We start from the raw sequence: 71400 nt of genomic DNA on the forward strand, positions 1-71400 counted from the left end.
TCGTCATGTAGGTTGAGAGGGGTGTATCTTGGCTTTAAAATAACTTTATACTTTTGTTTTATCACTCTCAACGGTTAATTAGAAATGGTGAATCGTTGAAAGTCATTGCTATTGCAAAGCTCTTCTTATTAAAGATTTAGTTTAAGTATAACTCTGACTTGTGTGATAAGTTTGTCTCTCCTCGTTTGATAATACAGAAATTAACCACCACAAGCCTCTCACATTCACCACTCAGCAATGATGTGGCCACTTCTGCAGGACCCTCAGCAGTTTTTGCCATCATTGACTGCAGTATGATGTGGATTTTTTAAAAACAATTTCATGACGTTAGCCACAGTCTTCAGAGAAAACAATGCATTATTTGTAAAGTTCCTTCTTTGCTCACCAAAGCTAGAGAGAATGTATAAAGAAGGTAAGATAAGGATCTGAGAGTGGGAGGGGAGCTGGTGAAGCATTTGGGTATTTTTCACATTTTGTTTTGCTTGACAACTTATACCAAAAAAGTGTGGGGAAAAATCTTAACTAACCTTTAACCTCTAGCACTTAGCCATCCCGGATCCGGGATCGTGAATACAGCCTCAAGCTCATTACCATAACGCAACGTTAACTATTCATGAAAATCGCAAAATGAAATGAAATGAATATGCTAGCTCTCAAGCTTAGCCTTTTGTTAACAACACTGTCATCTCAGATTTTCAAAATATGCTTCTCAACCATAGGAAAACAATAATTTGTGTAACAGTAGCTAGCTAGCGTAGCATTTAGCGTTAGCGTTAGCATTCAGCAGGCAACATTTTCACAAAAACCAGAAAAGCATTCAAATAAAATAATTTACCTTTGAAGAACTTCAGATGTTTTCAATGAGGAGACTCTGTTAGTTCAGTTTTTCCTGAAAGATTATTTGTTTAGGAGAAATCGCTCCGTTTGGTGCGTCACGTTTGGCTACCAAAAAAAAAACGAAAATCCAGTCATCAAAACGCCAAACTTTTTTCAAAATTAACTCCATAATATCGACTGAAACATGGCAAACGTTGTTTAGAACCAATCCTCAAGGTGTTTTTCACATATCTCTTCGATGATATATCGTTCGTGGAAGTGTGCTTTCTCTCCTGAATCCCAGGAGAAAATGCCCGCACCTGAAGATTACGCACCAATTTAGACAAAGGACACCGGGCGGACCCCTGGAAAATGTAGTCTGTTATGGCCAATCTTCCAATGATATGCCTACAAATACGTCACAATGCTGCAGACATCTTGAAGAAACGACAGAAAGGGCAGGCTCGTTCGTGGTGCATTCACAGCCATATAAGGAGACAATGGAAAACAGAGCTTCAGAAATTCTGCTCATTTCCTGTTTGAAGTTTCATCTTGGTTTCGCCTGTAGCATGAGTTCTGTGGCACTCACAGATAATATCTTTACAGTTTTGGAAATGTCAGACTGTTTTCTTTCCAAAGCTGTCAATTATATGCATAGTCGAGCATCTTTTCGTGACAAAATATTGCGCTTAAAACGGGCACGTTTTTTTATCCAATAATGAAATAGCGCCCCCATAGACTCAACTTTAAACCTGCCTCTTTTAACCTGCCACTAAAAGGTCTACATGCTTTCTTGGTGTCACGGTCGTCCTCCTCTTCATCTGAAGAGGAGAGGCGAAAAGGATCAGAGGACCAATATGCGGCGTGGTAAGTGTCCATGGTAAATCTTTAATCAAGAAAGTACTGAACACTGAAAACTATACAAAACCAGTAAACAAAATAACAACCGTGAAGCTAATGCGAGCTGCGCTGAAACAAGCCATCAACATAGACAAACAAACATAGACTGCCCACCCAACTCATGCCCTGACCATACTAAATAAATACAAAACAAAGGAAATACAGGTCAGAACGTGACACTTGGTCTTGTCCTAATCTGAGGGTGGGTTGATGATAGTATCTGCATGCTGTTGCAAACTGTTTCAATGTTTTTTTATACTATGTGAAAGGTATTTCTAAAGCTAATATGGATGTTTGTGTATTTTAGAATACAACTACAACTTAGATTGATGAATCCAGAATGAATGCTACGTTCAGTATTGTTGATTGAAAAAATAGTGAACATAGGAAATTCTGGATTCACCATGCTAACTACAACTAGGGTTCGAAGTCAAATCAAATCAAATCACATTTTATTAGTCACATGCTCTGAATACAACAGGACATTATAGTGAAATGCTTACTGACGAGCCCCTAACCAACAGTGCAGTTTCAAAAAATACAGATAAGAATAAGATAAAAGTAACAAGTAATTAAAGGAGGAGCAGCAAAAAATAACAATATATACAGGGGGGTGCCGGTACAGAGTCAATATATACAGGGGGGTTCTGGGGGCACCGGTTAGTTGAGGTAGTATGTAAATGTAGGTATAGTTAATTAAAGTGACTATGCATAGATGACAACAGAGAGTGGCAGCGGTGTGGAGAGGGGGGCAATGTGAATAGTCTGGGTAGCCATTTGACTAGATGTTCAGGAGTCTTATGGCTTGGGGGTAGAAGCTGTTTAGAAGCCTCTTGGACCTAGATTTGGCTGTAAGGGGTGCGTAACTGGTGGCAGGGAAGTCAGACGCAGGAGAGAAGAACTAGGTAATAGCCGGAGCAGTTTAATTCCAAAACCAAGGGCATCAAGAAAATAACAACTTGAGTACAAAACCCGACGTGCGCCAGTCAACATGTGCACAAACACTTACAAACAAACAATAACACACAAAGACATGGGGGGGGAACAGAAGGTTAAATACACAACACGTAATGAGGGAATGAAAACCAGGTGAGTGGGAAAACAAGACAAAACAAATGGAAAATGAAAAACGGATCGGAGATGGCTAGAAGACCGGTGACGTCGATCACCAAACACCGCCCGAACAAGGAGAGGAACCGACTTAGGCAGAAGCTCCGGTACCGAAAAATGGATCGGAGATGGCTAGAAGACCGGTGACGTCGATCGCGAAACACCGCCCGAACAAGGAGAGGAACCGACTTTGGCAGAAGCTCCGGTACCGCTTGCCGTGTGGTAGCAGAGAGAACAGTCTGTGACTGGGTTGGCTGGAGTCTTTGATAATTTTTAGGGCCCTCCTCTGACACCGCCTGGTATAAAGGTCCTGGATGGCAGGAAGCTTGGCCCCAGTGATGTACTGGGCCTTTCGACACTACCCTCTGTAGTGCCTTGCATTCAGTTGCAATAGCAGACAGTGCTGCAACCACTGTTTTGTCAGGATGCTCTCGATGGTGCAGCTGTAGAACCTTTTGAGGATCTGAGGACCCATGACAAATCTTTTCAGTCTCCTGAGGGGGAATAGGTTTTGTCGTGCCTACTTCACAACTGTCATGGTGTGCATCGACCATGTTAGTTTGTTGGTGATGTGGTCACCAAGGAACTTGAATCTCCCAACCTGCTCCACTGCAGCCCCGTCGATGAAAAGGAGGCGTGCTCATTCATCTTTTTCCTGTAGTCCACTATCATCTCCTTTGTCTTGATCACGTTGAGGGAGAGGTTGTTGTCCTGGCACCACACGGCCAGGTATCTGACCTCCTCCCTATAGGCTGTCTTGTTGTTGTCGGTGATCAGGCCTACCACTGTAGTGTCATCGGCAAATTTAATGATGGTGTTGGAGTCGTGCCTGGCCGTGCAGTCATAAGTGAACTGAGAGTACAGGAGGGGGCTGAGCACGCACCCCTGAGGGGCCCCTGTGTTGAGGATCAGCGTGGCGGATGTGTTGTTACCTACCCTTACCACTTGGGGGTGGCCCGTCAGGAAGTCCAGAATCCAGTTGCAGAGGGAGGTGTTTAGTCCCGGTGTCCTTAGCTTATTGATGAGCTTTGAGGGCACTATGGTGTTGAACACTGAGCTGTAGTCAATGAATAGCATTCTCACATAGGTGTTCCTTTTGTCCAGGTGGGAAAGTGCAGTGTGGAGTGCAATAGAGACTGCATCATCTGTGGATCTGTTGGGGCGGTATACAAATTGGAGTGGGTCTAGAGTTTCTGGGATGAGGGTGTTCATGTGAGCCATGACCAGCCTTTCAAAGCACTTCATGGCTACAGTTGTGAGGGCTACGGGTCGGTCGTCATTTCGGCAGGGTAACTTAGTGTTCTTGGGCACAGGCACTATGATGGTCTGCTTAAAACATGTTAGTATTATAGACCCGGACAGGGAGAGGTTAAAAATGTTAGTGGAGACACTTGCTAGTTGGTCAGCGCATGCTCGTAGTACACGTCCTGGTAATCCGTCTGGCCCTGCGGCCTTGTGTATGTTGACCTGTCTAATGATCTTATTCACATCGGCTGCGGAGCGTGTGATCAGACAGTCTTCCGGTACAGCTGGTGCTCTCATACATGTTTCAGTGTTAATTGCCTCGAAGCGAGCATAGAAGTAGTTTAGCTCGTCTGGTAGGCTCATGTCACTGGGCAGCTCTCGGCTGTGCTTCCCTTTGTAGTCTGTAAATGGTTTGCAAGCCCTGCCACATTGGGCAGCAGGTAGCCTAGTGGAGCGTTGGACTAGTAATATCGAATCCACAAGCTTTACAAGGTAAAAGTCTTTCTGCCCCTGAACAAGGCAGTTAACCCACTGTTCCTACGCTGTCATTAAAAATATGAATTTGTTCTTAACTGACTTGCCTGGTTAAAGGTAAAATAAACAAGTGTCAGAGCCATTGTAATATGACTCGATCTTCGTCCTGTGTTTACGCTTTGCCTGTTTGATGATTCGTCGGATGGCATAGCGGGATTTCTTGTAAGCCTCCGGGTTAGAGTCCCGCTCCTTGAAAGCGGCAGAGCTAGCCTTTAGCTCAGTGCGGATGCTAGTTGGGGTATGTACGTACAGTCACTGTGGGGACGACATCATCGATGCACTTATTGATGAGGCCAATGACAGATGTGGTGTACTCCCCAATGCCAGTGGAGGAATCCCGAAACATATTCCAGTCTGTGCTAGCAAAACAGTCCTGTAGCTTAGCATCTGCTTCATCTGACCACTTTTTTAATCAATCTAGTTACTGGTGCTTCCTGCTTACATTTTTGATTGTAAGCAGGAATCAGGAGGATAGAATTATTGTCAGATTTACCAACTGGGAGAGCGATTGAATAAACCCCCACTTCCATTGCATAAAAGTCCCCGGCTACTAGGAGCGCCGCCTCTGGGTGAGCGTTTTCTTGTTTGCTTATGGCGGAATACAGCTCATTTAATGCTATATTAGTACCAGCCTCTGACTGTGGTGGTATGTAAACATCTACAAAGAATATAGATGAAAATTATCTCGGTAGGTAATGTGTTCTGCAGCTCATCATGAGAAACTCTACCTCAGGCGAGCAATAGCTCGAGACTTCCTTAGATATCGTGGACCAGCCATTGTTTAAAAAATACATAGAACGTTGCCCCTTGTCTTACCAGACACCGCTGTTCTATCCTGCTGGTATGTCGTATAACCAGCCAGTATGTTGATATTGTCGTCGTTCAGCCATGACTCCGTGAAGCATAAGATGTAGCTTAATCTTCCCAATAACTCGTCCATTTTATTGTCCAAAGATTGCATGTTTGCGAGCAGAATTGAGGGAAGTGGGGGTTTATTCGATCGCCTGCTAGTCCTCAGAAGGCAGCCCGCAATCTGCGGTTAAACCCAATGGTGAAAAAACCACATGAGATGAACTGGGCAGTTGGGTTTGTAAATGTACATGATATCACTGTTGTGTGGTAGAACGTAGCTAGCACCCACCTTTGCGCTAACCTGAGATTTTGAGCAAAGATCCACTAGATTCACACACATTGAACCTGCTCTGTAAGGAAATGAACACCACAGCAGAGACTCAATCTGCTTAAAAATAGGGGGGACACATCCCACAGGAGCTCTGTGATTTTGTTAAATTTTTCTTAGTTCATCCCTGAGTCAAACTGTGCTGCGTTTTGTGCTGTCTGAAAAATAAAGTTGTTTTTTCGCTCAGTCCCATTGCACAGCATTGTGTGCTGTCTGTTGTGTCTGCAGTGCACTGCCACTAAACTGCTACTTCTTGTCTTCTCCTTCCCCTCATCCATGCCTATCACTTGTTTCTCTGTTGCAGACATCACTCACAACCCTGTCACTCACCGCTCCCCCATGCATGCAACCATGTACACTAAACTGACACTTGCACCATAATAATCCCATACCTCCGTCAGCTCAGTCAAAACTCCTTGCTCCTTTCTGAGTGTTGTTGTACGTAGCTATCTAGTTAAGTCAAGTCTCTTGCCAACATCGAACAGAGGGGAATAACAAAAAATATATATGACCATGTAAATTACAAGTTTAGTATTTTGTAAAGAAAAGAGACTGTATTTACTATTTACCCTCCCTCGTACATGGCGGAAAATTCCCAATGTGATTTGATGTCGGCCATTTGGGAGCTAGCTCAAGAAAACTCTAGGCAACATTCTGCCTTCTCCCTACAGTTTTCAGTGGTTAGCTTAGCCCACGACTGGCTCATGTGAACTACATTCCTGTGTTTTAGCGTTTATAAATGTCATTAATCATCGCTTGTGATATGACTTTCTAAACATATGGCCCTAGTTGGTGTTCGGAACATGCTAGATAGCTAATTAGCAAAAGTATTAGTCTCTGTCTTCTGTCTGTTTTCCATAAAAGTGCGGTAACATGGAGAGAAGGCCATGTGGGAACACTAACCCTTAAAAGGTGTGTATCAATTAAACCTTTTGTGTTTTTTTGTTTTTTTATCGCCAATATGAAAAATATGGTCCTTATGCTTCCAAACCTGTCCTGCAAGCAATGCATGTTAATGTTCAGACCAAGCGTCTGGGCTCTTAATAACAAAACTGCCCCGTACAGAAGACGTTTTCGTCCGATATCTCTTATGTGTAATGGAACTGAGAGATGATCAAGGGCTATGTGGGCACTAGCTAGCTGGCTGTAGCTATTTAGCAAGTGTAGAGCATTAAGAAGAAGACGTCACCAGACATCATAGAATGTTCTTGTAGCTAATCAGAAGAATACAACTGGACAATTTAGAATGCATGCGTTCTAAATGCATATGCAAAACTTCTTGACATGAGTCTCACGTTAGCTAACCAGCCGGTTAGCTTAGCTAAAGTTAGTTAGCGCCTGTTAACGTGTTTGAAGTTACTGGACATGAATAGCAACAGGCATTGTACACTTGTCATTGTTTTATATGTTTTTTTCACCTTTATTTAACCAGGTAGGCTAGTTGAGAACACTTTCTCATTTACAACTGCGACCTGGCCAAGATAAAGCAAAGCAGTTCGACACATACAACAACACAGAGTTACACATGGAATAAATAAACATACAGTCAATAGTATATATACAGAAAGTATATATACAGTATGTGCAAATGAGGTAAGATAAGGGAGGTAAGGCAATAAATAGGCCATGGTGGCGAAGTAATTACAATATAGCAATAAAACACTGGAATGGTAGATGTGCAGAAGATGAGTGTAGTAGAGATGCTGGGGTGCAAAAGAGCAAGATAAATAAACAAATACAGTATGGGGATGAGGTGGTTGGATGGGCTATTTACAGATAGATACATATGCAAACATAGATACTATATGTTTGCTGGATTTTTAGTTAGGTCATCTGAGGAGGACAGTGTACCGTCTAGCTATTCTCCCAAGTACTTGTATACTCCCACGTGCTTGTATGAGAAGACTACCTCAAGCTCTAAGCCCTCAGAGGTAGTAATCACACCAGTGGAGAGAGGGGCATTCGTATTACCAAACCACATTAGTTTTTCAAAGATGTCAAATTAAAAGAAAGTAGACAATGAATGTAGGGTGTTCCAGCAAGAGCGAACATTGAAATATTTATTTATTGAGGCATCAGGGAAAGCTGTGTGCTTAGTGTGCAAAGACAGCATCGCTGTCTTGAAAGACTACAACTTGTCCCAACCCTTCCAGACAAAGCATGCAGAGAAATATAGAAAAATGTCTTCTGAGCAGAGGGCAAGTGCTTCGAAAGAGTTACTTTCTCAGCAGCAATAGCAGCAAGGACTTTTCACAAAACTGTATTCATCAAACGACACAATTGCGAGAGCTAGCTATTTACAGTCCCACAAAATTGCTAAACATAGCAAGCCATTTGCTGAGGGTGAATTCATTAAAGAATGTTTAATTGACTGCAGCAATACTTTGCCCCGACAAGAAAGATCTGTTTGAAAATGTTTCTCTGTCAAGAAGAACAGTGACACAACGTGTTGAGGACTTCGCAGAGAATATGGAACAACAGTTGAAAGACAAGGTAAAATATTTCACCTATTTCCCCATGGCCCTGGATGAGAACAGTGATGCATGTGACACGGTGCAGTTGTTGATATTCTTACGAGGCATAACCCCAGACTTTGAAATTACAGAGGAACTTGCTTCAGTGCAGTCAATGAAGAGCACAACCACAGGACAATATTTATTGGAGGATGTTAATAAGTGTGTGGCAAATCTGGGACTGAGTTTTGAAAAATGATCCAGTGTGACCACTGATGGGTGCCCAAATTTGGCCTTTTGATAAGGATACAAGATCAAGTAGCTGAGTTGAACCCAGATCAGAAAATGATTTTCCTGCATTGCATTATTCATCAGGAGGTTCTCTGTAAATGTGTTCTGAAAATGAGCCATGTTGTGGATACAGTCACTAAAGTGGTAAACTTCATAAGAGCAAAATCTTTAAACCACAGGCAGTTTGTCTCACTGTTGGAAGAGACTGAGTCGGGCCCTGCAGATATCCCCTACCACACAAACATGTCATGGCTGAGTCTGAGGAAGGTGCTTAAAAGGATGTGGGACCTGAAGTCGGAGAGTTATTTCAAATGAAACGAAAACATGTGGATTTCCCTCAACTGCAAGATAAAGAATGGTTGGCTGATTTTGCCTTCACCGTGGACATCATAGCCCTCATGAATAAACTGAATTCCAATCTACAAGGGAAGGGCCTTTTTGCACATCAGCTGTACGGCCTTGTCAAGGCATTCAAGGGAAAATTACTCCACCTAACCCGCCAAGTAGGTGCCAACAATCTCACCCACCTTCCGACACTTCTAGCCTGTTCCCCATCAGATAACCAGCAGGAGAAGTATACATCGCTGCTGCGTGCTTTGAACGGTGAGTTTTCTCATCGTTTTGAGGAACAAACAGTCTGCCCCTCGGTTGGGTAAACAAGCAATTTCATAGTCAACAAAGCACACAGGAGTCATGAGAAAATAGCATGAAGCACAAGAACAAAATAGAACGACTTGGGGCTAGTAAGTTCAAAGAGTCACTGCCCCAACAAGATAACTTTAGAGAGTAGCTCTCTATGAGTCCAGTAGGCTATAAAAGTATGAGATAAAAGCTAACATAATAAGCTTCACTGCAGGAATGACTGCAGGAATGTCCCTCAGAGCTGTTACCTGAGAATGTCATGATAATTTCTCTACCATAAGCCGCCTCCAACATCGTTTTAGACAATTTGACAGTAGGTCTAACCAGCCTCAAAACCGCAGATCACGTGTATGGCGTCGTGTGGGGAAGCGGTTTGCTGATGTCAATGCTGTGAACAGAGTGCCCTATGGTGGGGTTAGGGTATGATCATGCATAAGCTATCAACAACGAACACAATTGCATTTTGTCAATGGCAATTTGAATGCACAAAGGTACCGTGACAAGATCCTGAGGTCCATTGTCGTGACATTCATCAGCCACCATCACCCCATGTTTCAGCATGATAATACATGGCCCCATGTCGCAAGGATCTGTACCCAATTCCTGGAAGCTGTCTGCATACTCACCAGACATGTCACCTACTGAGCATTTTGGGATGCTCTGGATCGGCGTGTACGATAGCATGTTCCAGTTCCCGCCAATAGCCAGAAACTTCGCACAGCCATTGAAGAGGAGTGGGACAACATTGCACAAGCCACAATCAACAGCCTGATTAGCTCTATGCGAAGGAGATGTGTTGCTCTGCATGAGGCAAATGGTGGTCACACCAGATACTGACTGGTTTTCATATCTGGTAAAAGATACCTTTTTTTTAAGTGTATTCCCAGTCATGTGAAATCCATAGATTAGGGCCTAATGAATTTATTTAAATTGACTAATTTCCTTATATGAACTGTAACTCAGTAAAATCCTTGAAATTGTTGCATGTTGCATTTATATTTGTGTTCAGTAATACTTTGGATTCACTGGAATCTGGAACAGAGAAAGCAGAAGTAAACCCTTAACCCAGAGACTGATATCTTGGTTACAGAATGTACTTATATTTCCAAGTGATATTTACTGTCATCGGAGCAAGATCTAGCCCCCTCATGAAGTCAGAGGAAATGACTACATTCCCACCACCCCTGCTTTTGACGCCTTTGCCTGCTGTCTTGTGTTGACATTCTGTTTTATAGGCTACCTATTTATGGCACTAAACCACAAGTCACATCAGCTTCCATTTTAGGACTTAGTGTGTTATGTTGCATGATGTTATTTGAATCACAACTGTTTCATCTCATCCAACAGGAGTCCTGAAGGTTTAGAACTGATTGGATATTCTAAACTGCCTTTTGAGTGTGATTCAATGGCCATGCAACTACATGCTTAATTTTTTATTTCCGCTAGAGGTCAGCAGATGGACTCTGTCAGGTCTGTGCATATACCTGTGTGTGAGTCTATCTTCATTTCAGGACATAAATGTATTTTCCATCACCAATTTACATTTTGAATCAGGACTTGAATACTTTATTTTAGCGCAGCAAATATGCAGTATGTCACACCGGCACCATTTTTGCCACCATATTAGATTTGTGAGTGTTTTAATGATCCTATATAAAAATGTAAAGGTGCAAAATGCAGAATTTGCTCTTTTCCTGGTCGTCAAAATAATTAGCCTAGTTTCGGGTTTATGTGACAAAACAAACACTCAGAGTGTAGAGAACCAATGTACCATCGAAACCTCTTTGAAATATATTTTAAATAACCATATTAAACGTATTTTCAGCTGTTTGAACATAAAACGTGAAGCATAAAAATAGCGCACAAAGAACAGATCTACCGCTTCTTAGACTTGCTTTCAATGAGAATGACAGATCTATAACTCACATTTCAGTCCAGATACAAGGCAAGGTTGGTTTGTTTCCGGCACCTGGGCTGCCAGTTGTCAAACCCTGCTCTAGAAAAAATGGGTGGCCCTTGAGCTCAGCACAGCACAGCTCGCATCAGACCTTAATATGGCATTATACCTTGTCATGAAACACAACAGAGGTGTGAAATTTAAAGCTGAGAGCCACTAATGTTTTTCAAGGTATCAGCCCACAAGCAAAATGCACTTTTAGTATGAGCTTTATTTAACATGTTGTATGATAGTCTACCAAACACTTGGATACAAAATAACTCACTTATGGTGGTACAAAATTGTCAGCTCTATTCAAAAACTGTCATTTGATTTAATTTGATACTTTTCTGCACAGATCAGTGTTATTTTGTACCAAAAAAATGTTGCCTGCAATGCCAAACACCTTAACAAATCTTTTGACACTTAGCAGTAGGCAACTATTCAGCATGAGCTTCAACCCTAAATGTGATTAGTTGATTGTCCTTCTCCCCAAGCAGGTCAACAGAGGACCAATGATAAAGGGGATTCAGTCTCATACAACAACAAGGTGTTTGAAAACATCAGTTTAAGTATGCAAACCCAACAGAGACAGGCGACCACTGCATCCATCCAGGAACAATGCATTTATGAGAACAAAACCATTTAAATCTCACTGTCACTCCTTTTTCCTCTTTTTATTTGAGTTCATAGGTATTTGTAGCCTTTAGCCAATTTTCAAATATGGTAGTATTGTTGTGTGATGCTTTACTATCCCAGATCAAGGTATTGTTGAATCGATCAAACATTGGACCAGAGTGTCTTGAATGCTAGCTCAGTTGAACATGTCCAAGCTACAGAAATAGTAATTTAATATATCTGACAGTCACCCATAAACTCCTACCCTACATTCACTCTGCACATAAATTGGATGGTTGCCAGTTATATAATTACATTGTATATAACGTTTTCCTCTTGCTGTCATTTTTAATGTGACATAAAACCTTAATGTGCATGTGTGAATCACTCTATAAGAGTGTTTGGGCCAATGAATGTAACGTCCTCAACTGCTGCTTAGGACTTATTTTGTATGAGCTTTGCATTATATATATTTTCTGACTTGGAGATGAAAAGTCTAACCTAATATATCAATCCTGTAAACATGTATTGCAAAAAAAAAAATCGGGAAATGGGTTTAATGAACTGTTCATCTGCGTTACACATGCAGATTCATGACTTTTCAGTTATTTGTAAGTACGCATTGGTTGTGCCAGAAAAGGCTTAACAACTCTGACTTCCTGTTTCAGTGTCAACATTGCTGTCAATGCTGTGGTCTACTTTTACTTTACTGAAAACAACTATGGTGCAGCCTCTCACAACCACCACTCAGTAATGTTGTGGCCACTTCTGCAGTTTTCTCCATCGTTGACTGCAGTATGCTTTTTGACCTGGTAGTTTGTTTCACAGTTTCATGACATTAGCCATAGTCTTCATACATTCTCAAGTCCCCCTCTGTTCACCAAAGTCAGAGAGAAAGTATCTAAAAGGTAGGATAAGAGAGTGTGAGAATTGGAGGAGAGGTGGTGATGCATGTGGGTAATTTTCACATTTTGTTTTGCTGGACAAAATCTTAAAACTAATCTTAAAACCTAGCTGCCCATTATAACCTGATACTCTTTCTGGGTCTAGTTCTAATCTGAAAATTATTTTTAACACCTAGCTAACTATTGCAATTTTACTTGCCTTCTCTAAATAGGTTTTTATTGTATGTTTCTTGCCAAAGTAGAGCTTTAAGATAACTCTGTAATGAAAAGCGTTAAACCATAGTATTACTAAGTGTGTAAAAAAAAAAAAAGATTCACATGAGCTGTGAACTCTCTGTTTCAATTCGCCATATGACCATGGGCTGAGTATCTGCATGCTGTTGCAAACTGTTTCAATGTTTTATTATAGTATGTGAACGATATTTCTAAAGCTAATATGGATGTTTGTGTATTTTAGAATACAACTACAACTTAGACTGGTGAATCCAGAATGAATGCTACATTCACTAATGTTGATTGAAAAATAGTGAAAATAGCTTATTCTGGATTCACCATGCTAACAACAACTTGGGCTACAAGTCAAACCATTATCAGTAGTTAAACCCAATGGTGAAAAAATCACATTGGGTCTGTAAATGGGTCTGTAAATGTCACTCAAGGCGTGTTGTGTGGTAGAGGGTAGCTAGCACCAATCAGCTAACATGAGATGTTGAACACAGAAGCACTAGACTCACACTCATTGAACCTGCGCTGTGAGGAAATTGATACGAGATGCAATGGTGATATAAATTATAGTGGTTCACACAGCGACACAGAGGACGTAAGTACAGTGCATATCTTGAGGATTTGGATGCAGGTGTCTTTAACTAATAGACATGGTGTATTCAAACAGATTTGTTCATTCCATCTTAATTAAAAAATGTATATTTAAATGTAAAAAATGTTATTATTTTAACTGCACTATGGAAAAATCAGTCAAATATGAGAGTAAACGGAATGCTTCTTGAACGATTTTTGTATTCAACTTCTGTTAAATCTATTCGCTGAGAGACTTGCATATGCTTTAGGTCCGCAAGACTCCACACTTCTGTGTCAGAATCTTGCAACAAAAACTGCGATAGAACTGCAATATTCAACATACTTTAATGTCTACCATTCAAAATAAAATGTATTTGTTATTTTGGAAACTTCACAAAAAACATTTCTGTCATTCCATGCATGTTTTCAGTGTATGATACAAGCCACACTTCACGTACTGAACCTCTTGTAATCACAGGATGTGAAGGTTGAAAAACCACTGAAATGTTGTGTTTAAGTAACTGTCTTATCTTTGTCGTTGCTCTTTTTGGAACAGATGTCGGTGCTCTATTCTTCTGTTCTGCATTTGGCAATGCTTCTGAGTCTCCACTCAGGTAATGTGAAATGCTTTGACAAAACCTCTTCATACATGATACATGATACATTTAGAGACTGCACTTACTATGAAAACTGTGGACACTTAAGGTACAGTTTTGTTCTAAGGGGAGGGGTGGGGGGTGGACTATCGTAGGTCAAATTATAATTTATGATTGGATAAGACAGAATCAGTGCCTTTACAACTGAAATATGAAAATTATGGAACTGAAATGAAAAGTGATTACTGAGAGACTTGCTGTTTGGTTTTACACTTATGGTAAATATAGTAGACCGACCCTACATTTATTGACTTAATACATTTGTCCCAGCCAGTATGGAGCTGGGAAGTGAAGTGGCTTAAAATAGTTTTACAATTGTCATATGTATCACCACCTGAACCAGTTAATCACCTGTTTTCTCAGACTGATCAACATTGATCTATTTTTCTACAGGTTTGCAGAACCTAACTACACTGCCAAATCCAACAGCAGTCATATTACACAAAGGAAATTCAGTGACGATCCACTGCACCCACAATTTACCCAATGACATTGAAATATTTACAGTAACTATAAAAGGAACAGAGGTGCTGTGCTTTTGTCAGTTTAACAGACAAGAGTGTCTGGTGTCAAAGACATGTAAAGAAAGCATACAAATTAAGTGGAATAATGAGACCAGAGAAATCTTCTTTTCACTGATGAATCTACAGATAAATGATTCTGGACTTTACTCTTGTGAAGTGAAAAGAGCTGCACCTCCACCCGCACAAGTTTTCTCAAAAAACATAACTATTTGTGTAACAGGTTAGTGATCTCTGAAAATACTTGATAGAACTACAATCTACATGTAAAACCATTATGACCCTGTCATCACATGGTATGTGAATGCTAGTTGCCTCCAAATTGAAAATAATTTGTCTACAGTTTAAACTCTTTGTTTACACTTTTATTTCTGCATCTGCAACTTTCTGTTTGTGCATCCAGCCCCTCCTGCAGTGTCTGTGTCTGATGTAAAGGAGTCCAGTAGTGGACTTCCCATGTTGCTGTGCTCCTCTCAGGGGTTTTACCCAAAGACCATAGAGCAGGTGTGGTTTAGAGATGGTCAGCTCCTCAACACCAGACTTTCAGACAGGCAGAGAGAGGTCAACACAGATGGTTCCATCACCGTCCACTCCTACCTGCCTCTGTCCTCAGGACCCAGCCAGGCTGGCCTCTATCTCTGCTGGGTCAACCACTCTTCCCTCAGCCATCCCATCACTGTCAATCACACAGTCATGTCCAATGGTGAGAGCTAAGTGTTAATAAATCAGGATTGCTAGTTGACAATGTAATCGGTTGATTTCTATATCTATGTAATATAATGTTGGTGGTCTACACAACTTTTCCATAATATCTTGTGATACAGTGTACTCCAAAAGTATTGGGACAGTGACATATTTTTGTGGTTTTGGCTGTGTACTCCAGCACTTTGGATTTGAAATGATCTGGTTAGAAATTACAGCACTTTTTGTACATTGTCCCCCTATTTTACAGGACAAAAAATATTGGGACAAATTCACTTACATGTGTATTCAAGTAGTATAAAGTATTTGGTCCCATATTCATATCACACAAAGACTACATCAAATTTGTGACTCTACAAATTTGTTGGATGCATTTGCTGTTTGTTTTGGTTATGTTTCAAACGGTTCACCCAATATGGATGAAAATAACCTCAGATTAAATCTGACAGTCTGCACTTTAACCTCATATTCACTGTATAATTTCAAATTGAAAGTGCTGGAGTACAGAGCCAAAACAACAACCAATGTGTTACTGTCCCTATACTTTTGGAGCTCACCACCATTCAATCACCATTCTAAGAGAATGGTGGATCCATTTTTCAATATACTGATCTAACTTCTATTCTTTCTGGCAATAATTATGTTTTGGGGTACTGTATGTCAATAATTTTTCTCATTATTTAATGAACATCACACACTTTTCCTGATATTTTTTAGGTGTCCCAGTGCATTGGCCATTTATTGTGGTCAGCATTGGAGCAGTCTTGATTCTAGTGGTCCTTATCATCATGATCATCAAGTGTACACATTTCAGTGAGTAATTAGCTTTTCTGTTTCGCATGCTTGACATCGTGATAGCATGATATGATATATTAAAGATGCACTCTGGAATTTTAAGCTCAACAAATTCATAACATATTGCACGAATGAGGTTTGTAGCATCACACAAATTGCTAAATCCCTATGATATAATACGAATTGCAAAATTCGCAACATGACACAAAATGTATGATGCAGTACACAATTTGATGACGTAGTACACAAAAAACTGACCTGTGTTGGCTCGTGAGCACCACTTTCAAACTACTGGCTGAAATGATACAAGAGTTTTAGAGTGCATCTCTAAGTATCAAGCACTAGATGTGTAATGCATTAGAAAACACTAAAAATTGTTAACTATTAGTGCACATTTCCAATTATAGTACAAGTCATAAACATACAGTAATGTTTGGGAGTCGGGTTTTTTCTAGGGGAATTATTTGTGACATATTTCCCAATCGAACATATTTTGTTACAGTGCATTTGGTCCAGTTGATCAATGTCACATTGATTTTTATCCAGAGAGAGTCAAACACCTTTTTCTTCTTGGAAAATCCCAAGAACCTGTCCACACTGTCTCCTCCGTGACTGAGAACATCATCTACTCAACACTGGGAGACCATCATCCAATCACTCTCTCCACTGCTGTACCAACATAGACAAGGGATCAACAAGCAGTACTGTACCAATAGGGCCATAGACAGTACCACCTGATGTACCAAATCCTAGGATGGGATCCTAGCTGCAGATGAATCATGTAGGACTTTCTCAGAATCACCATGTTTGGGACACTTGACTGGGGAATGAAAAAATATAAATTTGCTTGTAGGCTATCTATTCTAATGATGTGCATAAAATCAATTTGATGTTGAATGGTTCTCCATACTGTAATGCCTCTGATTATGTTAATCTCAGATAATCCAATGATGACTGTCATTGATACCAGTAATAGTCTCTCTATGTCTGGGTAGCAGCCCAGTACAATTCCTCCTCCCAGCTGCCCACTGCACGGAGGCTAGGAAACACTGTCACCACTGATAAATCCATGAAAATTGAGAATTTCAATAAGCATTTTTCTACAGCTGGCCATGCTTTCCACCTGGCTACCCCTACATTTTCTCTATTGTGTTATTGGCTGTATGTTTTGTTTATTCCATGTGTAACTCTTGTGTTGTTGTTTGTGTCGCACTATTTTGCTTTATCTTGGCCAGGTCGCAGTTGTAACTAGCCTACCTGGTTAAATAAAGGTGAAATAAAATAAAATTTAAAAAAATGATATGCCATTAAAAAACATATTACATTTTATTTCTGTGAAATGTATTTTTGATGGAGACCTCCCTTAGAGAGCAACTTGTATAAACACAGCATACTATCATACATTTAGGACATGTAGCAACAAAGCAATATATACAGTGGGGCAAAAAAGTATTTAGTCAGCCAACAATTTGGCAAGTTCTCCCACTTAAAAAGATGAGAGAGGCCTGTAATTTTCATCATAGGTACACTTCAACTATGACAGACAAAATGAGGGAAAAAATCCTGAAAATCACATTGTAGGATTTTTAATGAATTTATTTGCAAATGATGGTGGAAAATAAGGATTTGGTCAATAACAAAAGTTTATCTCAATGCTTTGTTATATACCCTTTGTTGGCAATGATAGAGGTTAAATGTTTTCTGTAAGTCTTTTCACACACTGTTGCTGGTATTTTGGCCCATTCCTCCATGCAGATCTCCTCTAGAGCAGTGATGTTTTGGGGCTGTTGCTGGGCAACACAGACTTTCAACTCCCTCCAAAGATTTTCTATGGGGTTGAGATCTGGAGACTGGCTAGGCCACTCCAGGACCTTGAAATGCTTCTTATGAAGCCACTCCTTCGTTGCCCGGGTGGTGTGTTTGGGATCATTGTCATGCTGAAAGACCCAGCCACGTTTCATCTTCAATGCCCTTGCTGATGGAAGAAGGTTTTCACTCAAAATCTCACGATACATGGCCCCATTCATTCTTTCCTTTACACGGATCAGTCGTCCTGGTCCCTTTGCAGAAAAACAGCCCCAAAGCATGATGTTTCCACCCCCATGCTTCACAGTAGGTATGGTGTTCTTTGGATGCAACCAAAAAGTTATATTTTGATTTCATCTGACCATATGACATTCTCCCAATCTTCTTCTGGATCATCCAAATGCTCTCTAGCAAACTTCAGACGGGTCTTGAGTGGTCTTGTATGTCTTCCATTTCCTAATAATTGCTCCTACAGTTGATTTCTTCAAACCAAGCTGCTTACCTATTGCAGATTCAGTCTTCCCAGCCTGGTGCAGGTCTACAATTTTGTTTCTGGTGTTCTTTGACAGCTCTTTGGTCTTGGCCATAGTGGAGTTTGGAGTGTGAGGTTTGAGGTTGTGGACAGGTGTATTTTATACTGATAACAAGTTCAAACAGGTGCCATTAATACAGGTAACGAGTGGAGGACAGAGGAGCCTCTTAAAGAAGAAGTTACAGGTCTGTGAGAGCCAGAAATCTTGCTTGTTTGTAGGTGACCAAATACTTATTTTCCACCATAATTTGCAAATAAATAAATAAAAAATCCTACAATGTGATTTTCTGGAATTTTTTTCTCTCATTTTGTCTGTCATAGATGAAGTGTACCTATGATGAAAATTACAAGCCTCTCTCATCTTTTTAAGTGGGAGAACTTGCACAATTGGTGGCTGACTAAATACTTTTTTGCGCCACTGTATATTTTGTGCAAATTTACAGGATTACTGGATACGGAACCATATAATAGTAGAATGAAAAGTACGTCGGAAGCTTTTTGTGAAGCTCTCTCTTTCATGGACGTTAGCTGACAATCAAAATACTGGAGTAAGTGGATTAACTTTTAGATTTATTTTATATTGAATCTTTGATTTCTATTTCCATGAAGTCTCTTGTCAGTAGGGTATTGATGTTGGATGTATATCCATTAGTAATGAAGTTAAGATGACAAGTGTGTGTGATGATGATTGAAGTGATGCTGAAACAGCCAGCTTGTCACTAACATCCGGAGGCTCAGTTAGCTACTTTAGCTAGATAAATAAGGTTGTGGAATGCATACTCTAGTTATTGCATTGTCGACACCTATTCCATAAACACGTTTGGGTGTTTTGTCAGCTACCTGCTTCGGATTTTATATAACGTTGAATGTTACAATAGCTAGTTAGGTAGGATAGCAAAGTTACTAGCTAACTAGCAAGCCTGTACAGCGGGTATAATTATCTTGTTATAGCTAACCATATATATCCTAGCTAACTAGATAACTACTTTTACAACTCGCCAATAAAGACATTGGATTGCTAGGTCATTTCTGAGGGCTGAACGTACTCAACTATCTACAGTTCTGCAGTGGTCGATATGCAATGTATTCTGTACTTGCATGTACTGTTTATTTACTTATGTCTCTGATGGGCTTGGTGTTTGACTGTATTTGCAGTTGATGTTGGCCAATTTGTCAGCCATGATGACCCATGGGTTTAAGAGCAGTAAGCAAGACTTCATATTCGGACCATGGAAAGTGACTGCAGCAAAAACCCACATTATGAAGTCTAAGGACATTGAACGGTAACCTGGTCCAAGTATTTTGCCGATTTTTGTGTCAGACTAAACGTTTTCTTTAATGTTGTCTGTTTAGTATTCTTAAGGTTTAATCTACATTGGGGAGCTTGTTTATCGACTTGGTCTTACTTTAAAGACTAGTAACCAAAATGGTTGCAAGTTCAAATCCCCGAGCTGACAAGGTACACATCTGTCGTTCTGCCCCTGAGCAGGCAGTTAACCCACAGTTCCTAGGCCATCATTGAAAATAAGAATTTGTTCTTAACTGACTTGCCTAGTTAAATAAAGGTCAAATAAATATTGTCAACTTACTTGGCTAGCTACATTGAGGTTGGTTTTGTCCCAGGTTAGGGGAGGAGATGCACATGCCCTCACTCCCAGAGATGCTGTTTGGGGACAACGTTCTACGCATTCAGCACACAGACGGCTATGGCATTGAGTTTAATGCCATCGATGCCCTCAAGAGGGTCAACAACATGCAGGACTCTGTGAAAGTGGCCTGTGCACAGGAATGGCAAGAGAGCAGGTACAACCACTATCATAATACCACTGTGATAACAATATCCACCTTCATTGTCTATATGCTTGTAAAATAAATACAACAAAAAATGGCATTTTTAAATTTTTTCGATAAAAAGTGTTGAATAATCAGTCAATTACCAGTCCCGTTATGGAGAATGGATCTGAGACTGTTGTCGTGTGGTTGTATTCCCAGGGCCGATTCTGAACACTCCAAAGAGGCTGTGAAACACTACGACTGGACATATACCACAGACTACAGAGGCACTTTGTTAGGAGAGGACCAGCAGATGAGGGTGAAAGGCCTTTCAGTTCACACTGGATACAATACAATATCCCAAACAAACACATTACAAAATAAGGGGCAAATCTTAATTTGAATTTAAGTCAAAATTGAACTTAGTCTCACATTGATACATGACTAAATGTATATTTGACATACAGTACCGGTCAAAGGTTTGGACACTTACTCATTACAGGGTTTTTCTTAATTTGTACTATTTTCTACATTGTAGAGTAATAGTGACAACATCAAAACTATGAAATAACACATGGTATCATGTAGTAACCAAAAAAGTTAAACAAATCAAAATATTTTATTTGAGATGCTTCCAAGTAGCCACCCTTTGCTTCATGAGGTAGTCACCTGGAATGCATTTTCCTCACAGCACAGGTTCAAATATATAAAAAAAATAATTAAAACCTTGAATGAGTAGGTGTGTCCAAACTGTTGACTGGTACTGTAAGTGGAAGATAGGATTCACCCCCAAGTCATTGGCTGCGTTTCAGGTCGTCTATATTGCAAACTCCTGCCAGATCTATCGGTGATTAACATATCAACTAACCACACCATATGGTATATCAGTCTGATGCCTGACTGCACCGTCAATGATGTGGAACACAACCATCGGCTGATGCAATGCAACAACTGCAATGTAGTCCGCCTGGAATGCAATGTTTCTTTCACATAGGCATAATATTCATTAACTTATCTCAAGCTGTCAATTGCCTTATTCATTAGGAATCAAATTGAGGCAAACATGCCGAAACAACGAGAGACCTACCTACCTGAATGTGTCCAATAAAAAAAAATTCAGTTGCAAAACGTTTAGTTTTTTGCTAAGGTTTTTGCACTAATAAATCACTCTTTATTCCATCAGGCGACAGAAACGTTGGAGCGCATCGACATGGAGAAGCTGAAGGCGCGAGAACAGATCATGTTCTTCGATGACGTGCTGCTGTTTGAGGACGAGCTTCACGACCACGGCGTGTCCATGATCAGCGTCAAAATAGTGAGTGCCACTTTCAGACAGGAACTGACACTTTATGATGATGCACATTCGCCCCATATGATGTCTGTGGCTGTGTGACAAGCACCAAAGGACATGTCCTTGCGGGGGCTGTAAGACCAGGAATAAAAAATGCTTTTTATATTCACCTATAGTACTTATGTTTAATGGATTTTCTTAAACGCTTGCATCTTTGAGAGACAGATTAATTTGTTCTGAGGAGATTTTGAAGAATGACTTACTCCCTTCGTACCCACTTGTGTGTGATACAGAGAGTGATGCCCACCAGTTTCTTCCTGCTTCTGCGGTTCTTCCTGCGGGTGGATGGAGTTCTGATCCGGATAAATGACACGCGGCTCTATCACGAGGCAAGTGTGACTGGGCTTTCCTGGGAAATGGCAATCGATTAACGGTAACCACCAGAATGGATATGCATTGGAATCAAATTCTGTGGATAACTTTAGTGATGTCCATTTCCTTCTATGTAACTTCAACTACATAATGGTTATGCCTACTTATGAAATGACTAATCGCTTACAGAGGTTTTCTTTACAGACTGGAAAGAATTACATGATCAGAGAGTTTAGCACTCGGGAAAGCAAAATTTCAGAATTGAAGGTGAGATTTTTCTTCTCTGTTTGAAAAGTACATGTGTAGCGGAAGTCAGCATTGTGCAGTGATGTGTATATGTCACTGTGCAGCTGATGCAATCATACCACTATTGTAAATGGAGAACAATTAGTCAATGGCAATATCTAGAAAAGACAACGGCATTTAGTTTCTCTCTCTTTGCCTTCCAGAACGTCCCTGCTGCTCTGTATACTGACCCCAACGAGATTGCCCAGCACTTAACTTTGAAGTTGACCGAGTGCGAGAAGTTGGAGCTCCCTGAGACAGGCCCCCATCCAGGGGACACAGAGGCCCCCCAGTGATGGAGAGCAGGCTGGGTCCTGTGATTGGACATCAAATTCTCTCCTGCCTGGACTTAAGATGAGCGTCTGCCAACCAAGGCAGAGTTCATCCTCCCTCCGCTCTACAAAGAAATACATTATTTTTTTTTTTTTACCAAAACACTGCACCTGCCTCCCTCCATACACAGGAAAAACAACAGTTAATGGAACTTCATTTTGGCATTTTCAAGTGGCCTCTTATTTTTAGTGTTATTTCACATTTCCTCAACGTAAATATTTTGGTCGGAAAATTGTGATAATTGCGTCTTTTCTATTAGAACTCCACATAATGGGTTTGTTGAATTCCACATAAAGTAGTCTGATATTTGAATGTTGTGCTATCACAGAGATAGCTATTATAGAGATCCATTCCTCATGTTATCAAAATGTTGAAAGAGCCAATGTGTAAATAAATTAACTTTTTGTATGTGTTTAATCTTTTACTGGACATTGGATCTTGATTAGAGGAGAGCTCACTGCAGAAGTCGAGGAGCCCCTCTTGTGCATCTCACTTCAATGACATCTCCCTACCTTTCCCCCTTTTCAAACTAAGATTTTGTTCTAGCTAGCTGTTGTAATTAGAACGGTCTCCTTACAGAACCTGCTCAGCTCTGCTTGTTTTATTGTATTCAAGATAAATGTCAACTAATAAAAGTCTTTAGCCTTAACATGCAAACATTCATTGTAGTGGTTGCGTATCATTTCTGTATTGAATACAATTTGGAAATAATCCACACTCGAGACATGAATCACCAGAGCGGAATGGAAAGTACTTGTTTGCCTTCGGACATTTTATGCTACCGGACAGAACACGATTCTCACGTGTAGCTATCAAACCAAACTGATTTGGGAAAAGGGAGAGTTTATAGCTAATATGTGTTAAATCCGAAGGTGGGAACATAAGCAAAACAGGTAACGTTCGCTATGTTTTAGCATTATATAACGTTAGCTACAGTTTGCAAGCTAGCTAACGTTAATTAACGTTAGCCCATAAACTTTGTTATTAGCTAGCTAACATTTGTATCTGAAGCTTGCTACAGTAGCTACACAACACCGAGTATTTGCTATCGAACGGGCTATTCCAACTGCACTTCACCAAGGGCACTGTTAATCTTAATTTGATAGCAATGCAAAATTGAAACTGCTAATTAGCTATATTCTAATCTAATGCCACTGATGTAACGTTCTCTATCAGCTAAAGATGCCCAGGAAAGGAAGAAAAGCAGCATCCGGAGATGAAGAGGTCGCTCCCAAACATAGGAAAACAGACTCCAATGGCGTCCCCTCTCCTTTCTGCTTCGACACCCCAGACACTGTCTTCCATAGCCTAATTTCCCCAGTGGGACAGGAGGAATTTTTCACTGACTACTGGGAGAAGAAGCCCCTCCACCTCCAGAGGTCTGACCCAGGCCTGGCCTCCTACTACAAGTCTCTGTTCCAGCTTTCAGACCTGAAGGGGCTGTGCGCCCAGGGCCTGACGTATGCCAGAGACCTCAATGTGTGCCGCAGCGTCCAGGGCAACAAGACTGTGTTGAACAAGGAAGGCCGTGTCAACTACAGCCAGCTCAAAAAGGACTTCAACCAGAAGGCCACCATCCAGTTCCACCAGCCTCAGAGGTTTAAGGTGAGAGTAGTGGACATGTGTTTATCCACAGTGTTTTGTACTCCCGAGTCATGGGTTCTGGTCTGTGATAGTATGAAACAAGAGAACATGTTTTGTTTCTACTGAACATGACTCTGCTCCTGTAGGGCCACAGTATGTGGGGAAGGGTTGTCCCAGCCTAGCATTATTACCTAAACACATGATTCAGCTTGATTGTATTAATTATGACTGTTGATCAGTTGAATAAGGTATTATTAGATCTTGGCCTGCCAAAACTGCATCCCTGTAGAAAATGGAGTGAAGGTCCTAGTTAATGCAGCACTGTGGCAGTGGCTCTGTGGTAACAGAAAGGGACTGGTAGTGACATATATCCTTTAGCTAAGATGTTGTTTAGCTCAGATTCAGATTTGCCTATTTTAAATGGGAACACCTTGAATATGTTGGTGAACACAACATGAATTAAAATCTATGGCACAGATATCTGAACATCTTGATCATTCCATATTTGTGCAGAGCTGAACCCAATAGTATTCTATTCAGAGATTCTAAGATGCCTGCTCTCCTCTAACTAACCGTGTGTCTCCAGGACGAGTTGTGGCGGATTCAGGAGAAGCTGGAGTGTTTCTTCGGCGCTCTTGTGGGCTCCAACGTCTACATCACCCCACAGGATTCCCAAGGGCTACCCCCACACTACGACGATGTGGAGGTACACCACTGAACTGGCCCCAAAATGGTCCACATCAGGGTAGTGTTCAGTGGGAACCAGAACATGTCATAGCTACCCATAAGAAACTAAAATTTCACCTTTACATTTCAAATAATTTTGCTACAGTGTTCCCTACTGAACACAACCCTGGCTGCAAAGTTTGTAGTATAGTTTGAGGATTAGACAATATTTAAATGTTTACATACACTTTTACCCACTTCATATGTATATGCTGTATTCTAGTAATCCTATATATCTACTGCTGTACACCTTTCCTATTCATATACTGTCCATACTGTCTACACACCATCATAAACACACAGTGGGGCAAAAAAGTATTTAGTCAGCCACCAATTGTGCAAGTTCTCCCACTTAAAAAGATGAGAGAGGCCTGTAATTTTCATCATAGGTACACTTCAACTATGACAGACAAAATGAGAAGGAAAAAAAATCCAGAAAATCACATTGTAGGATTTTTTATGAATTTATTTGCCAATTATGGTGGAAAATAAGTATTTGGTCACCTACAAACAAGCAAGATTTCTGGCTCTCACAGACCTGTAACTTCTTCTTTAAGAGGCTCCTCTGTCCTCCACTCGTTACCTGTATTAATGGCACCTGTTTAAACTTGTTATCAGTATAAAAGACACTTGTCCACAACCTCAAACAGTCACACTCCAAACTCCATTATGGCCAATATATATATATATATATATATATATTGATATGCCAGATCTGTCAAGTGGATGGATTATATTGGCAAAGGAGAAATGCTCACTAACAGGGATGTAAACACATATGCACAACATTTGAGAGAAATAAGCTTTTTGTGCATATAGAAAACTTTGGGATCTTTTATTTCAGCTCATGAAACCAAAACTTTACATGATGCCTTTATATTTTTGTTCTATATATATATATATATATATATATATATATATATATATATATATATATATACTGCTTAAAAAAATAAAGGGAACTATTAAACAACACAATGTAACACCAAGTCAATCACACTTCTGTGAAATCAAACTGTCCACCTGTGGACGTCGGGCCCTCATACCCCCCTCATGGTGTCTGTTTCTGACCGTTTGAGCAGACACATGCACATTTGTGGCCTGCTGGAGGTCATTTTGCAGGGCTCCTCCTGCTCCTCCTTGCACAAAGGCGGAGGTAGCGGTCCTGCTGCTGGGTTGTTGCCCTCCTACGGCCTCCTCCACATCTCCTGATGTACTGGCCTGTCTCCTGGTAGCGCCTCCATGCTCTGGACACTACGTTGACAGACACAGCAAACCTTCTTGCCACAGCTCGCATTGATGTTCCATCCTGATGAGCTGCACTACCTGAGCCACTTGTGTGGGTTGTAGACTCCGTCTCATGCTACCACTAGAGTGGAGGAACCGCCAGCATTCAAAAGTGACCAAAACATCAGCCAGGAAGCATAGGAACTGAGAAGTGGTCTGTGGTCCCCACCTGCAGAACCACTCCTTTATTGGGGGTGTCTTGCTAATTGCCTATAATTTCCACCTGTTGTCTATTCCACTTGCACAACAGCATGTGAAATTTACTGTCAATCAGTGTTGCTTCCTAAGTGGACAGTTTGATTTCACAGAAGTGTGATTGACTTGGAGTTACATTGTGTTGTTTAAGTGTTCCCTTTATTTTTTTGAGCACTATATATATATATATATATATATATATATATATATATATATACACTGAACAAAAATATAAAGGCATCATGTAAAGTTTTGGTTTCATGAGCTGAAATAAAAGATCCTGAAGTTTTCTATATGCACAAAAAGCTTATTTCTCTCAAATGTTGTGCATATGTGTTTACATCCCTGTTAGTGAGCATTTCTCCTTTGCCAATATAATCCATCCACTTGACAGATCTGGCATATCAAGAAGCTGATTTAACAGGTGCACCTTGTGCTGGGGACAATAAAAGTATACTTTAAAATGTACAGTTTTGTCACACAACAAAATGCTACAGATGTCTCAAGTTTTGAGCGAGTGTGCAATTGGCATGCTGACTGCAGGAATGTCCACCAGAGCAGTTGCTAGAGAATTGAATGTTAATTTCTCTACCAGAAGTGTTGTTTTAGAGAATTTGGCAGTAAGTCGAACAAAACACAGACCATCTCGGGGAAGCTCATCTGCGTGCTCGTCATGCTCTGGATCAACTTGTACAACGACGTGTTCCAGTTCCTGCCAATATCAAGCAACTTCACACAGCCATTGAAGAGGAGTGGGACAACATTCCACTGCCCTCAATCAACAGTCTGATTATCTCAATTCAATTCAAGGGCTTTATTGGCATGAGAAACATGTGTTAACATTGCCAAAGCAAGTGAGGTAGATGATATATAAAGTGAAAAACAATACAAATGAACAGTAAACATTGCACATACAGAAGTTTCAAAACAATAAAGACATTACAAATGTCATATATATATATATATATATATATATATATATATATATATATATATATATATATATATATATATACAGTGTTTTAACAATGTACAAATGGTTAAAGGACACAAGATAAAATAAATAAGCATAAATATGGGTTGTATTTACAATGGTGTTTGTTCTTCACTGGTTGCCCTTTTCTCGTGGCAACAGGTCACAAATCTTGCTGTTGTGATGGCACACTGTGGAATTTCACACAGTAGATATGGGAGTTTTTCAAAATTGGATTTGTTTTCGAATTCTTTGTGGATCTGTGTAATCTGAGGGAAATATGTCTCTCTAATATTGTCATACATTGGGCAGGAGGTTAGGAAGTGCAGCTCAGTTTCCACCTCATTTTGTGGGAAGTGAGCACATAGCCTGTCTTCTCTTGAGAGCCATTTCTGCCTACGGCGGCCTTTCTCAATAGCAAGGCTATGCTCACTGAGTCTGTACATAGTCAAAGCTATCCTTAATTTTGGGTCAGTTACAGTGGTCAGGTATTCTGCCGCTGTGTACTCTCTGTGTAGGGCAAAATAGCATTCTAGTTTGCTCTGTTTTTTTATTAATTCTTTCCAATGTGTCAAGTAATTATCTTTCTGTTTTCTCATGATTTGGTTGGGTCTAATTGTGCTGTTGTCCTGGGGCTCTATGAAAAGGAGATGTCACTCTACATGAGGCAAATGCTGGTCACAGCAGATACTGACGGGTTTTCTGATCCATGCCCCTACCATTTGTTTAAGGTATCTGTGACCAACAGATGCATATCTGTATTCCCAGTCATGTGAAATCCATAGATTATGGCCTAAAGAATGTATTTCAATTGACTGATTTCCTTATATGAACTGTAAATCTTTGAAATTGTTACATGTTGCTTTTATTTTTGTTCAGTGTATATATTTATATTCTGGACACAGACATTGCTCATTATGCTATTTCTACATTTCTTTCTTAGAATTTGGGGGATTTGAGTGTATTGTTTTGTAATGTTCGGTATAACTGTTTGAGCCAGAAACAAGTATTTTGCTGCACCTGCGATAACATCTGCTAAATATGTGTACGCCTTTCCCCAGGTGTTTATCCTCCAGTTGGAGGGCGAGAAACATTGGCGTCTGTACAGCCCCACGGTGCCCCTGGCCAGAGAGTACTGCGTGGCGCTTGAGGAGCGCATCGGCAGCCCCACACACGACATCATACTGAAGGTACGTTAGGAGCAGGGTGACGCTGCCCATAATCTGTGTCAGTTTGCATTTATTGGGGGCAATTGCGACATACATTTTGGGACTTTAAAATTAATGATATACAGTCGTGGCCAAAAGTTTTGAGAATGACACGAATATACATTTTCACAAAGTCTGCTGCCTCAGTGTCTTTAGATATTTTTGTCAGATGTTACTATGGAATGCTGAAGTATAATTACAAGCAGTGTCAAAGGCTTTTATTGACAATTACATGAAGTTGATGCAAAGAGTCAATATTTGCAGTGTTGACCCTTCTTTTTCAAGACCTCTGCAATCCATCCTGGCATGCTGTCAATTAACTGATGGCAGCCCATTCATGCATAATCAATGCTTGGGGTTTGTCAGAATTTGTGGGGTTTTGTTTGTCCACCCGCCTCTTGAGGATTGACCACAAGTTCTCAATGGGATTAAAACCTCTCTGGGATATGTGGAACGCTAGCGTCCCACCTGGCCAAAAGCCAAGGAAAATGCAGAGCGCCAAAATCAAATAAATTACTATAAAAATTTAACTTTCATTAAATCACGCATGCAAGATAGCAAATTAAAGCTACACTTGTTGTGAATCCAGCCAACATGTCAGATTTCAAGAAGGCTTTTCGCTGAAAGCAAACGATGCTATTATCTGAGGATAGCACCTCCATAAACAAAGAGAGAAAACATATTTCAACCCTGCAGGCGCAACACAAAACACAGAAATAAAAATATAATTCATGCCTTACCTTTGACGAGCTTCTTTTGTTGGCACTCCAATATGTCCCATAAACATCACAAATGGTCCTTTTTGTTCGATTAATTCCGTCGATTATATATCCAAAATGTCCATTTATTTGGCGTGTTTGATCCAGAAAAACACCGGTTCCAACTTGCGCAACGTGACTACAAAATATCTCAAAAGTTACCTGTAAACTTTGCCAAAACATTTCAAACTACTTTTGTAATACAACTTTAGGTATTTAACGTAAATAATCGATAAAATTGAAGACGAGATGATCTGTGTTCAATACAGGAGGAAAACAAACTGTAGCTAGCTTTCTGGTCACGCGTCCCTAGATGCAGTTGCACCCCTAAAAACTAAAAACATTTCTCATAAGAAACTAGCTCCCTGGTACACAGAAAATACCCGAGCTCTGAAGCAAGCTTCCAGAAAATTGGAACGGAAATGGCGCCACACCAAACTGGAAGTCTTCCGACTAGCTTGGAAAGACAGTACCGTGCAGTACCGAAGAGCCCTTACTGCTGCTCGGTCATCCTATTTTTTTAACTTAATTGAGGAAAATAAGAACAATCCGAAATTCCTTTTTGATACTGTCGCAAAGCTAACTAAAAAGCAGCATTCCCCAAGAGAGGATGGCTTTCACTTTAGCAGTGATAAATTCATGAACTTCTTTGAGGAAAATATCATGATTATTAGAAAGCAAATTACGGACTCCTCTTTAAATCTGCGTATTCCTTCAAAGCTCAGTTGTCCTGAGTCTGCACAACTCTGCCAGGACCTAGGATCAAGAGAGACGCTCAAGTGTTTTAGTACTATATCTCTTGACACAATGATGAAAATAATCATGGCCTCTAAACCTTCAAGCTGCATACTGGACCCTATTCCAACTAAACTACTGAAAGAGCTGCTTCCTGTGCTTGGCCCTCCTATGTTGAACATAATAAACGGCTCTCTATCCACCGGATGTGTACCAAACTCACTAAAAGTGGCAGTAATAAAGCCTCTCTTGAAAAAGCCAAACCTTGACCCAGAAAATATAAAAAACTATCGGCCTATATCGAATCTTCCATTCCTCTCAAAAACTTTAGAAAAGGCTGTAGCGCGCTTTCTGGTCACGCACCTCTATCTAACAGTACACTTCAAGTGACCCTCGTTGAAGATGGCCGTACTTCTTCATTACACAAAGGAATAACCTCAACCATTTTCTAAAGACTGTTGACATCCAGTGGAAGCGATAGGAACTGCAAGAAGGTCCCTTTAGAAATCTGGATTCCCAATGAAAACCCATTGAAAAGAGTGACCTCAAAAAACAAAAATCTGAATGGTTTCGCCTGCTAAATAAGTTCTGTTATACTCACAGACATGATTAAAACAGTTGTAGAAACTTCAGAGTGTTTTCTATCCAAATCCACTAATAATATGCATATCTTATCTTCTGGGGATGAGTAGCGGGCAGTTGAATTTGGGCATGCATTTCATCCGGATGTGAAAATACTGCCCCCTGTCACCAAGAAGTTAAGGGCTGGGGAGTTTCCTGGCCATGGACCCAAAATATCAATGTTTTGTTCCCCAAGTCACTTAGTTATCACTTTTGCCTCATGGCAAGGTGCTTCCTCATGCTGGAAAATACATTGTTCGTCACCAAACTGTTCCTGGATGGTTGGAAGAAGTTGCTCTCGGAGGATATGTTTGTACCATTCTTTGTTCATGGCTGTGTTCTTAGGCAAAATTGTGAGTGAGCCCACTCCCTTGGCTGAGGAGCAACCCCACACATGAATGGTCTCAGGATGCTTTTCCGTTGGCATGACACAGGACTGATGGTAGTGCTCACCTTGTCTTCTCCGGACAAGCTTTTTTTCTGGATGCCCCAAACAATCGGAAAGGGGATTCATCAGAGAAAATGACTTTACCCCAGTCCTCAGCAGTCCAATCTCTGTACCTTTTGCAGAATACAGAGAGGTCCTTGATGAAAACCTGCTCCAGGGCTCTCAGGACCTCAGACTGGGGTGAAGGTACACCTTCCAACAGGATAATGCCCCTAAGCACACAGCCAAGATAATGCAGGAGTGGCTTCGGGACAAGTCAATGTTCTTGAGTGGCCCAACTAGAGCCTGGACTTGAACCCAATCGAACATCTCTGGAGAGACCTGAAAATATCTGTGCAGCGATTCTCCCCATTCAACCTGACAGAGCTTGAGAGGATCTGCAGAGAAGAATGGGAGAAACTCCCCAAATATTGGTGTGCCAAGCTTGTAGCGTCATACCCAAGAAGACTCGAGGCTGTAATCGCTACCAAAGGTGCTTCAACAAAGTACTAAGTAAAGGGCCTGAATACTTATGTAAATGTGATATTTCATTTTATTTTATTTTCTTTACCAGTATCGCAGACTACATAGACTCTTTGGTCCTGTACAAACTTGCTATATGTCAAATATTGTGTGCTATAGCTTGGAAAATAAATACATGTGACTGGATGACAACATGATGTTTGTTTCCAATAGTAGGGCTATTTTCCTATAAGAAGTTTGTTTCCTTGCCACAATATTGAGTATCGATATTGAGTATCGCCCTACTGATGTTGTCCCGGCCCAACTATAAATGCCTCATGAGCTTAGTTTAACTGTCATACACTATCAGAACCCAACATTTAAGCCTGTTTTACTTCATTGTTTGCAAACAATGTAATTGTAAACAAACACTGTGTAGCTTCAAAACAAGTTTTAACCATCATTTTAATACCATGGACGGTCAGTCCTTGCATCCATAGCTTTGTCTATGAATTTGACCAAAACAGTGGCAGGGTGATCACGCTTTAGGGGTTTCCTGTCGACTAAACAAAACCAATGTCTCTCTAGGCAAGACCAGTCAAAGGCCACAACCCGAAAGTAATCCACAGTAGTGCACTTAAGAGTCTTGATCCACATTTGGAAAACGCTTCATTGGAGTATTTTGCAACGTAGTGTGACTTGTGGCCTGAGCTATTGAGGTTAAGTGAGGGGGGTGTTTGTCCTTTTTTTCCATAGGCAGGTGATCTGCTCTACTTCCCCAGAGGAACCATCCATCAGGCGGACACCCCCGTGGGAGTGGATCATTCTACCCACCTAACCCTCAGTACCTACCAGAACACGTACGTGAGACTCACTGTGGCACCTAAGAAATTGATACCAGCGACCCTCTGGTTGCGAACTCATTCCTTGAAAAGTAATACGCGCAACGCTCGCACACTATTAAAAACCTGATATTTTATTTATACAGCTATTAATATCATGTTTCAGCCATCAATGGCCTTAGTCAGAATTTGCCAACTCGTAGCCTGACAGATCTTCCCCTGGGTTTCGAACTGGCTATACCTCTCTAACCTCAACGCTATCTCAGCCCCACCACTTCTTCATTCTCTCATTTGAAACAATGGAAATTCATAATCTTGGTGTGTAAAGTTACTTAAACTTTTTTCACCTCAGGTCATGGGGAGACTATCTGGCCAACGTGTTCCCCAATTTCTTGTATGACTCCCTTAAGACCAGTGACATCACCAGGAGGGTAGGCATGCCCAGGAGAATCTTGATGGTGAGGTCCGCTTCCGTACTCTGTTCCAACACTTAAACATTTCATCCTTCCTTCTGTCCTTCCTTGAGGGAAACACTCATCTGCCATGGTCAGATTGGTGAATGTGGAATAAGGAGGAATAAGGAATTTGCACTGAACGATGTGTTGAATGTTTAATGTCTAAACTTTAGTTCTCACTGGTTGCATGTTCTGCTAAATTTAGTTTCATAATAGAAATTACAATGTATGCCTATTGAAAATAATAGTGTCCTATCTGCGTAGTTCAGTCTTACCTACTGCTATCTATTAAGCACTATAACATTGTGTGTGTACAAGGGAGCCAACGCAGCCCCAGACACAAGCAGGCAGTTGGCCTCATTATTGAGGAGCGTGGCAGATCAGATGGAGAGGGGCGAACACGAACTCCGTGCCGGGGACATGAAGAGGGACTTTGCCCTCCACAGACTGCCACCTTACACACCAGAGCAAGATGACATCTCATCATCAGGTGTGTGTCTTGCTGAATAATATTTAAAAGTCCAATGAGTAGAATGTTTATTACAGACAGTGTGTGTTGCCCATAGAATGTGAAACAGTAACTGGACACAGCCATATTCTGAGATATGGATCAATTTAAATTAGAAAAGGACAGTGGTGTTTTTCTACTAAGGAGTGATGTTTCTGTACAGGCTACAGATATGCATTTAAATAGTGATGTGCATTGATACTTTAGAATGCGCCTCTTACGTTTTTCTGACAGACTTAACATATTTGTTTACATCTGTCCGGACGCTTGCTATATATATATTGTTTTACCTTTAATTTAACTAGGCAAGTCAGTTAAGAACAAATTCTTATTTTACAATGGCGGCCCACCCCGGCCAAACCCTCCCTTAACCCGGACGAATCTGTGCCAATTGTGCGCCGCCCTATGGGATTCCGACCACGGCCGGTTGTGATACAGCCTGGGATCAAACCAGGGTCTGTAGTGACGCCTCTAACACTGAGATGCAGTGCCTTAGACCGCTGCGCCACTCGGGAGTTGAAACTTAATACTCTTGGTTCTGAAGGAAGGTATATATATTGTGTGTATATATATATGTATATGTATATGTGTATATATATATGTGTGTATATATATATGTATATGTATGTGTATATATATATATATATATATAAGATAAATATATTTAATATATATAATAAGTAACAAGAGTATTAACAAGAGTATTAAGTAACTAATATGGTACAACCTATCCAATCCTTTCAGAGCTACAAGAAGTTCCCAGGAGGAGTTTATTGGGCATGAGTGTACATGTATTAGCCTAGGTCCTTCTCTCTAGATCTAATCTGTGTGTGTCTGTTTCTGTGTGTGTGTTCTTCACAGCTGGAAAGATGCCTGCTTTAGAAGATACGGTGTGTCTGAGGTTTAAAGACCACATCCTGGTGTCTTTAGAGACGTGTCAAAGCCCATCAGTAAGTGCCTTCAGTTTTAACAGTTTACATATTTTACCTAGCTGCTCTTGGACTAAAGTGTGTGTTTGTGTGTGTTTAGGATGGGTCGGTATCATTGGTGGTTGATGTGATGCACTCTCTGAGGAACAGAAGGGAGAAACATATGATGGGACAGAGTGGTGATGATGATGATGATGATGATGATGATAGTGGTGGTGATGACGATAGTGGTGAAGAGGAGGAAGATGCACCCTCTGAGGTAACCTGGCACATTTTGCATAGACAATGTATTTAGTTGACACTATGGATATAGGATTTGAGTTAAAGCACCTCTACCATTTGGATATTATATAGGATTCTTAAAGTAGATTATACGCTGCCAGTCAGCCAGGATTTGAATGGTTTATGAATGAAGATGTTTGTGTTACTGTAATTCATATTGACCCTCATCCAAGTATCGAATCAGAAGCTATATGTCTGTAGATAAGGCCCAATTCCTGATATTTTGTTTACACAGGCAAAATGCATGGTCATGTCTGAAACTGTCTATAAAGTTCTGTCTGTCATATCTCTCCGCCTATCTCCTAGACCCCCGGCATGACCTTCCCCTTCGAAGACCTCCCGGCCATCAGGCAGCTGCAGGCGGGACAGCCCATCCCCGTGTCTCAGCTAAAAAGGCAATTGGACAATGACAAAGTCCAGATGGCCCTGGTGCTCTGGTCGGAGGGCCTGCTGGAGGTGTGCTAATACCCCAACAGCATACTCTGACACCAACAACCACTGCTTTCCATTTGGTCACACAATAAATCAAGAGTCCTTTATTCTACGGTTTACTTCATCTAATTTAAATGTGTGCGGTGCGGTGTGGTGTGTGTGTGTGTGTGTGTGTCTGTTTACAGATCTGAAACAACTGTAAATGTAATATTGTGACACACTTTATCGACTGGAAACACATCAAATACATCAACATTGCTTGGGCAAAGCGGGGGAGTAGACACGGGGATGTGGTTGGCTCGGTCTGAGTCTGCTCATAGGCTCCTAACACCCCCAGACCTTCCAATGCAAAGTGTCTGTATGCAAACAGACTTTCTTGGTTCCACAGGTACACTGTAGTTGAAGAGATCTGTGAATTTAGGCTGGATGATTTGTGCTCTGAGGAGAGCAGCAGTTATCAGACCTGGCCTTTCTGCCACCCTAGGCACAACAAAAAACATTGCCCCCTTCCCCAAAAAATAGAATAGTCCCAGTAAGCAAGTTTGAAAATATTTATTTTCCAGAAGTTAGGTACAATTTAGGTTCTAAATGAAAATTGAAACCTGAACCAAACATGGAAGTATATAGCCCAAATTAAGGCTGGTCCAGACTGGACAAAATCTAGACCAATCTATGATTGGTTCAGATTTGGTCAGGACTAAAAACCAATGTGGAAATCTAGGCCTGTCTGGACAGGACCAAAAAATATGTCAAAGGCATCGGTCTGTGTGTACTGGGGTGTAGCCTACAGTGTCTGCCTGCAATGGAATTCTATGAATGCCCATCAATGCGGTAGGCATAATGTTTGTGAAACACCAAAAGCCTGCTGGTCCAGATGGGACCAAAAAAAATACATATAAAAGACGTCTGCGTCGGTCCTTGCTTACACTAGTGTTTAGGCCACATGTCTGGTTGCATTGGAATTTTATGAATGCCCATCTGCGGTAGACCCACCGTTTGTAAAACAGGCCGTTGCATTGGCTTTAGTCCTGATTCCTGTGACGAATGAATGGCTATTTATAAGATGAATATCAGCAGCTACCCAACGTTATCAGGAGTTATCCTGGGCCTATTTGCAACGAGAATCAATGTGTGTACACAGCGGGAAATGCAGATGTATTTTATTTTTCGCTATGATCATAAAAAATCAATGGATACAAACTTGAAACCATCATGACTACTTAGCTCACGGGGTGAACCCTTACAAAAAAAATGTTATGAAAGTGCAGTCGACTGGTATTTTGGAGGCAGTGATTGCAGTAAAACATTATTTTGGACGCAGTATTTACAGCATACTACAGTTAGTCGTACTGCACTCTGACTGCAATCTTTTTTCGTAAAGGAAATTCCTGGACCGCAGTTGTGAGTAGCCTGATTGTCAATTTTACTTTGACCTCTCCTGATTTTGGGGGATGTTTGTTTGTTCATATTTTTTGGGATTGGGTGCCATTTAGGTTAGGCTATTTGATCGGAGAAACCTCCATGATGTAGTCTATATCTGCTACATGATTTATGTTCAAATATTTTAGGGGGACGGAAAGTTGGTGAAGCCTCGCGTCTCTCCAACAGCACCCTGGAGAGGCGTGCTCGGAATGGACAAGCGAACTATTTTGCGCTATTGAAAAAGTGACCACTGCTTATCACAGGGCGGCATCAGCGCTCACCTAACAAGCCCATATGCCACTGGTTGAGCTAAATCGTCTTTGTTTTTTGGCAAAATAATGTGAGGTTTTATTTGTTGTTGGAGGTGCGCCTTGGTCAGTTCAGAAATGTCCGCCATCAATCTGCGCTGCAAAGGCTATGCTTCGACCAGAGTTTGACAACTCTTCGCTCTAAGAGATTGGCCGCTTCATGGGCGTAGGCGTGAACCTATTCAAGTAAGTAAATACATTTGGAAAATGTTTATAATAAAATATATATATATATATTTTTAAAGTATTATTAGCTAGCTGTGTATGCTATTGAGCTGCTTGTTAGCTAGCTAGCCAACTTTACAGAACTAAGTGAAATATCACCAACTAACGTTAACTTCATATTAGCTTGTTATCTTGAAGTTTGCCTATGTATCATTGTAAATTAAAAATGTATGCTCCAAATGCATTTGTACTGAACAAAAATATAAATGCAGTGTTGGTACCAAGTTTCATGAACTGAATTAAAACGTTCCAGAAATATTCCATATGCACAAAAATATTATTTTTCTAAAATGTGCACAAATTTGTTTACATCCCTGTTAGTGAGTTTTTCTCCTTTGTCAAGATCATCCATCCACGTGACAGGTGTGGCATTTTTAATTAAAAAAAAAGCAGATTAAATAGCCGGCTCATTACACAGGTGCACCTTGTGCTGGGGACAATAAAAGGCCTCTCTAAAATGTGCAGTTCTGTCACACAACACTGCCACAGATGTCTCAAGTTTTGAGGAAGCGTACGATTGGCTTGCTGACTGCAGGAATGGCCACCAGAGATGTTGCCAAATAATTAAATGTTAATTTGAGCTTCTAGTCATGCTTCTAGTCATGCAGCCTACTCAATCACTTTTTATAGCTACTGGCCTCCTGGGCCATATACAGCGTTCCTCATTGAGTTCCCTGAATTCCTATCGGACCTTGTACTCATAGCAGGTAATATTCTAATCTTTGGTCACTTTAATATTCACATGGAAAAGTCCACAGACCCACTCCAAAAGGCTTTCGGAGCCATCATCGACTCAGTGGGTTTTGTCCAACATGTCTCTGGACCCACTCACTGTCACAGTCATACTCTGGACCTAGTTTTGTCCCATGGAATAAATGTTGTGGATCTTAATGTTTTTCCTCATAATCCTGGACTATCGGACCACCATTTTATTACGTTTGCAATTGCAACAAATAATCTGCTCAGACCCCAACCAAGGAACATCAAAAGTCGTGCTATAAATTCACAGACAACACAAAGATTCCTTGATGTCCTTCCAGATTCCCTGTCTACCCAAGGACGCCAGAGGACAAAAATCAGTTAACCACCTAACTGAGGAACTCAATTTAACCTTGCGCAATACCCTAGATGCAGTTGCACCCCTAAAAACTAAAAACATTTCTCATAAGAAACTAGCTCCCTGGTACACAGAAAATACCCGAGCTCTGAAGCAAGCTTCCAGAAAATTGGAACGGAAATGGCGCCACACCAAACTGGAAGTCTTCCGACTAGCTTGGAAAGACAGTACCGTGCAGTACCGAAGAGCCCTTACTGCTGCTCGATCATCCTATTTTTTTAACTTAATTGAGGAAAATAAGAACAATCCGAAATTCCTTTTTGATACTGTCGCAAAGCTAACTAAAAAGCAGCATTCCCCAAGAGAGGATGGCTTTCACTTTAGCAGTGATAAATTCATGAACTTCTTTGAGGAAAAGATCATGATTATTAGAAGGCAAATTACGGACTCCTCTTTAAATCTGCGTATTCCTTCAAAGCTCAGTTGTCCTGAGTCTGCACAACTCTGCCAGGACCTAGGATCAAGAGAGACGCTCAAGTGTTTTAGTACTATATCTCTTGACACAATGATGAAAATAATCATGGCCTCTAGACCTTCAAGCTGCATACTGGACCCTATTCCAACTAAACTACTGAAAGAGCTGCTTCCTGTGCTTGGCCCTCCTATGTTGAACATAATAAACGGCTCTCTATCCACCGGATGTGTACCAAACTCACTAAAAGTGGCAGTAAGAAAGCCTCTCTTGAAAAAGCCAAACCTTGACCCAGAAAATATAAAAAACTATCGGCCTATATCGAATCTTCCATTCCTCTCAAAAACTTTAGAAAAGGCTGTAGCGCGCTTTCTGGTCACGCACCTCTATCTAACAGTACACTTCAAGTGACCCTCGTTGAAGATGGCCGTACTTCTTCATTACACAAAGGAATAACCTCAACCATTTTCTAAAGACTGTTGACATCCAGTGGAAGCGATAGGAACTGCAAGAAGGTCCCTTTAGAAATCTGGATTCCCAATGAAAACCCATTGAAAAGAGTGACCTCAAAAAACAAAAAGCTGAATGGTTTGTCCTCGGGGTTTCGCCTGCTAAATAAGTTCTGTTATACTCACAGACATGATTAAAACAGTTGTAGAAACTTCAGATTGTTTTCTATCCAAATCCACTAATAATATGCATATCTTATCTTCTGGGGATGAGTAGCAGGCAGTTGAATTTGGGCATGCATTTCATCCGGATGTGAAAATACTGCCCCCTGTCACCAAGAAGTTAAGGGCTGGGAAGTTTCCTGGCCATGGACCCAAAATATCAATGTTTTGTTCCCCAAGTCACTTAGTTATCACTTTTGCCTCATGGCAAGGTGCTCCATCATGCTGGAAAATACATTGTTCGTCACCAAACTGTTCCTGGATGGTTGGAAGAAGTTGCTCTCGGAGGATATGTTTGTACCATTCTTTGTTCATGGCTGTGTTCTTAGGCAAAATTGTGAGTGAGCCCACTCCCTTGGCTGAGGAGCAACCCCACACATGAATGGTCTCAGGATGCTTTTCCGTTGGCATGACACAGGACTGATGGTAGTGCTCACCTTGTCTTCTCCGGACAAGCTTTTTTTCTGGATGCCCCAAACAATCGGAAAGGGGATTCATCAGAGAAAATGACTTTACCCCAGTCCTCAGCAGTCCAATCTCTGTACCTTTTGCAGAATACAGAGAGGTCCTTGATGAAAACCTGCTCCAGGGCTCTCAGGACCTCAGACTGGGGTGAAGGTACACCTTCCAACAGGATAATGCCCCTAAGCACACAGCCAAGATAATGCAGGAGTGGCTTCGGGACAAGTCAATGTTCTTGAGTGGCCCAACTAGAGCCTGGACTTGAACCCAATCGAACATCTCTGGAGAGACCTGAAAATATCTGTGCAGCGATTCTCCCCATTCAACCTGACAGAGCTTGAGAGGATCTGCAGAGAAGAATGGGAGAAACTCCCCAAATATTGGTGTGCCAAGCTTGTAGCGTCATACCCAAGAAGACTCGAGGCTGTAATCGCTACCAAAGGTGCTTCAACAAAGTACTAAGTAAAGGGCCTGAATACTTATGTAAATGTGATATTTCATTTTATTTTATTTTCTTTACCAGTATCGCAGACTACATAGACTCTTTGGTCCTGTACAAACTTGCTATAGCTTGGAAAATAAATACATGTGACTGGATGACAACATGATGTTTGTTTCCAATAGTAGGGCTATTTTCCTATAAGAAGTTTGTTTCCTTGCCACAATATTGAGTATCGATATTGAGTATCGCCCTACTGATGTTGTCCCGGCCCAACTATAAATGCCTCATGAGCTTAGTTTAACTGTCATACACTATCAGAACCCAACATTTAAGCCTGTTTTACTTCATTGTTTGCAAACAATGTAATTGTAAACAAACACTGTGTAGCTTCAAAACAAGTTTTAACCATCATTTTAATACCATGGACGGTCAGTCCTTGCATCCATAGCTTTGTCTATGAATTTGACCAAAACAGTGGCAGGGTGATCACGCTTTAGGGGTTTCCTGTCGACTAAACAAAACCAATGTCTCTCTAGGCAAGACCAGTCAAAGGCCACAACCCGAAAGTAATCCACAGTAGTGCACTTAAGAGTCTTGATCCACATTTGGAAAACGCTTCATTGGAGTATTTTGCAACGTAGTGTGACTTGTGGCCTGAGCTATTGAGGTTAAGTGAGGGGGGTGTTTGTCCTTTTTTTCCATAGGCAGGTGATCTGCTCTACTTCCCCAGAGGAACCATCCATCAGGCGGACACCCCCGTGGGAGTGGATCATTCTACCCACCTAACCCTCAGTACCTACCAGAACACGTACGTGAGACTCACTGTGGCACCTAAGAAATTGATACCAGCGACCCTCTGGTTGCGAACTCATTCCTTGAAAAGTAATACGCGCAACGCTCGCACACTATTAAAAACCTGATATTTTATTTATACAGCTATTAATATCATGTTTCAGCCATCAATGGCCTTAGTCAGAATTTGCCAACTCGTAGCCTGACAGATCTTCCCCTGGGTTTCGAACTGGCTATACCTCTCTAACCTCAACGCTATCTCAGCCCCACCACTTCTTCATTCTCTCATTTGAAACAATGGAAATTCATAATCTTGGTGTGTAAAGTTACTTAAACTTTTTTCACCTCAGGTCATGGGGAGACTATCTGGCCAACGTGTTCCCCAATTTCTTGTATGACTCCCTTAAGACCAGTGACATCACCAGGAGGGTAGGCATGCCCAGGAGAATCTTGATGGTGAGGTCCGCTTCCGTACTCTGTTCCAACACTTAAACATTTCATCCTTCCTTCTGTCCTTCCTTGAGGGAAACACTCATCTGCCATGGTCAGATTGGTGAATGTGGAATAAGGAGGAATAAGGAATTTGCACTGAACGATGTGTTGAATGTTTAATGTCTAAACTTTAGTTCTCACTGGTTGCATGTTCTGCTAAATTTAGTTTCATAATAGAAATTACAATGTATGCCTATTGAAAATAATAGTGTCCTATCTGCGTAGTTCAGTCTTACCTACTGCTATCTATTAAGCACTATAACATTGTGTGTGTACAAGGGAGCCAACGCAGCCCCAGACACAAGCAGGCAGTTGGCCTCATTATTGAGGAGCGTGGCAGATCAGATGGAGAGGGGCGAACACGAACTCCGTGCCGGGGACATGAAGAGGGACTTTGCCCTCCACAGACTGCCACCTTACACACCAGAGCAAGATGACATCTCATCATCAGGTGTGTGTCTTCCTGAATAATATTTAAAAGTCCAATGAGTAGAATGTTTATTACAGACAGTGTGTGTTGCCCATAGAATGTGAAACAGTAACTGGACACAGCCATATTCTGAGATATGAATCAATTTAAATTAGAAAAGGACAGTGGTGTTTTTCTACTAAGAAGTGATGTTTCTGTACAGGCTACAGATATGCATTTAAATAGTGATGTGCATTGATACTTTAGAATGCGCCTCTTACGTTTTTCTGACAGACTTAACATATTTGTTAACATCTGTCCGGACGCTTGCTATATATATATTGTTTTACCTTTAATTTAACTAGGCAAGTCAGTTAAGAACAAATTCTTATTTTACAATGGCGGCCCACCCCGGCCAAACCCTCCCTTAACCCGGACGAATCTGTGCCAATTGTGCGCCGCCCTATGGGATTCCGACCACGGCCGGTTGTGATACAGCCTGGGATCAAACCAGGGTCTGTAGTGACGCCTCTAACACTGAGATGCAGTGCCTTAGACCGCTGCGCCACTCGGGAGTTGAAACTTAATACTCTTGGTTCTGAAGGAAGGTATATATATTGTGTGTATATATATATGTATATGTATATGTGTATATATATATGTGTGTATATATATATGTATATGTATGTGTATATATATATATATAAGATAAATATATTTAATATATATAATAAGTAACAAGAGTATTAACAAGAGTATTAAGTAACTAATATGGTACAACCTATCCAATCCTTTCAGAGCTACAAGAAGTTCCCAGGAGGAGTTTATTGGGCATGAGTGTACATGTATTAGCCTAGGTCCTTCTCTCTAGATCTAATCTGTGTGTGTCTGTTTCTGTGTGTGTGTTCTTCACAGCTGGAAAGATGCCTGCTTTAGAAGATACGGTGTGTCTGAGGTTTAAAGACCACATCCTGGTGTCTTTAGAGACGTGTCAAAGCCCATCAGTAAGTGCCTTCAGTTTTAACAGTTTACATATTTTACCTAGCTGCTCTTGGACTAAAGTGTGTGTTTGTGTGTGTTTAGGATGGGTCGGTATCATTGGTGGTTGATGTGATGCACTCTCTGAGGAACAGAAGGGAGAAACATATGATGGGACAGAGTGGTGATGATGATGATGATGATGATGATGATAGTGGTGGTGATGACGATAGTGGTGAAGAGGAGGAAGATGCACCCTCTGAGGTAACCTGGCACATTTTGCATAGACAATGTATTTAGTTGACACTATGGATATAGGATTTGAGTTAAAGCACCTCTACCATTTGGATATTATATAGGATTCTTAAAGTAGATTATACGCTGCCAGTCAGCCAGGATTTGAATGGTTTATGAATGAAGATGTTTGTGTTACTGTAATTCATATTGACCCTCATCCAAGTATCGAATCAGAAGCTATATGTCTGTAGATAAGGCCCAATTCCTGATATTTTGTTTACACAGGCAAAATGCATGGTCATGTCTGAAACTGTCTATAAAGTTCTGTCTGTCATATCTCTCCGCCTATCTCCTAGACCCCCGGCATGACCTTCCCCTTCGAAGACCTCCCGGCCATCAGGCAGCTGCAGGCGGGACAGCCCATCCCCGTGTCTCAGCTAAAAAGGCAATTGGACAATGACAAAGTCCAGATGGCCCTGGTGCTCTGGTCGGAGGGCCTGCTGGAGGTGTGCTAATACCCCAACAGCATACTCTGACACCAACAACCACTGCTTTCCATTTGGTCACACAATAAATCAAGAGTCCTTTATTCTACGGTTTACTTCATCTAATTTAAATGTGTGCGGTGCGGTGTGGTGTGTGTGTGTGTGTGTGTCTGTTTACAGATCTGAAACAACTGTAAATGTAATATTGTGACACACTTTATCGACTGGAAACACATCAAATACATCAACATTGCTTGGGCAAAGCGGGGGAGTAGACACGGGGATGTGGTTGGCTCGGTCTGAGTCTGCTCATAGGCTCCTAACACCCCCAGACCTTCCAATGCAAAGTGTCTGTATGCAAACAGACTTTCTTGGTTCCACAGGTACACTGTAGTTGAAGAGATCTGTGAATTTAGGCTGGATGATTTGTGCTCTGAGGAGAGCAGCAGTTATCAGACCTGGCCTTTCTGCCACCCTAGGCACAACAAAAAACATTGCCCCCTTCCCCAAAAAATAGAATAGTCCCAGTAAGCAAGTTTGAAAATATTTATTTTCCAGAAGTTAGGTACAATTTAGGTTCTAAATGAAAATTGAAACCTGAACCAAACATGGAAGTATATAGCCCAAATTAAGGCTGGTCCAGACTGGACAAAATCACTCTGACTGCAATCTTTTTTCGTAAAGGGAATTCCTGGACCGCAGTTGTGAGTAGCCTGATTGTCCATTTTACTTTGACCTCTCCTGTTTTTGGGGGATGTTTGTTTGTTCATATTTTTTTGGGATTGGGTGCCATTTAGGTTAGGCTATTTGATCGGAGAAACCTCCATGATGTAGTCTATATCTGCTACATGATTTATGTTCAAATATTTTAGGGGGACGGAAAGTTGGTGAAGCCTCGCGTCTCTCCAACAGCACCCTGGAGAGGCGTGCTCGGAATGGACAAGCGAACTATTTTGCGCTATTGAAAAAGTGACCACTGCTTATCACAGGGCGGCATCAGCGCTCACCTAACAAGCCCATATGCCACTGGTTGAGCTAAATCGTCTTTGTTTTTTGGCAAAATAATGTGAGGTTTTATTTGTTGTTGGAGGTGCGCCTTGGTCAGTTCAGAAATGTCCGCCATCAATCTGCGCTGCAAAGGCTATGCTTCGACCAGAGTTTGACAACTCTTCGCTCTAAGAGATTGGCCGCTTCATGGGCGTAGGCGTGAACCTATTCAAGTAAGTAAATACATTTGGAAAATGTTTATAATAAAATATATATATATATATATATATATATATATATATTTTTAAAGTATTATTAGCTAGCTGTGTATGCTATTGAGCTGCTTGTTAGCTAGCTAGCCAACTTTACAGAACTAAGTGAAATATCACCAACTAACGTTAACTTCATATTAGCTTGTTATCTTGAAGTTTGCCTATGTATCATTGTAAATTAAAAATGTATGCTCCAAATGCATTTGTACTGAACAAAAATATAAATGCAGTGTTGGTACCAAGTTTCATGAACTGAATTAAAACGTTCCAGAAATATTCCATATGCACAAAAATATTATTTTTCTAAAATGTGCACAAATTTGTTTACATCCCTGTTAGTGAGTTTTTCTCCTTTGTCAAGATCATCCATCCACGTGACAGGTGTGGCATTTTTAATTAAAAAAAAAGCAGATTAAATAGCCGGCTCATTACACAGGTGCACCTTGTGCTGGGGACAATAAAAGGCCTCTCTAAAATGTGCAGTTCTGTCACACAACACTGCCACAGATGTCTCAAGTTTTGAGGAAGCGTACGATTGGCTTGCTGACTGCAGGAATGGCCACCAGAGATGTTGCCAAATAATTAAATGTTAATTTGAGCTTCTAGTCATGCTTCTAGTCATGCAGCCTACTCAATCACTTTTTATAGCTACTGGCCTCCTGGGCCATATACAGCGTTCCTCATTGAGTTCCCTGAATTCCTATCGGACCTTGTACTCATAGCAGGTAATATTCTAATCTTTGGTCACTTTAATATTCACATGGAAAAGTCCACAGACCCACTCCAAAAGGCTTTCGGAGCCATCATCGACTCAGTGGGTTTTGTCCAACATGTCTCTGGACCCACTCACTGTCACAGTCATACTCTGGACCTAGTTTTGTCCCATGGAATAAATGTTGTGGATCTTAATGTTTTTCCTCATAATCCTGGACTATCGGACCACCATTTTATTACGTTTGCAATTGCAACAAATAATCTGCTCAGACCCCAACCAAGGAACATCAAAAGTCGTGCTTTAAATTCACAGACAACACAAAGATTCCTTGATGTCCTTCCAGATTCCCTCTGTCTACCCAAGGACGCCAGAGGACAAAAATCAGTTAACCACCTAACTGAGGAACTCAATTTAACCTTGCGCAATACCCTAGATGCAGTTGCACCCCTAAAAACTAAAAACATTTCTCATAAGAAACTAGCTCCCTGGTACACAGAAAATACCCGAGCTCTGAAGCAAGCTTCCAGAAAATTGGAACGGAAATGGCGCCACACCAAACTGGAAGTGTTCCGACTAGCTTGGAAAGACAGTACCGTGCAGTACCCAAGAGCCCTTACTGCTGCTCGATCATCCTATTTTTCTAACTTAATTGAGGAAAATAAGAACAATCCGAAATTCCTTTTTGATACTGTCGCAAAGCTAACTAAAAAGCAGCATTCCCCAAGAGAGGATGGCTTTCACTTTAGCAGTGATAAATTCATGAACTTCTTTGAGGAAAAGATCATGATTATTAGAAGGCAAATTACGGACTCCTCTTTAAATCTGCGTATTCCTTCAAAGCTCAGTTGTCCTGAGTCTGCACAACTCTGCCAGGACCTAGGATCAAGAGAGACGCTCAAGTGTTTTAGTACTATGTCTCTTGACACAATGATGAAAATAATCATGGCCTCTAAACCTTCAAGCTGCATACTGGACCCTATTCCAACTAAACTACTGAAAGAACTGCTTCCTGTGCTTGGCCCTCCTATGTTGAACATAATAAACGGCTCTCTATCCACCGGATGTGTACCAAACTCACTAAAAGTGGCAGTAAGAAAGCCTCTCTTGAAAAAGCCAAACCTTGACCCAGAAAATATAAAAAACTATCGGCCTATATCGAATCTTCCATTCCTCTCAAAAATTTTAGAAAAGGCTGTAGCGCAGCAACTCACTGCCTTCATGAAGACAAACAATGTATACGAAATGCTTCAGTCTGGTTTTAGACCCCATCATAGCTCTGAGACTGCACTTGTGAAGGTGGTAAATGACCTTTTAATGGCATCAGACCAAGGCTCTGCATCTGTCCTCGTGCTCCTAGACGTTAGTGCTGCTTTTGATACCACCGATCACCACATTCTTTTGGAGAGATTGGAAACCCAAATTGGTCTACACAGACAAGTTCTGGCCTGGTTTAGATCTTATCTGTCGGAAAGATATCAGTTTGTCTCTGTGAATGGTTTGTCCTCTGACAAATCAACTGTAAATTTCGGTGTTCCTCAAGGTTCCGTTTTAGGACCACTATTGTTTTCACTATATATTTTACCTCTTGGGGATGTCATTCGAAAACATAATGTTAACTTTCACTGCTATGCGGATGACACACAGCTGTACATTTCAATGAAACATGGTGAAGCCCCAAAATTGCCCTCGCTAGAAGCATGTGTTTCAGACATAAGGAAGTGGATGGCTGCAAACTTTCTACTTTTAAACTCGGACAAAACAGAGATGCTTGTTCTAGGTCCCAAGAAACAAAGAGATCTTCTGTTGAATCTGACAATTAATCTTAATGGTTGTACAGTCGTCTCAAATAAAACTGTGAAGGACCTCGGCGTTACTCTGGACCCTGATCTCTCTTTTGAAGAACATATCAAGACCATTTCAAGGACAGCTTTTTTCCATCTACGTAACATTGCAAAAATCAGAAACTTTCTGTCCAAAAATTATGCAGAAAAATTAATCCATGCTTTTGTCACTTCTAGGTTAGACTACTGCAATGCTCTACTTTCCGGCTACCCGGATAAAGCACTAAATAAACTTCAGTTAGTGCTAAATACGGCTGCTAGAATCCTGACTAGAACCCAAAAATGTGATCATATTACTCCAGTTCTAGCCTCCCTACACTGGCTTCCTGTCAAAGCAAGGGCTGATTTCAAGGTTTTACTGCTAACCTACTTTACATGGGCTTGCTCCTACCTATCTCTCTGATTTGGTCCTGCCGTACATACCTACACGTACGCTACGGTCACAAGACGCAGGCCTCCTAATTGTCCCTAGAATTTCTAAGCAAACAGCTGGAGGCAGGGCTTTCTCCTATAGGGCTCCATTTTTATGGAACGGTCTGCCTACCCATGTCAGAGACGCAAACTCGGTCTCAACCTTTAAGTCTTTACTGAAGACTCATCTCTTCAGTGGGTCATATGATTGAGTGTAGTCTGGCCCAGGAGTGTGAAGGTGAACGGAAAGGCTCTGGAGCAACGAACCACCCTTGCTGTCTCTGCCTGGCCGGTTCCCCTCTTTCCACTTGGATTCTCTGCCTCTAACCCTATTACAGGGGCTGAGTCACTGGCTTACTGGAGCTCTCTCATACCGTCCCTGGGAGGGGTGCGTCAACTGAGTGGGTTGAGTCATTGATGTGATCATCTTTTCTGGGTTGGCGCCCCCCCCCCCCCTTGGGTTGTGCTGTGGCGGAGATCTTTGTGGGCTACACTCAGCCTTGTCTCAGGATGGTAAGTTGGTGGTTGAAGATATCCCTCTAGTGGTGTGGGGGCTGTGCTTTGGCAAAGTGGGTGGGGTTATATCCTTCCTGTCTGGGGGTGTCCTCGGATGGGGCCACAGTGTCTCCTGACCCCTCCTGCCTCAGCCTCCAGTATTTATGCTGCAGTAGTTCATGTGTCGGGGGGCTAGGGTCAGTTTGTTTTATCTGGAGTACTTCTCCTGTCCTATTCGGTGTCCTGTGTGAATTTAAGTGTGCTCTCTCTAATTCTCTCTTTCTTTCTCTCTCTCGGAGGACCTGAGCCCTAGGACCATGCCTCAGGACTACCTGACATGATGACTCCTTGCTGTCCCCAGTCCACCTGGCCGTGCTGCTGCTCCAGTTTCAACTGTTCTGCCTTATTATTATTGGACCATGCTGGTCATTTATGAACATTTGAACATCTTGGCCATGTTCTGTTATAATCTCCACCCGGCACAGCCAGAAGAGGACTGGCCACCCCTCATAGCCTGGTTCCTCTCTAGGTTTCTTCCTAGGTTTTGGCCTTTCTAGGGAGTTTTTCCTAGCCACCGTGCTTCTACACCTGCATTGCTTGCTGTTTGGGGTTTTAGGCTGGATTTCTGTACAGCACTTTGAGATATCAGCTGATGTATGAAGGGCTATATAAATCAATTTGATTTGATTTAATTTCTCTACTATAAGCTGCCTCTGTTGTTTTAGAGAATTTGACAGTACGTCCAACCGGCCTCACAACCATAGATTAGGGCCTAATTTATTTATTTCAATTGACTGATTAAGTAAAGTTGTTGCATGTTGTGTTTATATTTTTTGTTCAGTATAGATAACAGCAATGGAAAAGGGTGAAAGGGTTTCTTGCTCCAGCTGTCTTAAAGGGTGAAGGTGGACTAGTTAATATAGGGCGGGTTGTGGGATGACAATATGAAAATATTCTCCAGTTTTAGTCCCAAGAGAGGAAAACTGAAGACAGACCGAGAGATAAGTCAGGGCTGTCTAATTGTAATAAAGTGAAGCCTGTTTCTTTGTGATGTCTGTCCTTGGATATGGAGAACTGTGGAAGCATGTCTGCAGATTGAAGAGGGCCCAGTGAATGCCCCAAGAGACTTCTGGCACATCGTTGTATGCCATGGGTTGTATGTGCACTTATGGTAGCAAATGTTTTATTCAACAATAGATTTCTCTAATTTGTCTGTTTGTTGCTTTCTCAAATTACATGACCTTTTTGTCCAGTTGTGAGCTCTTCAATTGGTTTTATTTGATTGTCACTGTCTCAGGATATCAGCCATGTGAACTCATTATGCAGCTTATCATAATGTCATGCATCACCAATGCAGCCATAGTCCTACAGTATGATGACATAACTGGTCTAATGGGCATGTGTACATCTGAAGCAGAGAATAGCTAGACTCAATGCCATGACACCAGTATAATGAAAGAGCGATAAGCTATAATATGAGAATCAAGATACCATAATACCATTGGTAGCATATTTACATGGACCATTCATGCTTAGTGTATAATTTACAATGTTTTTAATGCATGTTACTGGTGATTTCTATCCTTTGGTGGGATATTTCACAATTTCAGTTTTGAGGTTTAGGCTGCTCGATGTTCATAACTAGCTAACAGCACAAGCAAACGTGCAAATCTCTCTTCACTCACCATCAACACCAACAGTCTCTGCAATCATGCTTTTGACCTTATGATTTTGTCTCTGTATTCTAGCAAAGCAAAACCATATAAAATTCGAAAACCAGACACAGCAGGGATTGGCTTTCCTCCATCTCTTTTGGTTGTGATTGCCTGGAACTATGTTTCATGAATGGAAGACTTTCAAGCAAACGTCTGCTCAGTAAGAAGGGTTCGCCAGCTCACCTTCCCACAATCCCATGCCCATTTCTTCGCGTACTCCCATTGAAATTGAATGGGGCGGGACTTTGGCAAATTCTGAGGTGGTGGAAACCCTACGTAATGAGCGGACCGGCCCTGGCAGTTATGCATGGACAGGCCCATAACTATACAGAGGAAGGCTCTTTGGGGACCACGGGATGTTTAGCAGTATACACTTGAGTTAGGGTCTTATCACTGAGTCAATTTATTATGGCTGCTACCGATTCTCCACCCTTCTCCAGAAGTGTGCACTCGTTCACTCCCCCTTATGCGTTGTCAACCTTGTAGTGAAATGGCTCGCTGCTATACAGCTGCAACGGCGCCATCTAACGGAGAAGTAGCAACCACACAGCTTGGCAGTGCGCCACAAAACGTGGTCTGTCTCATTTACCTTATTGGCCAAAATTAGCATGCATTTCATAGTGTTGTACAAGTGGTTTGAAACTCTATAACGATTGATTACAAAACAAATTGTCAATGTGAAGGTAATTCTAGTTTTGAAAATTTGTTTCAAAGATACAAAATAGTTATTTGTAAATGGGCTGTTGTGCCATTTGTTTACATGAGAAAATTGCAATTTGAAAACGGATACAATTGAAACTCAATTCGTTTACAATAGAAACTCTTATGAAATTACGTAGGCCTAATTGAACTCATACAGTGACATTCATTATGAAATAGGAAGTAGGCTACTTTTGATATTAAAAAAAATGTAAAGCCCATTTAGGTAACCTATGCTGGTGTAACGGATGTGAAACGGCTAGCTTAGTTAGCGTGGGCGCTAAATAGCGTTTCAATCAGAGACGTCACTTGCTCTGAGACCTTGAAGTAGTAGTTCCCCTTGCTCTGCAAGGGCCGCGGCTTTTGTGGAGCGATGGGTAACGATGCTTCGAGGGTGACTGTTGATGTGTGCAGAAGGTCCCTAGTTCGCGCCCGGGTATGGGCGAGGGGACGGTCTAAATTTGTACTGTTACACTGGACAACAATAGAATACCAGGCATCCACACTACAAATGGCCAAGAAGAGACAAAACATTTAATTTCAACCAACACAATACATGCATCTTTATTGATCCATTACCAAAACAAAAAAAACGAGTCTGTTTTCATGTTATCTAGAGCGTTGGTGATTGTAACCGTTGCCACGTTCACTGACACCTGCCATATTCAATGCGTTTGTAAATTAATCAGTTATTCTGCGCTCTGGCACGCTCAGACGAGAGTGCTGTGAAATCGGAGTAGATAGCCAGAGTGCATTTACGAACGGACCCTTAGTATTGATGGGAAACCGAGGCTTTCTTAAAGCTCCGAGCCCTTTCACCAAATTGTTGCTGAAAAAACGGTTTATTACTCAGAGCATCATTATCTGTTCATAATATTCATTAGTGACATCTGCTGGTCAGCAATAAATAGCGGCGTGAGATGTTCAGATATACGTGTTTTTCCTCCGCTGTTTTCATACATACTCAGTGGCGCAGCGATAAATCGTTGGCCTTTACACGGAACCCAAACCGGCTGCGCGCGTGCGCCATCGTGCGCACATTTATTTTGTCCCCCTACACCAAACGCGATCACGACACGCAGGTAAAATATCAAAACAAACTCTGAACCAATGACAATAATTTGGGGACAGGTCGAAAAGCATTAAACATGTATGGCAATTTGGCTAGTTAGCTTGCACTTGCTAGCTAATTTGTCCTGGGATTTAAACATTGAGTTCTTATTTTACCTGAAATGCATAAGGTCCTCCGACAATAATCCACACATATAACGGCCACCCGAATCGTTTCTAGTCATCTCTCCTCCTTCCAGGATTTTTCATCTTTGAATTTATATGGTGATCGCATCTAAACTTTCATAATATTACCACAACCACCAGCAAAACAGTTCGTCTTTCAATCACCCATGTGGGTATAATCAATGAGGAGATGGCACGTGGGTACCCGCTTCTATAGAGGCAGGACTTTCAGCACGATCTGCGACAGAAATAGAACGGAGGTCTATTTTAGCTCTTGGCATCGCAGACGCTCGTTGGTGTAACGGGTGTGAAACGGCTAGCTTAGTTAGCGGTGGTGCGAGCTAAATAGCGTTTCAATCAGAGACGTCACTTGCTCTGAGACCTTGAAGTAGTAGTTCCCCTTGCTCTGCAAGGGCCGCGGCTTTTGTGGAGCGATGGGTAACGATGCTTCGTGGGTGACTGTTGTTGATTTGTGCAGAGTTATATTGATGCTGTTGACCCGGATCACTGGTTGCTGCGGAAAAGGAGGAGGTCAAAAGGGGGGGTGAGTGTAACGGATGTGAAACGGCTAGCTTAGTTAGCGTTGGTGCGCGCTAAATAGCGTTTCAGTCGGTTACTTCACTTGCTCTGAGACCTTGAAGTAGTAGTTCCCCTTGCTCTGCAAGGGCCGCGGCTTTTGTGGAGCGATGGGTAACGATGCTTCGTGAGTGACTGTTGTTGATGTGTGCAGAGGGTCCCTGGTTCACGCGCGAGCAGTGTGGGTGCAATAATTGAATAACATGGATTTCTAAATGTATTTTGCTACCTGTCAGGTCTGGTCAGCATGTTAGTAGTTTATAATCAGTTAGAATACCAGGTTTACATCATGCTTCCCCTTTTTTTTGCCTTGAAGTTGACTATTTTTCAAAAACTGAATCTATGGCATTATTTAGGATGCTTAAGACAATAGCTTTTACTATACTAAATAAAACAAATTATTTAAAGATTTGCATAAACATACTGTTCTCTAACATAAACATAAATATATAGCCAATTATATATAAAATCGTGAAAACAGTAATAATAAAATGTAGAAAGTAATATTTCATGATCAACCGTGTCCAATGCTTTGGCTAAATCTAAAAAAGATGCCTAGAGTTATTCATTGTTGTTCAGGGCTGTAAAGATTTGATCCACAAGTTGCAAAAGAGCCATGTCTGTGGAGTAGTTTTTACGAAAACCATATTGGTGCTCATATAGAATACAGTGTTGATTTAAATGTTTCAACATTCTCTAATCACCAATTTTTCAATGAGTTTAGAAAAGCATGCTAGTACAGATATTGAGCGATAATTTGTAAAAGATCTGGGATCGCAAGATTTATAGAGGTGAATAACTTTGGCAATTTTCAAATATTTAGGAACAATACCCATTTGCATTGATTTTGTGAAGATATATTTCAGAGGCTCAGTAATTGAGGAAGACACTGATTTCCCCAGAGGAACCAATCTTGTCATGACCTGCTGCTGATATCTTAAAGTTAACAATTATCTCCATCACCTCCATTACATCAGGAGGATCAAACTGAAGCAGAGAAGGGAAATGTCCCTTAATGTAATCCAAAGGATTTCCATCAGTTTTTTGTTTGACAGAGAGGAAGGAACCTACATTCACAAAAACGTTATACAATTAACATGAAATAACATCAGGATCACTGTAGGTCCTCTTTTCAACAATAAATTGAGATGGAATAGTTGTAGATGTCTTTTTATTCAACAGTTGATTGAGGATTTTGACTTTATTATTTAAGGATTTTTGGAATTTGTTTGTAAAATAATTTTGGGGGGATATCCAAATTAGATGAGTAAATTTATTCTTATACTTTTTGTAATTTGCAGAATTCAGGGGAGAGGGATTTTTAAAAAGTTTTTATACAGGATTTTAACTGAGGATTTTTTAAAACCGGTTGTAAACCAAGGTTTCCAGCTCTCTTACGTGATTTAACTAAAGGAAAGCTGTGGTAAAATACAGAATTGAAAGATGTGAGGAAAGTATGGTAAGCAGACTCTATATTATCAATAAGGGTGGCAGATGAAGTGGTCACTCTTGTGGGCTTATAGATGAGGGGGATACATATAGCTGGAGTATAAAGTATTTAAACATCAGATGTCAGTGAGTGGTTCTTACTTTTAAATAAGGTATGTTGTAGTCACAAAATAGAAAACAAATGTAACCTTCATTATTAATCAAATCCAAAGTTGATGCGAGGACATCAATGAAGCCTTCCGAGTGGCGCAGCGTTTTTAGGCACTGATCAGTGCTAGAGGTGTCACTACAGATCTGGGTTCGATCCCGGGCTGTGTCGCAGCCAGCCGCGACCGGGAGACCCATGAGGCAACGCACAATTGACTCCTTGTGGCGGCTGGGTGCATGTACGCTGGCTTCGGTTGCCAACTGTACGGTGGTTCCTCCGACACATTGGTGCGGCTGGGTTAAGTGAGCATTGTGTCAAGAAGCAGTGCGGCTTGGAAGGGTCGTGTTTCGGAGGATGCATGGCTCTCGACCTTCGCCTCTCCCGAGTCCGCACGGGAGTTGCAGCGATGGGAAAAGACTGTAACTACCAATTGGGAAGAAAAAGGGCAAAAAAATATATATCATAATATTTTTTTTTTAAAAGGATATCAATGAAACTACCAATGTCAGAATCTGGTGGCCGATACCAGGGAATTTCTACAAAATCAATGTCATCTGTAAGTGTGAGGTCCTCTCTTACAAAGAATTTAAAACATTTATGAACAAAAATGGACACTTCTCTACAGTGGTGAACAACATTATAAGGAGATATGTCATAAAGCAAGGTTGTCTCTTCAAGAGTATCCCAAAGTATTTTGCTCTCATTGTTAAAAACACAGTAGCTCATATGGTTGACATCCCTCATTTGCCGTCATTACTGATTGATGGGCATGATTTCACAAGTGATAAATTGCCAAACAAATGAATCCATCAACTTTAAACCAACAATTTATTTCCTATGCAATTCAGCAAAAAATCCATATCTCTAATTTATTCGAAGCCCATTATTAGGAAATGTATTAATTACTTGTCTTTTCCTGTACCGCCTAAAGTAAAGGAATAATGCACTTCAAAATATTGAATGATATATATCCCTCAAGAGAATTCCTTAGGCATAGATTCAATTTTGGTCACAATAACTGCATATTTTGTGTCTCAGAATTTGAAACTACAGACCATTTGTGTTTACAGCAACACACCCTGGAGTGATATGTATTACTGGTTAGAAGAAGAAAAAATCTTTCCAATAACCCAGTTTACTAGAGATAATGTAACTTTCGGTATAACATTTGGAAGATAAGAACATAGAATTTCTATTGAATGTTTTACTTATTTTTGGTAAATGTTATATTCATGAAAAGTAAATACAGCCTTTGCTTATTGTTTTTCAGAAATAATATGTTAATTACTTCAATTCATTGAAATGTGTATGGAAAAAAAGTTGTCTAAAAGACTCTTGAAATGTCACATCTGCTCCTGCTATGCCCTCTGGTGTTCATCCGGTGTCTTCTTGACCTGCAGTTACTCCCCCTGTACACACTTTCTCTCTCCCTCTCCCTCTCTGTGTGATTGTGTGGTTGGAGACAGGTGTGCTGGAGTCAGAGCAGATCCCTACCAGCTGCAACTTGTTGCATAATCAAGACCTCTACAGACACTCAGTCCTGCCACTTCCACTGCCAGATCGTGATCTCTGCTCAGTCAGTTCATGATTCTAGCCATTTATGATTATGCAAGATCCTGTTACGCTGCTGTGCCTGTTTCCCTGCCTGACACCGTTTATCCTCTCATTGTAGTTACCGCTCTGTCTCTGGCTCCTGTCTCCTGTTCCACATCTCACCACCCAACTCCCTTGCTCTGGATTTTACTCAACACCGCTACCTTGGATTCCCCTCAGGACCTGTTTACCCTGTTCTACTCAGCTAGCTCCAACCTCAGTCTCCACATCTGTTTTTTCTGCAACTCATCCGAGCTTCCCGGATCTGCACTCCATGTGTAACAATTAATAACAATAAATATTTTGGTTCATTCATCCCAGTTTCCTCATCTGAGAATGCTCTTGGGTTCCCCTGTGTCTCACCGCTTAACATAAAATTGATTAATAGATTAGATTTATTAGAAGACCCCATAGCTTAAGTTATGCCTAATTTGTAGCCCTTATTTTATTATGGTTTATTTATTTCCTTTTGTATTTTGGTTTGTTTACTTAGCTGTGGTGTAACCCTTGTGTGCTCTGATTCCCACTGACTATTTGAATGCATGTTATGCCTTATTGTATTTGTTCATTGGCAATAAAATACATGTATACAAAAACGTTATCAGAAGCACGTGATAAATGACGTCCGAAGCTTCATTTTGTCGAACAACCACCTGATTGGTTTGGTAGTGATTTGTTAGAAGACAAAAAGCCTTCGATGCACACAAGCTATGGAGTGTGGGACATCATCTATAATGATTTTGCTGCTCTAAATTCTTTTGACCAGCAGGTGACACTACTGAACACTGTTGATCAAAGCCTTGACTAATGAACCTATTTTAGACTAAATAGAGCTCGCCAGCTTGTGGTGCAAAAATGCAGGTTCATTCAGCCATCCCTATGGGAAAATGAATTGGGAATGAATAGGGTTTTGGAAAAACCCTGAAAATGAGATCTGAGGTTAACACAGGCTTAGGAGATCTTATACGTTTGGTTTTTGTGATAATAGCAGTCAGTTAACATGACCTTTTATGAATTATGTGCTTTGTGTTTTTTATTACGTAAATGCTTAAAAATTCACAAAAAGTTACGTTAGCTGGTGAAGGTTATCTCATAGAACAAAACGTAGAAAATCTTCTAAACCTGTGTACACCACATAACTTATTTTCAGCGTTTATCCAAAAACCCTACATGAACGCCATTCATTTTCTCCATAGGCTTTGTCCAACAAACCATGGTAGAGTTTAAAAAATATATAAAAATGAATTGCAACAATAACAATATTGCACATCAATACAGGGACATTCCTGTAAAAATAAAACAAAACAACAGGTGAACCCCCCCTCCCCCCAGAAAATAAATAAATAATAATAATTCAGGACATCATTTATATGTGACAAGGCATTGAGACATTAACAGACGTTCAGAGGTGTAAATTCTAATAATTTTTCCAACATTTCAAGTTTCACAAATTTGAGGGATTTATAAAATTGTAACAGTTAAATGAAAAGAACAATAAAATAGGAATTTTTCCACCCCATTTATATTTGTGAACAATTTGGCCAAGAGAATAATGTTAATAAAATAGTTACGGTCGGAATTACAAGGATAAGCATAATCCCATTTAACATCATCAAAGAGAATTCTGGAGAATTTATACACAGCCATTCATGAATTTCAATCCATAGTTTACTAGAATGGCTGAATGAAAAAAATAAATGCTTTATAGATTCTGAATCAGAGGAACAAAAAACACAAGGCATTTTGCCAAAATTGAATATTTTGTGCAAGAAATCCTTAAAACAAGATAGATGGAAGAAAATATTTTAAAATTAGTTTCAAAATTTTTTTTTTTACATAACTGGATAATTAAGGTTAAAGGTAGTCGTTTTTGACCATAGCATGGGTTGGTCACTTCCATAGCAATATATTGAATTATGAATATACTTCATTAACTGCCAATCGTATCCACTTATTGTAGATTTTTATTAATGCGTCATTAATTTGTAAACTTGGAAAAGAGGGAACAACCTCATAATATAACAGTGTTCTTAATAAGTCCAAGTAAAGGATGTGTAATTGCTTTGCAAACCTTCATATATTCTCTCTGAGTAATATTAACCTGAACTGTACCAATTAATTCATAAAACTGCAGAAACTCCCCAGTGTTGTCGAACAGATCACATACAAAATTAATACCCTTGTCAAACCAAAGGCCTTTGAAAATGGATTTCCTATTAATTTTAATAACTCTATTATTCCAAATCAATGTTTTGTGCTTGAATATCATTTACCAGAAACATCTAATTTGCTGGTGAAACTTAAACAGTTTCACAGGTAATTTTGGAGGGTCAAAATCGCATTTCATTCGGAATTTAAGTTCACGAAGTTTATAAAACCAACTGTTAGGGCTATGATACCACCTAGAGGTAGGATTAGACAGACAATTTCAACCATTTAATTCTAAAAGCACCCACTAACGACTCAAAATCAATAGCATGTAAACCTCAATCGTCATAGTCTTTCACTAATTGAGATTCCCAACTATAATGTGTTTTATTCCTCCAAACAAATCTAAGTATAACAGAATTAACTGTTTTCGATGTTTTTAGAAGAAAGGTAAAGAGAGGGACTTGGGTAAATGATTCTAGATAAACCATCAGTCTTGGACCAAAGAATACGACCCAAAATGTAGATATCACGTTGCAGCCATTGACTTAATGAAACTCTCATGGAATTAATTTTATTACTGACGTTTAAAGATTCTCTATCTGAAACGTTTTTAGTGATAACAATTCCTAAATATTTAACTACCTTTTTAACAGGTATGGAGGCAATGTTGACGGAGTCACAGCAATGAATTGGCATGAGATCACATTTGTTAAATATGAGAGTCAATTCAGAGGCCATTGAGAATGTCTTGATTCTGTCAATAGCCAAGGGAATAGCCGCTCTATCCTTTAGGAAAAGGGCAGTATCATCTGCAAATTGACTGATATTTATATATTTACCAAAAATACGTATCACTTTTAAATTATCAGATTTTTTAAGAAATACGGCTAGTAAATCTGTGGCTAAAATAAATAAAAGAGAAGAGATTGGACAACCATGGTAGAGTTTAAAAGGGATACGCCATTACTATGTATTTCTGTTGACAGGAGACACACAGCCAGAACAATTACCTCTTTCTCCAGTAGAGGGAACTAAAGGTGTCTCTCTTCAGATTCAATACATTGACCTACTTGTGCGTCTGTGAATTCTGAACATTAGTTTTATTTTTTTGAGAATATCTACACTTTGACATTACTCAGGTCAGGTTTATGGCTGATACAGCGAGACATGGAAATGCTTTTTCACTGTTTATTTCAGAGCCATGAAAAGCTATATATGGCTCTGGATTATATTAGATATATAAAAACATTGCGTCATAAAATGTTAGTTTTTCTGCTCCTGATAAGCATGATGTGTGGATGAATCACAGTTATTCCATTATTCCAGTGTGTTCATAGGTCCTATATTCTCATTTGCATAACACTGGGGATTTTTTTTTAGCAATGCGATTGGGAATTGTATTTAGTCATTTGCACAGTATTTCTCCACAACAATTTTTTGTCATCATCTGTAAAATATCTACAAAATGGACTTTTAAAAAGTGTTTTCTTTTGAGAGTTGATTGACTGTTCTTTTAAATTGCGTCACTTCCTCAACGAAGGAGGTGGGTCTTTGAGTGTCACCTAATATTTCCACTATAGTAGATAGTACAGCCATAGCTGTAAACTATATCGTAAAATAACTTATTGGTCTTAATATAAAGTTAGCAGTGTGGTTAAGGTTACGGTTAGGCTTAAAATCATATTTTCAGAGGAGAAATTGTAGAAATAGGCGGGGTTTATGACTTTGTGGCTGTTGTAACTAGTGACGACCCTTGCCTAACCGAACGAAAATAACAAACATTCGAAGTGAACGACAGAGAACGGTAAGTGTCATCGAATGTTCTCTCAATGCGTATTCGAAATATATATATTTCAATGGTCTGACGGCGTAGGTATATTTCCCGATGAGTTTTGTTAAGGACCATTGTTTTAGGTTACAATATATTCCCTAAATCATAGCTACAGTAAATGAGCACGCGTACAAGTAGCCTACAACCTGTTACTTCAAACACATATCATTGTCGCAATCAAATAATAATCTATTGATCATGTCGATATATATATATATATACAGCTTGGTTTCAAAGCAATGTAATTTGATGCATTTTGTGTGTTTTTATTCACTGTCGATTATTTTTTTTCTGGAATCATTCTGATTTCGGGGAATGTTTTTCTCAATTCAAAACATTGGCTGCGGCATAGCATGAAAACCGGTTCAGGATACATAAACGTATAGAAAGAACCGTGCAAGTTTTCTATACACATAAAACAAAAAAAATCTCCAAGAACTTGAGTTTATTCAAGTAGAATAGAAATCCACTGCAATTACGTCACAGTCACATCGGCCAAGTTCAATAATTATTAACTAATTGTTATATCTTGTTCTAATGCCCCCCCCCCCCCCCCCGCCCCCCATTACGCGTTGGGCCACAAAGGTGTTGTCATGGCAGCTGTGCGCATGACCCCTACCCCCACCTTCTCCCATAGGCCAACCTTGTCCTCCGCTCTTCATTAATATACCCTACCGAAAAGAAATACAAAAGAATAATAAATATACATGCATATACCCTACCGGTAGTCTTTTGTGATGGAATTCGTGCTCTATCGGAGATTATCGTTGAGTTTTGTCACATGTAACCTTGACATCCAAAACCTGTTGCTGTTGTGTCCTTATGATATGGCATGCTCATGTTTTGAGGTAGTAGCCTATGTTTGAGCGTACAGTTTGCCTAGTGGTTACAGAATAGTGTTCACATTGTCAACAAGCGTGTTAAAGAATTTGAGTTAACTCTAGTTATTATTGAAAAGCATATCTCAAGTCTGGCTGACTTGTCAAGGCAAGCAGGCTATGGTTGTGGTTTAGAACCACAAAAATCACATTGCTATAGTCTATTTTATCGGACATACTTGAAAATACCAGCCAAGATCGCTTGGTAATGTAACTATAAACAAATGTTGCACCTGTAGTACCACTGTTGCTCTCTTGGCCCTTACAATGAGCTAAAATACCCATGACTATCAGGGCTAATCTTCCTGGATTCATACTCAAACACAAAGTTATCTCAGTGTTAATCCCAGTTTGCTGTCAGAAGCACCTGATCTGGGCTATTCGTCACGTCTTTGATCCCAGGTGTATCGAAGATTGAAACCAGAGGGTCTCTGATATGGGAAACCTTCTCTAACTGGACTTCACACAGGTTCTTGACAGAACCCTGTCTGTATGGTGTCATCATGTTGTCTCAGACGGCTCAGGGCTGGGAACAGAACCACTTGAGATATGCCTACTGGTTTATTGGCTGCTTTACACTACTGAGCCAAGCTGAACTGCGCTGGCCTGGTTACGTATAGTGCTGGAAAGGGCAAAGTTAAAATAAAATACCTGAGTTAGGCTAGTTCTGTATGGTTCGAGTCAGCATGATGGTGTGAAAAGGGTATGTTGTGAGTTCAGATGGGTCCAGGCCAGAGAATCAGTTTGCAGACAGACCGAGCTTAACCCAATCAGATAGCGAAACCGATAAGTCTGATCATTTAGATAGCACTGTAAGAATCCGACACCTGCTCAGACACCTGTGTCCTTACGAAAGGGATTACATATCTCTAACTTCATACCTGGAGAGCCACTGAGTGTAGGCTTTTGTTCCAGCCCAGCAGAAACACACCAGGCCTTGATTCAACAAATTGTGGTTCAGACTGAAGACCATCATTAGTTGATTATTTTAAATTGAAACAGTGCTGCCCTTACGAAAAAATATTGAAGTTAGAGTGCAGTATAACTGCAGTATGCAGCAAATACTGCATCTAGAATGTCTAACTGCAATTACTGCGTCCAAAATACCACAGTTGACTGAAGTTACTGCTCTTTTACTGCAGTTTAAAAACTGAAATCTTTGTAAGCTTTCACTAAAGCCTGTGTACCCAGTAGCACTCCATGACCGTTGGAGAGAGTGTATGGACTTTTCTTTTGACTCAACAAATAGACTGTTGCGTAAACCTTATGCAGGCTAAGTGAACCACAAATGTTAGAGATCAGTGATTTCTGTCAGACTAGTACTCTAGTAATCAAACGAGAGTTGAACAGGATATGTTAAAGAACAGAGTAGAGTGAATCATTGTTACTTCTATTGAAAAGGTCATTATTATATCTATGGTTACTTCATTGAGATGATGTCACAATGTGGAAGGATAATGGGTTCACTCTTTTAGCTCATGTGACACGCTCTCTTTCTTTTCTCCCCCCCCTCTTGGGCCCTCTCTCTCTCCCTAAGCCGCAGTGTACCAGGCCTGTGCTGCGTGAGCCACTGGCACTGCCTCCTCATCCACCAGGCCTGGCCGGTGCCAGAGAGGGAGAGAGACAGCACCTCCTCACAACACTACAGCCCAGAGGTGTCTGTCTGTGGTCCACACCAACTTTACCCCTAGAGGAGTCATATTTGTGAGTCAATATTTCAAACATTCTCTGCTAACCTTAAGTCAATGTTTTGGTACGTGAACAAGATTTGACTTGTTAGCATGTATGCTATCAGTCAGTTGAAAGGGCATGTAACTAAAGCCATGTGCTTTATCTGTAAAGACCTATAGCCTCTATATGCTAAACCAAGTGTTTCCAAGTCTGATTGGCATGGACATGTGGTGTACCCAACAAGTCCTACTGTACTTTGTAACCATACCCCTGGGTGTAAGCCTCTCGTTCTCTCTGATCATACAGTTGGGGCCATGGAGTCCTCTGATGAAGAGGAGGGGCGCACCTTTGTCCAGGTGGTCAGTGAGAAGTACAACCCAGAGAATTTCCCATACTGTCGTGGGAACGGCATGGGTGTCGTGGTAGTGTCTCCTCCACAGGGGTCGCCCATCAAAGGTCAGAAATCAAGGTGTTTGGATCCGTAGCTTATGCTGCCTTCAAATGCTCCTCGCAAGTAGGAAATACGAGGTTCCGTGGGAATGTTGGAGATAATTTCACACTAGTTGTGACGATTATAAAGCAAATAAATTTTTGGCATTGTCAAACTTATCAATGTAGATAATGTAGCTAGTTTGACCATATTGGCAACGTTAAACAAGTTAGCTAACTTTATCATTAGCAACATTAGCTAGCTCCTCTAGCTAGATAACATCTAATTGTTTGAGGAATTATTCTGACTTCAAAACCACTTGAACACAGTCATGTCGGACTTATGACTTCATAACTTTGAAGTTTTCCAGTTCCGACAAGCATTTGAAGGCCGCATTAGCGCGCTGACTTTGAGTAAAAACTCAGTGATATGGTGGCCTATGCATCTTTTCTCTGTAGCATTTGTTATGTTACGTGCTAAACTGAGTTGGTGGGTGGGATGTGATTTATACTCTAATGAACTGAAAAAGTTGTTATTTCTCCAGGTAGAAGAGTCAAGGGCCATACTTTACAGCCTACTTTGTTTTACAAAAACACCTGAATTAAGCGGTAATAAATCCATGTAGGCTTACTTGCATGTATTATACAGGGAAATCACACAAGTTATCATCTTCTAGTTACTCAGGAATACTGCAAACTCCATGTACTTACCCTATAAGGGATATAGTGTATCTACACATCATGAGTCATTCTCTAATGCCTTACCGCCCCAAGGATACTGCCTATGTAGTGATGCCAAAATAAGTAATAATAAGTGATACCAGGTTGTTGTCCCCTGTAATGTGAATGTGATTCTTATTGACGGTACAGTTTGATTTAAATAAAGAACAATTATTCACTAGAAAGATTGTTGTCTCGCTCCAGATCGTCTGAACCTGCCCAGTGTGCTGGTCCTGGACGGCTGTGGCATCAGTAAAGCTGGGGACAAGGCTGAGGTGGCCACCTTCTGTGCCCACGTGGTGGAGCTGGACCTGTCCCACAACCAGCTGCAAGACTGGAGGGAGGTGGGTACTGTAGTTCTCCTTATCCTCCTCACCCTTGCTACCATGTTATGCACCATTTATTTATAAGCAGCTAGTTATTAGCACGAAGGCACGGTCAACACATTTTTTTGTTTTACACATTTTTCATTGTTTTCATAATTTTCAGAGATTGTTAACTTTTTTGATAAAAGTTTGACTTATTTTCTACATGTCTAAGGTGTTTTATCTGGACAGTTTTTACAAAATAACCAACTATTGGACTTTTTAAATGTCCAGCACCTCTTGGCTAGCATTAAAGAAGCATGTAGCAAATGGACCATACTGCCTTATTCAGGGGCAGAATGACAGATTTTGTACCTTGTCAGCCCATTCCCATCCCCCATATTTACATTTCTGTCACCCATGAGTGTGAAACCTACAGTTGAAGTCAGAAGTTTACATACACTTAGGTTGTAGTCATGAAAACTAGTTTTTCAATCAATCCACAAATTACTTGTTAACAAACTATAGTTTTGGCAAGTCGGTTAGGACATCTACTTTGTGCATGACACAAGTCATTTTTCCAACAATTGTTTACAGACAGATTATTTAACTTATAATTCACTGTATCACAATTCCAGTGGGTCAGAAGTTTACATACACTAAGTTGACTGTGCCTTTAAACATCTTGGAAAATTCCATAAAATGATGTCATGGCTTTAGAAGCTTCTGATAGGATAATTGACATAATTTGAGTCAATTGGAGGTGTACCTGTGGATGTATTTCAAGGCCTACCTTCAAACTCAGTGTCTCTTTGCTTGACATCATGGGAAAACCAAAAGAAATCAGCTAAGACCTCAGAAAAATTGTAGATTAATTGTGCAAATCAATCCCAGAACAACAGCAAAGGACCTTGTGAAGATGCTGGAGGAAACAGGTACAAAAATATATATATCCCAAATAAAATGAGTCCTATATTGACAACCTGAAAGACCGCTCAGCAAGGAAGAAGCCACTGCTCCAAAACCGCCATAAAAATGCCAGACTACGGTTTGCAACTGCACATGGGGACAAAGATCGTACTTTTTGAAGAAATGTCCTCTGGTCTCATGAAACAAAAATAGAACTGTTTGGCCATAATGACCATTGTTATGTTTGGAGGAAAAAGCGTGAGGCTTGCAAGCCGAAGAACGCCATCCCAACCATGAAGCACGTGGGTGGCAGCATCATGTTGTGGGGGTGCTTTTCTGCAGGAGGGACAGGTGCACTTCACAAAATAGATGGCATCATGAGACAGGCAAATTATGTGGATATATTGAAGCAACATCTCAAGACATCAGTCAGGCAGGAAGTTAAAGCTTGGTCGCAAATGGGTCTTCCAAATGGACAATGACCCCAAGCATACTTCCAAAGTTGTGGCAAAATGGCATAAGGACAACAAAGTCAAGGTATTGGAGTGGCCATCACAAAGCCCTGACCTCAATCATATAGAAAGTTTGTGGGCAGAACTGAAAACGTGTTTGTGAGCAAGGAGGCCTACAAACCTGACTCAGTTACACCAGCTCTGTTAGGAGGAATGGGCCAAAATTCACCCAACTTGTGGAAGGCTACCCAAAATGTTTGACCCAAGTTAAAGAATTTAAAGGCAATGCTACCAAATACTAATTGAGTGTATGTAAACTTCTGACCCACTGGGAATGTGATGAAATAAATAAAAGCTGAAATCAATCATTCTCTCTACTATTATTTTGACATTTCACATTCTTAATTAAAATAAAGTGGCAATTCTAACTGACCTAAGACAGTGAATTTTTACTCTGATTAAATGTCAGGAATTGTGAAAAACTGAGTTGAAATATATTTGGTTAAAGTGTATGTAAACGTCCGACTTCAACTGTACATGCCAAGTGTAGACTAATATATTGTGCTCCGTACAAGTTATAAAAAAAGAGCAGAAGTGCTGAGCCTAGCCGTTCAGACCCCAATCCTACCTACTTTTTGCTCTTTTAGTATTTGTTCAGGAGGTTTCCTTGAAGAAAGACCCAAAAAGATAATACAAAAATAAAACAACTATAGTAAATACTACAGGAATTCAAAACCGGTCAACATGTGTATAAATTATGTAAAGTATACACTCCACCATTTCAGTTTGTGACAAAACAAGCAATTATAGTGTAGAGAATCATTGTACCATCTAAACCGCTGTGAAATATATTTTCCATAAGCAAAAATATTGTATTTTCAGCTATGGTGTTCAAAACCGCTGGTGTACAAAAGTAAAAGATTCTAAAACTAAATGTAATAACGGGAAGCAAATAAATAGCGCACGTAGACGAAATCTACTGTTTCTTACTTGCGTTCTATGAGCATGACAGATCTATAACTCACATTTATGTGGGTCACCCAAAAAGTTACATATTGCTGCTTCAAAGGTTTAATAGAGCAACATAGACAGGCAAATGAGAAAACAGATGCCTTCCTCTAAGGGGTTCGCAGGGCAGACCTAAACACTTGTGTATTATCTTTTTGCGCTTTCACCCTTCCATGCCTGAAGCTAAAACATTAAATCAAGGATGAGACCTAGGGTTTGAATAGACTATACATTTCAAATGTATTGATTGCTTAAGGACACCATGACCTAGTTTATGGTTCAAGGGCCCAGGCCTTCCAATCGGGAATAATCATCAGAACATCATTCTTAACATAGTACACTACAGTGTATACTACAGTATACAGCTTCTACCCCAAAGCCATAAGACTGCTGAACAGTTAATCAAATGGCCACCTGGACTATTAACATTGACCCCTATGCACACTCACTGGACTCTACCCTCACATTCACACATGCTACGTTGACACTCCAGCGCGCGCACACACACACACACATATTATGCACAGTGCATATTGATGCCACAGACACACTTTCACACTCCACATATGTTGCTGCTATTCTATTTATTTATTATCTATCCTGATTGCCTAGTCACTTTTACCCCTACATACATGCAATGTTCCCTCAACTGCACACGCACCTCCTCCAGAACTGGCCGCCGCGCACCTCCTCCAGGACTGCTGTGCAGAACGAATGCCATGCTGCACAGAGACGCACAAGATTGAACTTCACTGAGTTTGCCCCATTAGTTTGCACTATATTATCAACTTTTTTTCTGTGGTCGAATCAATGTTATATCAGCCCCTTTTCAATGAAACAAACCAAAACCAATGTTATTTTGTGTTACTATTTGATTGTTTTTTTTTGCTCATCCTTCTTCCTTTTTAACTCTGCGTTGTAGCAAAAGTCTACACCTGTTGTATTTGGTGCATGTGACATACAGTGTGATTTGTGCATAATATCTCCAATCTGTCTTTTATGTTGTCAGTACAGTCAGTTAAGTGTTTTGGCTCCAATCTGTCTTTTGGGTTGCCAGATCTGCACGATTGTGTCTAACATCCCCAACCTGGACTTCCTTAACCTGAGTATGAACCCTCTGAGTGGGATTGAACTGGAGCCAGGCCTGGCTGAGGTGTTCTCCCGAGTCCGCCGCCTGGTCCTCATCAACACGCGTGTCACCTGGGACACGGTACACACACTCACACGCCAGACCCCTGAGTAAGTCATGACAGATAGTGGACTGTGAATCACAAACCAGACACATGGCAAACGTGAATACAATTCGGTGCCTTTTAAGAAGTGTAACTTGGTCCAAAATATATTTTTAATTTCACCTAATTTTAACATTGTCATAAAGAGGACATGTTCAACTTCATAAACACGTTTTCAATCTCAAGAGGTACAAAAAAAGCACTAGTACGTGCCTGTTAAGTGCCAAATAAAGTACCAGGGTTGACCTCACCAGTTTTTACACTATGATTTGACTATTACATGTTCAATGTTTGTTTTGAATTTTTTTTTTTTAAGATAAAAATGTGAGATCAGTTCACGTAACAGGGTAGACCATAAAACGAGGAACAAATGAATCACTAATCTTATTAAATAAATAGTAATCTTCAGAAATTACTTTATCAAAGCAACACAATAACTATGGCCTTACAATGATGGTAAAAACATGGCTACATTTTGGGATTAAGTGGGTTGAAACTTCCTAGAAGAGGCACAGGGTTGACGGTGGGACATGTCAAAATGCAGAATTTGGCCACTTATTAAGTCTTTATATAAAACAAATGATATCTGTTTATTGAATTCTCCATGTGGTCTATATTAAAGGGCACTTCATTTAACATAACAGGCTTTTAAAATTGAATATTGGTGTACAAAGGGATATTTTAAGTGAAAAGGGCACTCTGATACTCATACTATCTCCCCCTGCAGACTGGAGGAGCTCTTCCTTTGTCTGAATGATTATGACCAGGTTGCTGAGTCCCCGGTCCCCTGCCCCTCCCTGCGCCTGCTCCAGATCACAGACAACCAGCTACAGGAGTGGAGTGAGGTCCGTAAGTTTGGGCCGATGTACCCGTGCCTGGACACCCTGGTGTTGTCCAACAACAGACTCAGCTCTGTGGAGGAGGACACACCTCAGGACACACTGCAGCGCCTGTTTCCTAACCTGCGCAGCATCAACCTCAACAACTCAGGTTTGCGAAGGGAGTCTCATACACATGCAAACACACACACACACACAAGCGCGCACACACACACTTAGCAGGAGCATACTTAAGTGATAATGCTCGAGAAGCCTGTGTTTGGAGGATATATTGGCACGTGTGTGGTTAGGCCCAAGTCTTCATCTCTGGCAGGAAAACCGGGACAATATATCCTCCAAACACCGGCATTATCACTTTTTTTTTTACAATGGGTTACCAACATATTCAAATAAAGATTTGACATATTTTCCTATTTTAAAATATTTTTGATTAATTTATTCATACTATTTCATCCTTCCACAAGATATAGTCCCAACACAAATCTAGGGTTGCTACCCAAGCCGGCTGGTCTAACATTCTATTGGTTCGGTTGCCAGAGACGCGACCCAGTCGTTCATTCTAAATGTTCCATTGCCATACTGGCTGCCAACGTTCTTATCCCTTGCTTGCTAGCCAGCCAACCGCGGCTAACTTACAGTCACGTCAAACAGTGCAGCCAGAATAACAACAGTACCTGCATTTGTGTTTGTTTAAGCTGTTGTTACATCGGTAACAATGAGATAATGATGAGCGATTTCGCCTGGCGTAAAAAATTTCTCTCTCGTCCGGACACTTATTCAGACGAGTTAGCCAACAACACAGCTAACACAACCACTTAAACTGAAAATGGAAAGACTGCAAACTAGCTGCACTTTGTGTTTTACCTGTTTTCTATTGATAGTTCTTTGTACAGTCGTGGCCAAACGTTTTGAGAATGACACAAATATTAATTTCCACGAAGTTTGCTGCTTCAGTGTCTCTAGATATTTTTTTCAGATGATACTATTGAATATTTAAGTATAATTACAAGCATTTCTTTTCAAGACCTCTGCAATCCGCCCTGGCATGCTGTCAATTAACTTCTGGGCCACATCCTGACTGATGGCAGCCCATTCTTGCATAATCAATGCTTGGGGTTTGTCAGAATTTGTGGGTTTTTGTTTGTCCACCTGCCTCTTGAGGATTGACCACAAGTTCTCAATGGGATTAAGGTCTGGGGCGTTTCCTGGCCATGGACCCAAAATATCGATGTTTTGTTCCCTGAGCCACTTAGTTATCACTTTTGCCTTATGGCAAGGTGCTCCATCATGCTGGAAAAGGCAGTTCGTCACCAAACTGTTCCTGGATGGTTGGGAGAAGTTGCTCTCGGAGGATGTGTTGGTACCATTCTTTATTCATGGCTGTGTTCTTAGGCAAAATTGTGAGTGAGCACACTCCCTTGGCTGAGAAGCAACCCCACACATGAATGGTCTCAGGATGCTTTACTGTTGGCATGACACAGGACTGGTGGTATAGCGCTCACCTTATCTTCTCCGGACAAGCTTTTTTCCGGATGCCCCAAACAATCAGAAAGGGGATTCATCAGAGAAAATGACTTTACCCCAGTTCTCAGCAGTCCAATCCCTGTACCTTTTGCAGAATATCAGTCTGTCCCTGATGTTTTCCTGGAGAGAAGTGGCTTCTTTGCTGCCCTTCTTGACACCAGGCCATCCTCCAAACGTCTTCGCCTCACTGTGCGTGCAGATGCACACACCTGCCTGCTGCCATTCCTGAGCAAGCTCTGTACTGGTGGTTCCCCGATCCCGCAGCTGAATCAACTTTAGGAGACTGTACTGGCGCTTGCTGGACTTTCTTGGGTGCCCTGAAGCCGCCTTCACAATAATTGATCAGCTCTCCTTGAAGTTCTTGATGACCCGATAAATGGTTGATTTAGGTGCAATCTTACTGGCAGCAATATCCTTTCCTGTGAAGCCCTTTTTGTGCAAAGCAATGATGACGGCATGTGTTTCCTTGCAAGTAACCATGGTTGACAGAGGAAGAACAATGATTCCAAGCACCAGCCTCCTTTTGAAGCTTCCAGTCTGTTATTCCAACTCAATCAGCATGACAGTGATATCCAGCTTTTCCTCGTCAACACTCACACCTGTGTTAACGAGAGAATCACTGACATGTCAGCTGGTCCTTTTGTGACAGGACTCAAATGCAGTGGAAATGTTTTTTTGGGGGATTCAGTTCATTTGCATGGCAAAGAGGGACATTGCAATTCATCTGTTCACTCTTCATAACATTCTGGAATATATGCAAATTGCCATCATACAAACTGAGGCAGCAGACTTTATGAGGACTATGTATTGTATTGTACTACTTCTGTACGCCATAGTCAATACTGTATCCTGGCCTTCCATAGAGAATGAGTGCTGATCATTTCCATATCCTTGGGTGTGTGCATGCATGCGTGTGTTTGCACATGTGTGTCCTAAAGGACTTAACCGATGGGAGGACATAGAGAGGCTGAATTTCTTCCCTAAGCTGGAGGAGGCGAGGCTGATGGGGATTCCCTTACTGCAGCCTTACACCAACAAAGAGAGACGCAGCCTCACCGTGGCACAGTGAGTGTACACACACACACACTTACATTTTAGTCTTATCCAGAGTGATTGAGTTAGTACTTCATCTTAAAGGTAGCTAGGAAAAGCAACCACATGTCACAATTGCATGTAAAAAAAAATATTCAATTAAGCAGCTATCAGCAAAGTCACTACTAGTGAGAAAAGGCAAGTACAGGTGTTAGTGCAAGAAAAGTACAAGTACAATGGTAGGGTGTTAATTATTTATTTGAGTTTGGGGGGGTTATTAAACCTGTTGAATACACACCTGTTTCATTTGTGTAAATGTGTCACACACACTCAATCTTTGTCCTTTTGCAGGTTGCCATCTGTGACTGTGTTGAATGGGAGTGTGGTGACGGAAGGAGAGAGGGAAGACGCTGAGAGGTTCTTCATCAGACATTACCTGGACTGTTCTGAAGAGACGTTGCCTCAGAGGTACTGTTGACACACATACACACTCCACACTCTGTTGAGGTAGAGCTACTGTATGTCAGAGGAACTGTAAACACACGCACACATTTTTCTTCTGATATGAACCAGATGGAGGTTGTTCTTAATAGCACTATCATTCCTCTGAGACAACAACCTCAACAGCAGACAGGAATCAATGAGTCAGTACCTCTCTCTGCTTATGTTAACACTCCCCTCAGTGTTCTAACACACCTGACATCCCGTAACATATTGTCATCTCAGGACTTCCCATGATGGGAATTTTATTGGGGGGGGGGGGGGTTTCGGGCCCATGCATAAAAATTAATCGGCCCACGCTTTTTGCCAGCCACATTCCACTTAACCTTAGGAGAATGTGATGGAAGGATTTTCGGGGGGAAAGCGCGCTCCTTGACTGGGGGAAAGTAACCTTTGCGAGACAATGGCACC

The 71400-nt window shown here is 40.8% G+C and overlaps 4 protein-coding genes across 9 annotated transcripts in view; all 4 read left to right on the forward strand.

The window, feature by feature from the left end:
* The first annotated feature begins 12431 nt into the window (after positions 1-12431).
* Positions 12432-17224, forward strand: LOC110533459 (natural cytotoxicity triggering receptor 3 ligand 1). Of its 3 annotated transcripts, none has more exons than XM_036989851.1 (6): positions 12432-12633; positions 13985-14042; positions 14478-14828; positions 15009-15308; positions 16025-16120; positions 16649-17224. In XM_036989851.1, exons 2-6 carry the CDS (start codon positions 13985-13987, stop codon positions 16783-16785), a joined length of 942 nt encoding a protein of 313 aa, XP_036845746.1. In that variant the 5' UTR covers positions 12432-12633; the 3' UTR covers positions 16786-17224. The 3 variants fall into 3 exon arrangements, with proteins under 3 accessions (XP_036845746.1, XP_036845745.1, XP_021473363.2); XM_036989850.1 differs by lacking the exon at positions 12432-12633 and adding an exon at positions 13315-13450 and having other exon boundaries at positions 16688-17224; XM_021617688.2 differs by lacking the exon at positions 12432-12633 and adding an exon at positions 13315-13450 and having other exon boundaries at positions 16649-17223.
* A 1636-nt stretch (positions 17225-18860) lies between these two features.
* On the forward strand, positions 18861-23155 carry tiprl (TIP41, TOR signaling pathway regulator-like (S. cerevisiae)). 3 transcript variants are annotated; one of them, XR_002474961.2, is made up of 8 exons: positions 18861-18988; positions 19596-19723; positions 20064-20243; positions 20433-20532; positions 21397-21528; positions 21798-21937; positions 22081-22143; positions 22326-22597. XR_002474961.2 is itself a non-coding variant. In XM_036989852.1 (8 exons), the coding sequence occupies exons 2-8, from the start codon at positions 19599-19601 to the stop codon at positions 22455-22457; spliced, it is 843 nt and encodes a 280-aa protein (XP_036845747.1). In that variant the 5' UTR covers positions 18861-18988; positions 19596-19598; the 3' UTR covers positions 22458-23155. The 3 variants fall into 3 exon arrangements, 2 of the variants coding, with proteins under 2 accessions (XP_036845747.1, XP_021473365.1); XM_036989852.1 differs by having other exon boundaries at positions 21798-21893; positions 22066-22143; positions 22326-23155; XM_021617690.2 differs by having other exon boundaries at positions 21798-21893; positions 22326-23155.
* Positions 23156-23234: 79 nt separating this feature from the next.
* Positions 23235-43474, forward strand: riox2 (ribosomal oxygenase 2). The gene is made up of 16 exons (XM_036934560.1): positions 23235-23387; positions 23671-24099; positions 24665-24784; positions 28321-28449; positions 32227-32330; positions 32665-32770; positions 33086-33257; positions 34137-34225; positions 34305-34463; positions 34793-34948; positions 40682-40785; positions 41120-41225; positions 41541-41712; positions 42586-42674; positions 42754-42912; positions 43242-43474. The coding sequence occupies exons 2-16, from the start codon at positions 23677-23679 to the stop codon at positions 43398-43400; spliced, it is 2247 nt and encodes a 748-aa protein (XP_036790455.1). The 5' UTR covers positions 23235-23387; positions 23671-23676; the 3' UTR covers positions 43401-43474.
* A 15687-nt stretch (positions 43475-59161) lies between these two features.
* Positions 59162-71400, forward strand: part of LOC110533462 (tubulin-specific chaperone cofactor E-like protein) — a 23136-nt gene continuing 10897 nt past the window's right edge. The window contains exons 1-8 of one of the 2 annotated variants that reach the window (XM_036989854.1): positions 59162-59462; positions 61905-62071; positions 62345-62494; positions 63392-63531; positions 66919-67100; positions 67821-68083; positions 70395-70521; positions 70840-70956. In XM_036989854.1, coding sequence (XP_036845749.1) covers positions 62353-62494; positions 63392-63531; positions 66919-67100; positions 67821-68083; positions 70395-70521; positions 70840-70956 — 971 coding nt within the window. In that variant the 5' untranslated portion in view covers positions 59162-59462; positions 61905-62071; positions 62345-62352. The remainder of the gene's footprint in view (positions 59463-61904; positions 62072-62344; positions 62495-63391; positions 63532-66918; positions 67101-67820; positions 68084-70394; positions 70522-70839; positions 70957-71400) is intronic. The other variant, XM_036989855.1, reaches the window with a different exon arrangement.

This window comes from Oncorhynchus mykiss, chromosome 10, assembly GCF_013265735.2.
Source record: "Oncorhynchus mykiss isolate Arlee chromosome 10, USDA_OmykA_1.1, whole genome shotgun sequence".
In the NCBI taxonomy this organism is placed as follows: Eukaryota; Metazoa; Chordata; class Actinopteri; order Salmoniformes; family Salmonidae; genus Oncorhynchus; species Oncorhynchus mykiss.

Bases quoted from the DNA above. Each gene is read 5' to 3' on its own strand.
- riox2 (XM_036934560.1), top strand. From the start codon at position 23,677: ATGCCCAGGAAAGGAAGAAAAGCAGCATCCGGAGATGAAGAGGTCGCT. The intron at 24,785-28,320 runs GTACACCACTGA...GCCTTTCCCCAG, and splicing joins CACACTACGACGATGTGGAG to GTGTTTATCCTCCAGTTGGA. The intron at 40,786-41,119 runs GTACGTGAGACT...TTTTCACCTCAG, and splicing joins CTCAGTACCTACCAGAACAC to GTCATGGGGAGACTATCTGG.
- tiprl (XM_036989852.1), top strand. From the start codon at position 19,599: ATGTTGGCCAATTTGTCAGCCATGATGACCCATGGGTTTAAGAGCAGT. The intron at 20,244-20,432 runs GTACAACCACTA...TTGTATTCCCAG, and splicing joins CAGGAATGGCAAGAGAGCAG to GGCCGATTCTGAACACTCCA. The intron at 20,533-21,396 runs GTGAAAGGCCTT...TTATTCCATCAG, and splicing joins GAGAGGACCAGCAGATGAGG to GCGACAGAAACGTTGGAGCG.
- LOC110533459 (XM_021617688.2), top strand. From the start codon at position 13,337: ATGTTGAACACAGAAGCACTAGACTCACACTCATTGAACCTGCGCTGT. The intron at 14,043-14,477 runs GTAATGTGAAAT...ATTTTTCTACAG, and splicing joins GCTTCTGAGTCTCCACTCAG to GTTTGCAGAACCTAACTACA. The intron at 14,829-15,008 runs GTTAGTGATCTC...TTGTGCATCCAG, and splicing joins CATAACTATTTGTGTAACAG to CCCCTCCTGCAGTGTCTGTG.